This window comes from Electrona antarctica (genome assembly GCF_951216825.1).
Source record: "Electrona antarctica genome assembly, chromosome: 14".
NCBI classification, from domain to species: domain Eukaryota; kingdom Metazoa; phylum Chordata; class Actinopteri; order Myctophiformes; family Myctophidae; genus Electrona; species Electrona antarctica.
The window spans coordinates 14,503,995-14,576,083 of NC_136795.1; the positions used below are offsets into that span (position 1 = coordinate 14,503,995).

The following is a 72,089-nucleotide window of genomic DNA, read 5'->3' on the forward strand; positions in this document are numbered from 1 at the left end:
CCTGATATTATAACTGAATAATATATAATTGTATTCTCTTTATATAATACTATGCTATAATAGTACCAGTAAGAAGCCCTAAAGGGCGAGGTTGCGTGCACGCATCCGCCTGGGTGACGGCAGACTGCTGGGCGAGCGCTGGTGCTTTGGCATGGGGGGTCAGATCAACATATGGAATGAATTCTGTACTGGCCATATATGGAGTGTCTTGAGTGTATGTTTGATGAGGACCCAGGTAGGGCCGGGCCTGTTGAGAACTCTAGTTTTCGCCGGCTGCCGTGGCGCGGCTGCACTAATAACTTTTGGGCGTGCCTGTCTAGAGTTTGAATGGACAGGTATCAGTCAAAAGGGAGACATGATCCAGCCTTCTCCATGTATGGCTATCCAGGGGTTGATAAGGTCAGTGTTATGATCTTCATATATGGAGACGGCCATATATGGAGCTTCGACCATATATGGTGGCGTGACGTGTCACAAGGCGTAGCGGACTGACGGCCATATATGGTGGTGTGACGTATCACGAGGCATGACAGACTGATGGCCATATATGGTGGCTTGACGGATGGAACGACGGACTGTTTTGCAGTTTTTCATAGTAATCTGCCGCAATAATTATATTTCCGTTTGATCTCAACTTTATTTATTGTGTTCAAATATGTGTTTAAAGCGTCTTTAATGTTTTGTATATGGGCACTTTGAATCAATGAATCGCTTTGTTTCTTAAATGTTATACAAATAAACATGCCTTCCTTGCCTTGCATTCCTCTCAGAGTCTGCCCAGGTCCTTTTCCAAGCCTCAGGCATCTCCAGGTTTAACTACTGTAACTCCCTCTCTCCTTGCTGATCTGCCGGCCTCAAAACCCTTCAACTGATCCAGAATGCTGTCTTCAACCTCTCTAAAACAAGAAATGTCAGGTGAAAGAAGAGCTGTCTCCATTCTGTTCTTCCCCCCCATATTAGTGTGATTATTATTTTAGTAACGTGTATGTTTGTGTCTCACAACCTTGCGCCTCGCGGCCGTTTGCGTGCGCTGTCTCCGTTGTGTTCATTAGTCAGGTGGTTTCACCTGACAAAAAATGTAGGGATAATTTAATTATCATGTCTCCCTCCCCCTTCTGAGTTCCCTTCAATGACTCCTGGTTGCATTCCTCATGCAATTCAATACACTAGTGAAGGCCTACAAGGCAATCAAGGACATGGCACACCTTACCTTCAGGACATGATCCAACCCTACACCCCGGGCTTCCCACACTTTAGACCAACACAGTACGTCTGGCCCTTCCTCCCATACGATACCCTGGCCAACATTCTCCCTCCTGGCTCCCAAGCAGTTTTCAGTCTCGCTGCAGTCTGACAACTCACCTCTTTACAGTATATCAGGTGTTTTTTTAGACAGATTAACTGGAGTCCTAGTTACCTTTGATCACTTGGAGTTTTCTTTACTGGACGGTTTACACCTTTTTCTTTTACTTAATTCTTTCTTTCCCATGTCCGTATATATACGTACCCCGACGCTAGGGGACACTATATCCCAGGTCCGTATATATACGTACCCCGCCGCTAGGGGACACTATATCCCAGGTCCGTATATATACGGACCCCAATGTATACTCCGTCTATATAATGGTTGAGTCCCACGCCAGCTTTTAACATTGGTCCGGTTGCTATGGCAACGCCCCACCGCTCCAGCTATGGGATTGAAAATATCACCGTGTAAAGCAGTTTATTTTCATTGATTGATTTTCAAACTTCCATAAATCGTAATCCAGGAGAGCTGTCCTTAGTGGATCTTCTGCCATCCAATTTGTGCCTTTGTACCGCGACGCTCCCGCCATGTAAAAGCTTCTGACGAAAGGTAAACAGTGTGTGCTTGTGCCAATGATACTATAGTGTGTGTAGTGAGTGTGTGTGGGGGGCGGGCAAACTCAGACTCTTAAAAGTGAACACGTATGGTGGCACCTGTTACTGGGATTTATGCTAACAGCTAGCCGCAATAAAAAGTTAAAAGGAGCATTAAGTCATTTGGGTGATTTGGAAAAAACCTGTCCGCCCCGGTAATAAGATGTGCACATGCACACACTCTACAGTCGGGGGATGCGCAACAGGCCAACAGCACACACACCAAGGCCCGCCTCTGCTCGATGATGATTGGAGGAAGGCCCCTCTCTATCCTGATTGGATGAAGGATAGGCGCTCTAGCCAAAAACGAAACCTACGCTTTTTTTTTACCCCAGGGGTGAACTGGGGACAGGGAGGAATCCTTATATGGTCAGCACACTCTATAGTAGGGAGGATTATCACAAAAAAAGAAAAAGAAAAGTGATATTTGAATTAAGTGAAATCACTGAAGATACATGCAATATGTAACTTTCCTCTTCTACCCCGGATTTGAACCCAGTTTCCAGCCTAAGTGCTGACATTTTTATCGTTGATCCTGTCTGTTTGCTCGGGGGATAAATTGAATCTCGACAATTAGGTCAAACTTCGTATCAGATGCATGCATGACCTTTGACACAATCTAACAGTCTCATCAGAAGAGCAGGGAGACTAAATACAACCATCCCAATTGTTTAAGTTATATTGTATTAACATACTGAACTCTATCATACAGATTGGACAAAATTAAAATGTATTCACTAAAAAAAGTTATATAGTGGCGCTTTAAGTTCCTGCCATTTACTCTGATATTGCACTTTATAAGTCACTATGAGAGTACCGGTATCTGCTAAATGCCAACATTGTAAATGAATGGCAACATTATCTATTTACAACACTTACATACTTCAACAGAATTGTTTTTATGGCACGATTAAACCTAATGAAACCTAAAACATATATATGTTTTATTCTACCTCACAAGACAAGGTATTTATGCTTATGATTTCATTCTGTGGTGACTGAGGAAGAGGTGGATGTAAAATGTAAGATGTAGGGGAAAAAAAGAACAGGGCAAGAACAAGAACAGGGCAGGTTTGGCCATAAGTAACACAACAAAACATCACATGAAATGAATAACAATGAAATAAAGGCCATGTGTTATCAGATTCAACATTATACACATCTGTAAAAGGCACAACCCAGTTAAATGTTATAGTCCAACAAGTCGAGTCCAGTTAGGTTAATGATGTTTGCATGTTCTTTGGATTTGTCCATCTCCTTGGTAATGTTTCCTCTTGTGTGGGGTATCATATAAGTGAAAGCTAATGGAATATAACTAATGCTTAGCCTTCTAATGATATGTAGTCCATTATCAGTATAATCTCAGGAATACGTACATTACTCAGTAACAAAATGAATTGTATTTAAACACGCACGCACAAACATATGCACATTGTACATCCGCACGCACGCACACACACACACACACACGCGCGCGCGCACGCACGTGTGTGTGCACATCGCATACCATACACACACCTTGGGCTTACATATACACATGAACATGTACACACGCACGCCACGCACGCACGCGCACGCACTCATACACAAACCACCTCCTTGGGTTAAGCACATGTCGAACACTGGTGTCTAGATGGGGCATAGGTCAGATCCTGAGTGTAAACGAGGACATACAGGTATATCATCTGTTTCCCTCTGGCAGTGGGTACATCAGGCCCTCCCTATGAAGCTAGAAGGCCAAAACAGTAGCCGTGTCTTGGTCTGCGCAGTTCTCAATGTGGCTCCTTGCAGGCCCGGCACCACAGGGGTGCCAGTGGGGGCCTGGCACCCTCAGAAAATTCTGCCCCCTAAGTTTATGTTTTATGTACATATTGTTTTACTATATAAAAATGATGTCTGCCCCCTCCGTCATTTCATCTCATCATGGAGCTGAGCCTGGCTCCTTGAGGAACAGACTGAAGGCTTCACTTGGCTGAGCTGGGCGGTCGCGTATAACCCACTTCCCTGTAGACACATGAGAGATGATAGTAGACCGCACCCAGAAGTTTGCTCCATGCAGTACCGACCTCTGCAGTCACAACATCAGGGTACGCTTCTGCCAGGACCTCCAGTATCACGCCAGCCAGATACTGGATAAAGATGGATAAATGGAGGGAGGGGGAGAGAGAGAGACAGAGCGTTGAATGCGTAATGATGTAACAGCTTGGAACATGTCCCATGTTTTAGTACAACTTTATTGTTGTACCAATACAATACATTGTACAACAATGTAAAAATCATGCCTAAGTTTTTATTATTAATAATATAATAAGTGTGTGTGTGTGTGTGTGTGTGTGTGTGTGTGTGTGTGTGTGTGTGTGTGTGTGTGTGTGTGTGTGTTAGTGCTGCACAATTAATTGAAAAAAGATCGAGATCTAGATTCAGACACCTACAGTATGCAATCTCATTTTGTGAAGAATCATGCAGCACTAGTTGGCTGTCCAATTCATTTTAGTTACTCTTGTGTTTTTGTTTGTTTTTAAAATAAATATTTTCATGGAAAAAATTAGAATCGTGTGAGAATCGTGATCTCAATTCTTGTGGAGGAAAATCGAGATTCGCATTTGAGCAAAAATCTTCCAGCACTAGTGTGTGTGTGTATGTGTGTGTGCATGCGTGCGTGCGTGCATGTGTGCACGCGTGTGTGTGTGTGTGTGTGTGTGTATGTGTGTTGCTTTCTACCTTGAAGTACACAGGGTCCACCTTGTGTCGGAGTGCGTGGGCCTTGCCCAACATCTTGAGAATTGAGAGCAGTTTCTCTGCATCACCGAGATTCTCCACCAGTGTGTTCAGGCTGGTCATCACCCTACGAGCATGCTTCCTGAGCTGGTCACTCTGCTTCATCTCTTCCATGTCCTCTATGTGCTTAAATTTACTGAAGTATTGCTTGGCAGAGGGATAGTTCACAAAGAGCCTGCAGGCAGAGGACGACAAGTGGGAGAAGTGAGTACAGGTGCACTTCTTAAGGGCTTGCAGCCACCATCTTCAAATTCCATGAGAGATTTTCAATGGTGTCCAAGTCAGGAGACTGTGACAGCCACTCTAGCATCTTCCAGCACTTCCCCTGGAACCAATGTTTTACTAATTTCAGGTGTAACATTCATATTTTTCCGTACCATGGTGTTGCAGTGAAAATGTCATGTCATACACAATTGCGCAGCCATAATAGGGAAACTATGTTGAAAATGGTACAACCATGACTATTTAACATGTGCATGTAAATAAGTTAAAATTATGATAATCATTTGAATCATTTTCTAATGATGCAGTAGAGCAGCAAAGCAAATCAATGTTAACTGCAGTGCTCAAATTTTGTTTTATACTAATTCTTCAGATCATTTCTAATAAACAACAATCAAAGAGATATATTGCCAAAGGTTTTCATGATTTACTTTGCAAAAATCATTAAACATTAAAGTAGCCATTGCAGATTTATGCCACTGCAATACATTTCAAATTCAACATGAGATAAAATCTTCTCCAACAGCCAGAAATGTGACAAACTAGAAAGACATGCTCCGCATAGTGCATGCCTCCACCGGGCTGGCTGGGGTTGGAGCTGCCAAGAACCATGAAAGTGTGTGAGGAAACTGTGTTTCTACAACTTAACTTATGGTAGAACCATAATGCGCACACACGCACGCACGCACAAGTCAAGTATATAGAGATACTGTCATTGGGCCCACACCTGGTGCATGCAGCTGCACGCACAAACACACACTTACGGAGGGTATGCAGGGCAGGGGTAGGACACACGCGGCTAAACAAAACATTCCAAAAGCCACGTCGATTTCAGAAGAGCTAGATTTCCAACCGTTTTGCCACAACCCACGGCTTACACAGCCCTAGCCCTTGGCTAACTAACCCCGTCTGGTGGATCCCTCTGAGAAGTGCTCATTTGCAATTTAGTTTTGATTGTGTACAACTGGCAATGTGTGGCAATGTGTTGATCTCTGAGCGCAACAGCTTTTATTATGTTGGCTTCTAGATACACTATAAAACAAACTCTTGTGTAACTATTTCACTGACTGGTTCCTTCACTATCACTTCACTGGAGGTGGAAGTGTGTCTGCTACTTAAAGTGCCCCTGGCAATGTCATACAACACATTAAGTTTAGTCGGTCAACAGATGCCTGACTCTTATTGAAGAATGCTGCGAATGGCACTTATAATTAATATACTGTAGATATATTACTGTTATTAAGAATGATGTATTTGTTCCCTAAGCTGTTCATATTATTGACATTGCTCTTTTCATCGCGGCTTACAGTGTTCTTTTTCTAGGAACAATAACAAGAAGATGTCCTTGTTTAACCCTCAGATCAGATGTACAGTTATACAGATGTAAAGAATGAACAGAATGAACATAGAGGAATCCTAATAGTCAGCAGAGACTGCAAACAGAGACAGAGCCAATGCAATGAGCTGCTTTTTATCTACTCCAGATGTCTTGTTTCTGTCTCACCAGTAGAAAAACTTGCATGAAATAAGTCAATATGTTTACATTAGCCCTAGAGCACATGGCCTGAGTCATCTCTTTAAGGTGAAGATTGCCTCCTGTTAAAGCTTCATCTGTCAGTTTACGTCAGAAAGCAGAGGAGTGTGGAACAAGGTGGTCTTCTCCTCTTAACTTTGGTGGCGGGTGGTCTGTGCATGGAGGGTGTGGGGCAGCAAGTGTTTTTTTTATATTCCTGTGTGTTCTGTGAATTTTTTTGTGGTTTTGGTCCGAGAGTGATGTTACTCAGAGGCATAAAAAACAGAGAAATTGGTGGGGCTGATAAGATGTGCATTCTTTCATGTGTGCACAGCTGCTGACACCAGATTGTCACTGTCTGTCGCTGTCTGGCAGAAACCTTGTATCTCCATTTTCTTTTCATAAATCAATGGCCCATTTAGTCATACAAGAGTGTCACACAACAGTAGCGAAAAGTCGCCAGGTTGCAACGTGTTGTAGATAGGCGCTAATGTTGCTTGTTGTTTCTGAAGCATTTTGGAAGTGAAAGTGGTTAAGTGTGTCTGTGGGTTTTAACAAGAGAGGAAAGTCATGGTTTCATGCAAGGTAGGTTTTGTCCTCCAGAGTATAAAGTTTCATGGCAATCTAACTTCCAATTGTGTGTAATTGGAAGTTTTGGCATAATGATGGCACTAGAGGAAATGATCGAGTCACCAAAATCAGTACAGGTCACTGGGGGAGTATGAAGGTGCACAGCAAATTCCAGTCAGTATTTTTTAGATTAATTCTGGCATTAGAGGAAAGGCAATGGGGTCACCAAATCAGTAGGGGAAAATAACAGTTATCTGTCCAGTAGTTTCAGATATGTTGTTTGAGACCAGTGCTGAGGAAAACCGACATGACTATCCTTGGAGCCCCGCTGCTAGTGCTGCAAAAAACATGGGAAAATCAATGATGACCATGTTACAGAACACAGCGATTTTCTGAATAAGTTGGGACACCTCAAAAAGGTCCTAAAATCCAAAAAGATACGGGAAAAATGTAACGTATTGGTCATGCTATCAAGATAAGAATGCAATGCCGGATTCCAATATTCACAGCTAAGCACTGAGGAACTGTGTTGTTTAATCTCTCTCCTTTCATACAGTAATTGCATGACTTGTGGTTGCATATAAATAGCCTCATTAGTATTTTACATATTCATTGGGCTCTTAATCCTCCCCTTTCTGTTCTTGGAGACTGGCTCAAGAGCAGTTCACAGAAAGTTGCACAAGACGCTTCTGTGGTTTGCAGCGTTGGTTGATATGATATGATGAGGCTTTGATTATTGTAATGGTTCTGCCTATTCATTGACCTCAATTATCTGCAGCATGGAAAGAATGTGAATGCACAGAAGTCAGTACAAAGGAAATTAATGCAGACACATTTAGTTATAACATTCTGTACTGCATCTACGTTTCATTGTGCGGTCACAGGAACCTGAATAGGCGGTGTAAATCTAGTCTCACAAGCTGTTATCACAGTCATACATTTTGACTGTAAAAAAAAAGAGTGCAAGTACCTTTTTTCTATTGTTAACCTTGCTCTCAACATTCACCCCCTCAATCATAAAAGAGCACCTGAACAAATTGACTGGATGTGGGGTCATGTGCTGTATCATGCCGTACATGTCAGTCACACTCCAAAGACCTTGCATACCAAAAACGTCCTACAAGTAGCTACTGATTCAGATAACTGACTTTTGCCAGTCTGCCAAGTTGCTTCTTGGTTTTACAGGAGTGACTAATATCAGTTCAAATGTCCAAATAATTTACTGAAGAGTTGTGCATAATCATCATCATCATACTATAATTCACTCAATGTCTGAGTGTCTGAAACACTGTCGTAGCTCATCACTGCCTGCACCAATCGCTCCAACTTTTCACACAGGCATTGACCATAATTTCACGGAGGTCTTAACAAAGCCCTTTTTTCACTTTAACAAATTATTGATTAATAATTAATGTATTAGTGCATTAAAATTACCCATCCACTTACATGGGAAAATGTGCAAACTCATATCAAGTATTTTTCTCTCAGAAACCGTCGGAGCTACAGTCACAACACTTGGAGGGGAGGTTCATAATAATTATTAAACTTAATGTAATAAATAATTACATCAGTCGGCTTCATGGTGGCGCTATAACAGCTCACTTTACATTTCGCCTTATAACTCTTGAACCGTAGGTCGTAAAATCACCCTGGATTCCTTGGAGCCACGGGTGATTTTAAACCCGCAGCATAGGTTAGTTTTAGGGAGTGACGGTGTTGTCGGACTAATGACTGTAGGACTGTTGGTATGTCTAATCAATGTATGCACCCCACGGGCAAGTGCCTCTGGCACCAGACTGATTACACCTCAAAATACATACATCAATAATAGGATCTATTACATCGCTATACCTACACTGTACATCATTTGGTGTTCATATATTTGAATGGGTAGATACCTAGTAGATACAATTGTTGCTCAAACGAATTACATAAAAAGCTGAAAAGTTTATAAAAATCACACCCGTGTGAAGTGAGGGGCGCTCTTACCATCATACATCACACATCATCTCATTCCAGCCAATCACAATTACCGTCCTCACCTCCGTCTTCAATCAAAACTGGCCATTCATTATCAATGGCATTTAATGTTTGTGTTGGGACAATGACGTAAAACTGGCCATTCATTATCAATGGCATTTAATGTTTGTGTTGGGACAAACACTCAAAACTGGCCATTCATGATCAATGGCATTTAATGTTTGTGTTGGGACAATGACGTAAAACTGGCCATTCATTATCAATGGCATTTAATGTTTGTGTTGGGACAATGTTTGTGTTTACATGCAGACGCAGGACATAGGAGGGGAGAGCGCCCCTAAAAAGCTGTCCCTAAGGGGCTCTCAGTCTTTGGTCCAGTAAACAAGAGAGGGGAGGTTTGGTTTGAGGTTTCACCAGTATGGAGATATCTCTCTCTGGTGTCATCTAGTCCTCTATAGGTATGCGAAACATGACCTCCCATTTAAGGGAGGGACGACTTTTAGTGCCAAATATGCCTGAAAAGAGTAAGATGGATTAAATTGTTTGGCATTTGCTTCTTGGGTGGAAAGGAGGAGCAGTGAGAATTACATGAGTGATAAATAAAAATGATGCTGCATTCCTTTGGCTAGAGTGAGAACATATCATTTCATGGGATCAAGAAAGCATCATCTTCATCACAGTACATTTGTGATGATGATCTCTATTGAGGCCTCAAAGCCCTGGGCTCAAGACTCAGCCAGTGCTCAGGACAAAAAACAAAATAAATAAATATAGCCTACTAAATACAACTAAAACTGCATTTAATCTACAAATACAGACTTGTTGCTCATAATGTTAGCTACTTCCACAAATGTACATAGAGAAGTAATTAAAGTGATAGCCTATGTAAGCCTTCTGCACATTCAAGTGGTAGATTCATAAGACGATGATTAATATCATGTTGTCATAGTGAGAATATGAGGATTTGTTATGTAACAACAAACAAAAAGAAAAAAAGAAAAACAGCTTGCAGAAACTGCAATTATAGGATGATTTAAGTTGCAGAGTTAAACATAATGAGGGAACCCGAACGTTTTTTTGTTTTTGTTTTGTTTTTTGCTCACATGCTGGTAGTGGTGGCAGCTGTTGCTGATGGGAATCCAATATCCTGCGGATATGAATGAGTAGACATGACTAGTGACAGTGACTACCATGAAAAGGTGAGGTGATAAAACATGAAAGGGATCCAATGAAACATTCTCCCCGTTAAGATGTATTCGTGTGTCGCCTGCATGTGAACCATTGTGTATTTTCCTGGAGGTTAAAGAAAGGTGAGTAAATAAATTGCGCTGCTCGGTCTACTCTAGCTGTGCTGCTGTCAAAATATTCCCTAGAGACGAAAGGAAAGAAATAGCCTACCTGATAAGTACGGCCACACCGACATTATCGGCATTTTTGTAGACTTCGGTCCAGGTGAGATTGATGATCTGGAACTCTTTGTCGGTCAGTGCGTCGGGGGGATCCGGGACCTCAATTGCCCCGTCTACCTGCATGCTCTCCATCCAGCAACGCTTTAGCCTATACGTGCAGAGTTCAGCACGTGCTGAAAAGCCACGGGTGATAACAGTGGCCCCCACCACCACCACCCACGCCTCTCCTTGCCGCACACCCAACCCCAGGCACTGTGTGTCTAGTCTATAGGCCTACCCTTGTTAGCAGCACTATTACGTCTCTTGCTTCATTGTTTAGAATAAGAAATACCTTTGTGGGTTTGTGCATGTCCTCTGTTCCAGTGTGACCCAAAGCTCTCCACCACTGATCGAGGTATGAGGGTGAAGAGGAAAAAGACAAACACACGAGAAAGGCTCACAGTGAGTGAGGAGGAGTCTCTGAACTCACAATCCTCACCCCCTCTCCTTATCTTCAGTCTCCACCCACTCTGTTATCATGTAATTAGCCATGCCCGATGACATGATAATAACGCCAATCTGGAATGTGGTAGTATAGGCCTAGATGCTGTGAGCTGGATTCATATTCACCTGTTCCAGATGTGACAGGAGATAATCATAGTAATGAATGTGTCACACTGAATTCACATTGGCACACTGGCAATGCATGTACAAACAAAGTGAAAGTTCACTGCAGGTACCATCAGAAGTGTCCAAAGTATAGGTTATTTTTTTGTCAGCTTGATTTGATTTATTTAGGACAAAATATAAAAACAATATAGCTACAAAAAAACAGCACCGAATATAAAAAAGAAAAGTGCCAGAGGAGGCAAGAAGCCCAAAGGTCTTATACGAGGCTTCTATATATAACATTAAAAACATTAATAGAACATAATTTGTAAATAAGAAAATATGAATATATAGATTTGCAAATAACAGGATTGCAGTATAAACAAAATCTTCAAACAAAAGTGAAATAGCCTACCTGATTATTCCTGATTATCCATGGCAAGAGAACAACATAGTTGACATATCTTCTAGTTCCACAAACCACATCAGCTTGTTTTCATTCTACTCTTCTTTGCATTTCAAGCATGCACAAAAATAAGCAAATTCCAGCACTTTCCCGACATTTTCCTGCTTTTTGTTGGCAGGATGGCATGTGTTACTGTAAATAGCCCATACCGCAAACATCCCCATTATTCCTTATCAGATTTACAGCCCTCTTTCCTGAGTGTACCATGTGTATCAAATTAGTGATATAACATGAAAATACAGTACATTCTTGCACATGGTAGTCATATTTCTGGGTGAGAATCTTAATGACATAGGCCTGATACGGACACACATTTAAGGCGGTAAATGATGCAAGAGTGCAATTCCTCATTGGCCAAGCTGTGCAGTCTCTCATTTACTGTAGTCAAATGTTCAGAGCTTGTTTATCGACTTTATCTTTATTATCAAGCGTATCACTTATATAGAAAGATTGTAGATAAGATGGAGACTTGGTTAATGATTCTCAATCTACACTGGGTGGGTCTATAGACAGCTTTTGAGGCTGCCCTGTGCACCGCAGTATTAACCCATACTTCAGATTTCAGTCTGCATTGAGTGCATTCCACATATCAAGTCACCAATCACATCTAGAAACATTACAAAAACAGAATTGAACAATCACAAGCTTAGTTTTTGTTTTAAAAAAGCCTAAGAGTGACATCTAGTGGATAGTAGCCAGAATAGCAACATTGAAATGGAACAGAACAATAAAAGGTAATGTTTTGAACTTGCCAATTCCAATTAACTGAATAACTGAATATTGGCCAGAAAGTTCAGATCAAATAAATAATTAGGGCACAGCTCCAAATGCAGAGAAGATTTTGAGACAAACCATCATCCTCCACAACTTCTTCAGATGCTCTTGGCCCAGTTAGTGTTGTGAGCAATTTGGCATGGGTGAAGAGATTTTGTCTGTGAGAGGCACCTTCATGAAGTTCAACTCACCAGCCCATGCCACTGGCACAGTGGCAGAACTACTATGTTGGATTCTCTCACCTACCCAAGTACCCATTAGCCTCATTTCATTTATCTTTCATTGTTCTTCTCCTCTGAGCTTGTGAGTTCTAAGTGGACCAGGCAGAGAATGACGGCTGACTTTCGGGGAGCATTCAATGACATGGAAGGCGGATGAAGCCTGCAGCAGAATTGCCCCCCCCCCAAGTTGTCTCCAAGGCATGCCTCTGGATGAGGTGAGACATGACCTTTGATGCGATCTAATTGTCTCAATAGAAGAGCAGGGAGACGAAATAGAACCACCAAGTCATATTGTATTCACATAGGCCTATACTCCTATACCATACAGATTGGACAAAATTACATTTTGTTAACTTTTTTTTTTTTTTAACATAGTGCCACTTTAATTATTGGTGTGACCTAACATCAAGAAACATCTGAAGACAATATGAGATAAATCAATTAAGAAAATACAATAGAATTAAAACATGACCAATGAAAATGTTGCTTTCCATAACGTTTATTTTTCAATGTGCAATAGAGGGTATGCGCATGACATCATCATCATCATCATACCCAGACGTTATGCAGGAACACCTACCGAGTTCCTATCTGATTGCATTAAAGGACGTTAAGCAGCATTAAACTCACTTTTCCACTCGATTTGCCACTCGATTTGCCATTCACTTTATGCATGCGCATACCCTCTATACCCTGCAGCAATGCAAGTGAAACACCACAATACATAACTCCATAACCGCAATACATAACCGCCCTCTGCTTCTAACTTGGCACTGGCAGTATGGAGGATGTTGGCTATGGCCAGCTGCACCTCTCTTCTCTTCTGCAGGGGAAGTCGGCGCAGGCTATCGACCACAAACTGGACAAAATGGTCATCATCATACTGCCTCAGATCTAGACCAGGGAGCACATTTAACCCAGTTTGTGCAAATGACTCATGCTCCTCATTTCTGGGTTCTTCTCCCCTAGCTCTCATGTTTGCTGGCTGCTGACTGGATCCCCTGGCTGGTGGGCTGGTAGGGGTACTGGCTGCAGCTCCTGGTGGGACCATTCCGCCAGTGAGCCTTGCTGACTGGATCCTGTCCCTACCAGCAGTGTGTGCTGCTGACTGGTCGCTATAAAGTAAGGTTAAATTAATTATATTGAGCTGGATTTGTTTTTGTGTTTGATTTTTCCAAATGATTATTCTGAATATCTTACCGCTTCAAGCAGGCAGCAGCTGATGGCACAACAGATGTGTGGTACATGTGTGCTGGTTCTGTTAACACTCTGGCCCCTCTTATTTCTTTGGTTTGCCTGGTTTTGAATACAACTAAAACTATTAACAGTGAGAGTGGACGACCCAATAAAGCACTACACTTGTTTACAAGAGGGTCCACCTTGTTCAATTCATCATAACATTTAGAGACGTACAAATAGATTCGTAATGGTAGATTCTTGTCCACAACAAATCACAGTTTGCCTGGCCATTTATGGTCATGCAAATAGGGAAGACAATCAGTTACCAAAACAAACACCTAGTTGACATAGTTGAACTAAATTAAACAACAAAACAGTACTTACAAGTTACAACAAAAAGACACACACAGTTGAGTGTGAATTTAGAAGTGTACAGTAGCCTAAATTCAACAGGTGCCCAGCTGACTGCTTAATCACCGATTGTCTGCCCTTAATAAGCAATCTAGTCATGTCCCTGATAGGCAGAATGCCCCATTGCTAATTATCTGGCCATCAGATAGGTTCCCAGTTCGAACTTCGAACCAGCCGTCCGACACGTTAAAATTACCACCGCTGAAATGCCCTTGAACAAGGCATCAACCACTACGATGAAATGTGTTCTATGAGCAGGGCCTGGCTGGAAACAAGTTCTTGAGCTTAGCCCAGATACCCTGGGTAAATATAGATTTCATTTCATTTCATTTCAGCTGATTTAGTTGCTCAGCTCTCAGCTCAGTTGCCCTACTAAGCGTATGCACAGTATAGAAACCAACAGTAGGAGGCAGCAATACGCCGATGGCCGTCTAGTCTGCAGGAAAGTCAAAAGAAGAAGATCTGCCGCATCTGCGTCTGCGATTCTCCACTCCAGCAGACTAGCCGATTAGCTATATAGTTTCGCATTATGTCGTGAAGCTAGTTGTTTTTCATTTGTCTTCTTTTTGAGGGGGCAGCAAACGAAGTGGACAATATACAAGCATTACAAATACCTTCCTTCTCTTTCTAGACTAGCAAGCGTCACACGTGACGTGTGTCACATTAAGCCACACACAGGTTGTGTGCTAACGGCGTAGCTAACATACAGCTGTTGCTGTCAAGCTCTCCGACATTATCAACAAACTCAAGATCCAGAATGAATGTCGCTAAAAGTGGTTATCGTGTCTTCTCTGCGAATTCCTCAGAAGCCTGCACAGAATTGGCCAAGAAAATAACAGAGTAACGTACACAGTATCATTGTCATTCTTGACAGTTATGTTTTCTGATTGCTTTAAGACCGCTACTAATTAAAATGCTCACATGTTAAGCTTGTTAGCGGCACTAATTGCCCCTATTTTTAGGTTTTGAACGACTGTAGTCAATTATTATATCATGGCATATATTTTGTCTGAAATAAGGTAACCGTAATGTCACGTGTTACATGATATGGTCAACAAAAACACCTTAAAGACCTTAACAGGAGCCCTTGTACAAGGTTTCTTTGACTATGCATGCACCTCTTGGTACCACAGCACCTCAAAGGCCCTCAAAACAAGGCTCCAGACCTCCCAAAACAAACTGGTCAAGCCTCACCCCCCGAACCCACCCACCTGCAATTAGAAACTGGCCCACGTAAAATCTGAATCGCCCCCCCCCCCCTTTTCCCCTCACTGTATATGTTTCTTTTCCCTTTTTACCTCCTTTATGATGAATTCATGATCTGTTCTGTTCTTTGACTATATAGAAGTGTCTATTTGCCCAGCTGCCCACAATGTTTATTGTTTACACTCCTTATAGTCTCACCAGAATGAGAGCTAGGCCTGACTCACACCTTTACAACAGATTGATGTATGGCTGATGCATGAGACTTATTGACTGATGCAAGCTCACAATGCATTTCCAATGGGAGTCACATGGTTTGACACAACATTTGTGTTGTATGAGGGGGTGGGGGGCAGTCGAAACACAGCCGAAAGCCGTACAACACAAATGTTGTGTCAAACCATGTGACTTCCATTGGAAATGCATTGGGGCAAGATGCATCAATGTTGTATGCTAGATCGAAAGGTGTGAGTGAGGCCCTACTGAGTCACTGCACCTGTAGTACTGCAGTGTTTTCTACCCACTCTTTATTTTGTCGTATCTCATTCACAGGCGGTTGGGTGTGGAGTTGGGAAAATCTGTGGTCTATCAAGAATCTAACAGAGGTGAGGAGGACATCATTTATAATCGGGTACTCTAAAGGGATATTTAAATTTAAAAAATAAATTGGGCCATTTTATCATCTACTCAGGCTTTTGTGAACAGCCTAGACAGTTTTTAAGTTGTTCGATTCAGTATTTAGATATTTGATTTATTTTATCAGACACGCCCCCTTCCTATACAAACTCCATTTCATGATATACACCTTAAACACCTGTCATTGGTTCTGGTGACTCATACAGCACTCCTAATACGTGATGGGGCCATATTTCTATTATTCTTATTACATTTTCATTTATTTTAATATTCTTATTAATGTGTTTATTTATTTATTCCCCCCAAAATAAGTAATTGAAAAAACATGGTCTCCACATATTAGCATGACGATATCAGTCACCAGCACCAATTCATCCTTTGTATTGTGATTAATCCTTTATATTGTGATTAAGTAGTATTATTACTACTACTACCATTATTATGCTCCACCATTATGTCATGTTTTTTGAGACGTAAAAAAGCTAATTTGATCATAAATTATCCTATGTATGACAGAGACTAGAGTGGATGTAAAGGAATCTGTTCGTGGCCAAACTATCTTCATCATCCAAACCATACAGAGGTGAGTGAAGAAAAAATTATTCAGTTCAATAAATGTTTGAAAACGTTCCTACAATACCATACATGTATAACAGTATGGTAATATAAGTATAAATCAAAGCCTTTCTGATTTTTGTACTGTGTTGTCTCCATCCAGAGATGTCAACACGGCCATCATGGAACTGTTGGTCATGGCCTATGCCCTCAAGACTGCATGTGCAAAGAACATCATCGGGGTCATTCCTTACTTTCCTTACAGCAAGCAGTGTAAGATGAGGAAGAGGGGCTCCATAGTGTGCAAGCTGCTCGCTTCGATGTTGGCCAAAGCAGGTAAAAACTATGCCACACCACATCACACCAAATCTCTGTTTCACGTTTGTTCATGTATTTGAATGGGAAAAAATATCCATTTATATACTGTTAAAGGAAGAAAGTAACCGTTGTCCAGATAAGATAAACTAAGGATTGTGAAGCCATATAGGAGCATTTGTGCCACAAATTTTGGCAGACATTTTGAGGCGGACAGGTTTTTGCAGATGTGTAGAAGCACACTGGGAAGGGTTGAGGATCGGAAATGCAGAGGTCGGCCAAGGAAACTGAGTGCAGTAATACTTCTCTTCACAACTGGAAGATGTCCAGCATCACCATCTCATGGATTAAAGTTCTCAGTCGTCACGAGTCACGACTGATTTCAGTCATTTGGATTCCGTAGAACCCAGCATGTTTTCTATGGAATGCTACGCAGCGAAATTAGCCTATCTACAAGCTCTCAATGTGTCTTCTTGTAGATCAGCTATTTTCGGTTATTATTTTAAGATTAGAGCATCTTCCATCAAATCTATCTGTGCTTTCTTCACCTGGTTTGCTGTATGTAGAACAGCAGGAACAATATTACTGAAACATAACTTTACAAATTATGTTAAACAACAGACGGCGATCTGGGGCCAGTGCCAACAGAATGCACAAAGAAGAGCCTTGATCCGGCCACATCATTTTCGAGCAAGGGTCGCGGTTGTGATCTAGCACTAGAAACATTAATATGCTAACCGGGAGGTCGAATTCATGTTTTATTAATTGTTTAGGAAACATTGCTAGGGAGGGGTGGGCTCCTTTCAATCTGTTTCACAAATCACACATTATGACCTGGTTGTTTTCAGTCGTGAGAATTTATTTCGCTTTAATCCATGCCATCTGCATAGACTGGCAGAAACCAGTGGGACTCTAGTGCACCCATCTACACTGTCTTTTTGTGCTCATATTTGGGTAGACATATTTGGATAGACATGCTCAAATTTTCACATTGGAAGTGGGTAGTGAATATATGCCCTGCATTTGGTTTCTGTGTGTGAAAAGTGTGAAAACAATTTACACAACTTAACTTATGTAGCGGTCCCCTCGGTAGTCATGCAGTTGAGGGGAGGGCTTTTGAGTTCTTTTAAATAAATTAACTTAACTCTGATTAACTCAGTTTTAATTATCTTGGATCTCTTTTACTAATAAAATGCTCAAGCTGTTTTTAAAACCACACTATCATGAAATGACCTTTTTATGCAGTTTTAACCCAAAGCATATAGTAATAAGCCTTTTTTAACTTCAGTATTTGGCTTAGCGCTTACTTGTAACCAAATGAACCCTCTATTCTAAACAGAAATAGGCAATCAAAATGAATTCACACAAGTCAGTATATAGAAAAATAGTTCTCAATTATTTAGTTCTCTTTGTGCAAAGATTGTGCAAAAATAGTAAATAGACAATAAATACAAATTGTAAACAAATGTACCAAATGCTCTGTGAACACTGTAGGTTGAAAACCTTAATAATATACCCCTTTTCCTTCAGGAATACAAATATCCAATAATACTATTATTGTAAAGTACAAAAATGTAAATAAATACCTTCTCAAATACATTAATTCAATGTAAACAGTAAACACACTTCCCTTTACCTCTGAGTCACTTAAGGACACCTATGCTAATTTGTGGGCCCACTCACACACTCACACAAAGACACTGTCCCTTAAAGCCGGCAAAACTATGCTAAGTTCCCCAAAACCTTTAAGTTGCAGGCCTGTTTGTTGCTTGTGTGCGTTGTGGCCTCAAACCAGCAATGGTCCCTTCACTCCTCAGTGATCCAAAAGAAAGATGACGTTTCTGTAGCTCCAAGCTCAGTCACTCACAGGTGTAGGTATAGCAGCAGCAGCCTAGCATGTGTGCAGTCCAGACAGTATCCTCATCCCACGTTGCCAGAGAACTTTGAGTGAAGCTCTGGTTGTTCTAGCTCTAACTGGAATGTCCTCTTTGTGTCTTCCAGTCGAAAACAACAGACTACCACATCAACAGTCCAACTGTGGAAGTTAAACTATGTCTAGAAACGTCTGTCCACGTGCAATGAACAGACACTAAACTCACTGAGCTAGCGTTAGCATTAGCGTTAGCATGTCAACACAAACCAGTCACTGAATTTCGTGTAGAACATTCAGTTGCTTCTCCAAACGTGTCGATTGTCCTCTCATTCTGACTGTTGTGTAAACACTCTTGAGACACAACATATACACGCAGGTTTGTGCACTGCAACTTATAATATAAACAGAGTTTATCTGAATAATACTGCTCACTCATTCCGCCTCTTGCGCAACATCATCTCCTCCAACCGTGTCTCCCTTTCTCCCGTCCGTGCAGCAACACACTCTCTCACTACGTTCCCATACAGAATGTTAACCCCATGAGTGCTGGTATAGAAATAACAGATTCACGTTTCTTTTAAAACAAAAACAAAAGTTACAAAACGTTTTTAAACAAAAACACATCATACATATATAAAGGCTTTTAACACTTTTTAAACAAACCCTTATTTAAATGATTTTAATAATAGTTAAGCATAACATATTTCTTAACTGGGTTACACACTCCCCCTTCTAAAGGCTTTGATGTCCTCATCAAACAACATAAACATAACCTCAAAAGTTATGAGAAGAAAGGTGCATGTAGTAGCTTAACCTTTTCCTATTTTGATGATCACACCTCTATGAACTATTGTGAGAGGCTGATCTCTTGCTCTACCAGGCTCATCATAAGTTAACCTAATGACTGGTTTCACGGTTCTCTTTGGGCGGGTTTCTGGTTTGTTTGTCAAATTAGACTCTGTCTCTTTCTGGTTATCGTGGCGAGTGTTAGACTCAGGATCGTTCTCTTCTTCGCGATCACTTTCTTCCTCAGGAACGGAATCTTGAGCTGTATCCACTTCTTCCACAATGTGATTCTCCTCTTCTGAACTCTCATCCTCCGATAAGTCCTCTTCAACAGGATTTCCATCTGACTGTTGAGCATCACTGTCATCTTGGACGAGGTCTGACATTCTGGCAGTATCTCTTTCCCTTTGTAGGATTTCATTCAGGTAAGTACTGTACTTTTTCTTAGGTAAGTAATGCTCCTCTTCTGAAGATGAGTCTGTAAGGTCATGTAACTCTTGCAGAGCTTCCTCTTCGTCAGGTAAGACTTTCTTTGTTCTCTTTTGAGTCTCAGCTCTTGTCCTTGGTTTGACAGGTGAGTTTTCCTCCTTACTCACAGTCGGCATTCTCACTAGTTGTCCAATCGGCAGGAGATGATCTCGATGAAGGGTTTTTACTCCTCCTTTTCCATCTTCAGGTTTCACTTTGTACACAGGAAGATTGGGCATCTTTCCCAGCACAACGTAAGGGATAGGACTCCAACGGCTCTCCAGCTTGTGTTTCCCCTTCAGTCCTAAGTTCCTCAGCAACACTCTGTCGCCGATATCCAATTTCTGGAATCCGACTCTTTTGTCGTAGGACCTCTTGTTCCTTTGGTGTGTCTTGTCGGCAGTTTCAGAGGCAAGCTTGTAAGCTCTCTGCAAGTCCTCTTTCAACTTGGCTACGTAGCGGGAATGGCAAGCTTCATCTTTTCCGTCCGGAGAAGTTCCAAAACACACATCTATTGGCAGTCTTGCTTCTCTGCCGAATAATAAGAAATAGGGTGAGTACCCTGTAGCGTCACACTTGGTACTGTTGTATGCGTGAACAAGGTAACCAACGTGTTTACTCCACTGTCTTTTCTTCTCACAGCCAAGAGTTCCCAGCATGGAAAGTAAAGTTCGGTTGAACCTTTCGGGCTGTGGGTCCCCTTGAGGGTGATACGGAGTGGTCCGTGACTTTCGGATTCCCATCATCTTCAAGAGTTCCTTGATTAACTGACTCTCGAAATCTCTTCCTTGATCGGAATGGATCCGAGCTGGTAATCCATAATGTAGGAAATACTTGTCCACCAGTATCTTCGCAACGGTCTGCGCTTTCTGGTTCCTGGTGGGGAAAGCCTGAGCGTAACGTGTAAAGTGATCAGTCATTACTAACACGTTGCTGATGCCTGCAGAATCTGGCTCCATGGACAGGAAGTCGATGCAGACTAAATCCATCGGTCCACTGCTCACGATCTGGTGTAACGGAGCTGCTCTGTGACACGGAGTCTTTCGAGTGACACATGCTCCACAATTCTTAATGTACTGTTCGACATCACACGCCAGTTTAGGCCAGAAGAAGCGGCTTCTCAACAAGTCTGTAGTCCTCTCTACACCAAGGTGTCCCAAGTCATCATGTGAGGCCTTCAACACAACTTCTCTGAACTCTCTTGGTAGGACGAGTTGGGTGACTTCTTCTCCAGAAGGTCTCTTACTTAAGCGATGTAGGAGCTCATCTTTCATCATCAGCTTTCCCATCTCTTTCTTCAGACGAGCCAGTTCTGGGCTGGAACCCTTTCCTTCAGGCCATTTTCCTTGCTTCACAGCTTGAACTGCAGATCTGATGACTGCATCTTCTTCTTGGGCTTTAATCAGGTCTTGCTTTGACATTTGGCCCAATGACTTCAACTCCAAGTGCGTTGGGAATGCATAGATGTCAGGCACACAGTCAGGAGAGGCTCCTAACTGATCCACGTATCTTGGTGGGTTGATCAAGGATCCAGGGATGCAGACTTTCTTGCAGATGGATCTCACACCAGTCTGTGGTATGGTCTCCCATTCCTCTTCACTCTCATCCGTCATCCTGGACAACAGGTCAGCATCTATGTTGTGTATGCCCGGTCTGTACTTGACATCGAAGTCGTATGTGGACAATGCAGACAGCCATCTGTGCCCAACCGCACTAAGCTTGGCAGTTGAGAGCACATACGTAAGTGGGTTGTTATCTGTACGCACTGTGAATCTGGCACCATACAAATAATCATGGAATTTATCCACTATGGCCCACTTCAGAGATAGAAACTCCAACTGGTGAATTGCGTAGTTTCTTTCTGGCGGTTTCAACTTCCTGCTGGCGAATGCAACTGGCCTCAGTCCCTCACTGTGTTCTTGATAGAGGACTGCGCCAAGCCCTTTCAAGCTGGCGTCCACGTGCAGGACGTATGGCTTGTTTGGATCTGCGAAAGCCAAGACAGGTGCGTGGGTGAGACAGTGAATAATCTGGTGGAACGCTTCGGTGCAGGACAGGTCCCATCTCTCACCGAAGGGCTCAGAGTCCTTAAGGTAAGTCTTTGTGCTGTCTTTCTCTTGCTTCTTACCCCGCTGCCTTGGGGCATAGCCTTTAGTGAGTTCTGACAACGGCCTGACGATGGCTGAATAGTTGGCGATGAAACGTCTGTAATAGCCACAGAATCCCAAGAACGACTGAAGAGCCTTCAGGTGCATCGGCTGTGGCCAGTTGGTGACTACTTCAATCTTGTTTGGGTCAGGCGAGACTCCATTGGCCGACACAATATGTCCGAGGTATTTCACCTTGGGCAGGCAAAACTGACACTTGTCGACTGAGATCTTCAGTCCAACCTCTGCAAGACGATCAAGGACTTTGAGAAGTCGCTCTTCATGCTCTTCCAGAGTTCGGCCAAACACAATCAAGTCATCTAGGTAAACTAGGACCTCCAGCAGGTTCATGTCACCCACAGCCTTCTCCATTAATCTTTGGAACGTGGCTGGGGCTCCAGTTATTCCCTGTGGCATCCTTTCGAACTGGAAGAACCCCAGTGGGCAGATGAATGCCGTCTTTTCCTTATCTTCCTCGGCCATGGCGATTTGATAATAGCCACTCCGCAGGTCGAGTACGGAAAACCACTTGCTTCCAGTCATTGAGTCAAGGACATCGTCGATGCATGGAGTTGTATACTGATCTGGGATTGTTCGGCTGTTGAGCAATCTGTAGTCGATACACATCCTTACGCTCCCATTCTTCTTTCGAACAATCACGATTGGGGACGCGTAGGGACTCCTTGACTCCTTGATGATCCCTGCACGCAACAGTTCTTGAAGGTGCTTTCTCACGTCTTCCACGTCTGCAGGAGGCAGACGTCGAGAGCGCTCCCGGAACGGTCTTGTATCTGACAATCGGATCGTGTGCTCTACGTCCTTGGCTAATCCGACATCCCATTCATGGAGTGAGAACACCTGAGACCTTGTGGACAGCTTTTGACGGAGTCTTCCTTTCCACTCCTCTGAGACAGGTGAGTCTCCAAAGTCGATCAGATTAGCATCCAACTCCGGTGCTGTTGTCTTGGAAGGAGTGAGTGGAGTGACTGCGTCAGTCAGGTACATGTGTCCGATGACAGTTCCCACTGGTATGATGGTCTCTGTCAGCGACTCATTCTGGACCAGGATTCTGAAATGGTTGATGTTCACTTCTTCGCTGGGCACCACCATAGGCTGCAGCAGCAGACCAGCTGGGAGTGGAGCTGTAGACGATGAGTCAACCATCAGAACTTCTTTGTTAACTTGGTGCTTGAAGTCGACTTTGCAGACTGCACTGCAGTCACCACCAGGAGGTATAGTCAGTGGGCCTGGGCCTTGCCATGTCACATAACCAATATCATCCTCCTCTTCAATGGTTGTTGCAGTACCATGCGGTCTTAGCTCAGTCTCTCTGCGACAAGCTTTAATTCCCAGTGTCTGGGTGATGTCAATGCCCTTCTCCTTACATTGCTGAACCAGACGTCGGACATGACTGGCATTAGTCCCCACGATGACAGAAGTTTGGTCTGCAGTTCGGGGACTGGGGCAGATAAGAGCGAGGACTGTCACGATCTTGTCAGCACCTGCTACTTTCGCTGGGTATTCAAGATCAACCACCACATAACCGCGGTAGGGGTAGCTGAGGTCAGACTCACTTAGGCCCCAGAGGGCTAGACCAGACACTGGACGTATTTGAACATCAGACAGGTAGGTTTCATACCAGGACTCGAATATAATGGTCACCTGAGAGCCACTATCGAACAAGGCATCACAAGAATATCCATTCACTTTCAGCGGAACAATGCTTGGTGGGCCAATCAAACCTTCAGGGATGCCAGCAGGCTCGGATGTGGTGACAGCACCTTTCTTGACACCAACTTCACTGGTTGTAGTCTCACCAGACTGCTGTTTGGTCACCTTCAACGCCTGAATTAGCTTCTTTATCACCTTGGCTTGATTCTCAGGGCTCCGGCACTTGGTCGCGTAATGCCCGTTCTCACCACACCGATAGCAGAAATTCTCCTCTGACTTCTTCGGTGGTCTCTTTGGGGAGTTGGAGAACTGGTTAGAAGCCTCCACTGTCGAAACTGCAACTGCAGCATCAGGCTCAGTTACTTTGTTCTTGACTTTCTGTTTCATTCGTTTCATTTCTTTCTTCAAAGCAGCTAGTTCAGAGTCTTGGCGGTTCTCTGGACCAGGTGGCGTACTCATGGGTGTAGCCTCTGCGTAGTCTTCTTTGAAGTGGGCTTGTTTGGTCACCACTGATGCAACCATTGACTTTAGCTCTTTTAGTTCAGCCTTTAAGTTCTGGATCTCAGTCTGTTTCACATCCACTTCTGGGTTGACATGTACTTGGCGTACTGAAGCACTGAGCTTCTTCCTAGATGCCTCATATTCCTCTTCAGTGCGAATCTCACTCAAGAGCTGTAGAAATGTTGGCGGAGCAGTCTTCCTTTCACGCAAGCGCAGCTGAATCAGCATCAAGTCTGAGGCGGTAGCACCCCTCAGCAGTTGCTCCAGTCTGGCTTTATCCATGCAGCTAGCAGGAAGGCCTCCTCTCTGTATCACCTTCGCCAGAGACCGTTCTAAGCGTCTGAGGAAGTCAGATAGCTTCTCTCCTGATTGCTGTTGCATCAGTCGGAATGCGAAGTAGAGATCATCGCCAGACTCAGCACTTCCAAACGCACTTTCAAGGGCTTCCAAGCACTCTTTTGGGCTGGCGTCTGGGCTGGCGTGTCGCACTGCTTTCACTATTTCTAGGGCTGGCCCTCTCAAGCTTCCCATTAGTCTTCTTCTTTTCTCTCTGTCAGAGCAGTCAGTCTCCTCCACCATAAGCCATGCTTGCTCTAGCCAATGGTCAAATGGTTCTTCTCCTGGTGGAGTTGGTAGGAATCCTGAGAACATGCGTAAACGAACATAGTGTCCCCCATCAGACGGTTTGTTTGTCTTGTCCAACAAATCACCGACAGCACGTAGTATGGATTCAGTGAAGCTTTGGGGCGGTTCTGTACTGGGTATTAGTGATTTAAGGTCCTCCATTGTCTTTCCTTCAGCCTGTAGTAGCCCTTTTAGTTTATCATTAAACTCTTCAGCAGCTGCTTGTGCTTCTCCTATGATGATAATAGGCCACGCCTCTCCACCATCAATAGGCACAACTTCAGGAGGGACACTCGGATCCTTAACTGTCTCTTTGGTCTCACACAAGACCATCCGACGGTTCAGTCTTGCACTGAAATTCTTCCCTCTGACACGCACCCGTCCCAAGCACTTCACAGTTTCAAGGGATTCTTCCACTTTGTTGATCTCCACATCTTCTGGGACGATGGTCATCAAGGCATGAGTCACATCTAGGCCCTCGCCACGACACCAGCTCTTTAGCTCTGATATAAGTGCGATTTGATCCATTTTATTACTGCTTGTAAGTAAACTTTAAACTGTAGCTTTTTTATTTTTTTAATAAGTTAACTTTTTAATTATTAATACTTAGAAATCCAAAATCATCTCAGCAGTGCCTCCATTTTATGTAGCGGTCCCCTCGGTAGTCATGCAGTTGAGGGGAGGGCTTTTGAGTTCTTTTAAATAAATTAACTTAACTCTGATTAACTCAGTTTTAATTATCTTGGATCTCTTTTACTAATAAAATGCTCAAGCTGTTTTTAAAACCACACTATCATGAAATGACCTTTTTATGCAGTTTTAACCCAAAGCATATAGTAATAAGCCTTTTTTAACTTCAGTATTTGGCTTAGCGCTTACTTGTAACCAAATGAACCCTCTATTCTAAACAGAAATAGGCAATCAAAATGAATTCACACAAGTCAGTATATAGAAAAATAGTTCTCAATTATTTAGTTCTCTTTGTGCAAAGATTGTGCAAAAATAGTAAATAGACAATAAATACAAATTGTAAACAAATGTACCAAATGCTCTGTGAACACTGTAGGTTGAAAACCTTAATAATATACCCCTTTTCCTTCAGGAATACAAATATCCAATAATACTATTATTGTAAAGTACAAAAATGTAAATAAATACCTTCTCAAAGACATTAATTCAATGTAAACAGTAAACACACTTCCCTTTACCTCTGAGTCACTTAAGGACACCTATGCTAATTTGTGGGCCCACACACACACTCACACACTCACACAAAGACACTGTCCCTTAAAGCCGGCAAAACTATGCTAAGTTCCCCAAAACCTTTAAGTTGCAGGCCTGTTTGTTGCTTGTGTGCGTTGTGGCCTCAAACCAGCAATGGTCCCTTCACTCCTCAGTGATCCAAAAGAAAGATGACGTTTCTGTAGCTCCAAGCTCAGTCACTCACAGGTGTAGGTATAGCAGCAGCAGCCTAGCATGTGTGCAGTCCAGACAGTATCCTCATCCCACGTTGCCAGAGAACTTTGAGTGAAGCTCTGGTTGTTCTAGCTCTAACTGGAATGTCCTCTTTGTGTCTTCCAGTCGAAAACAACAGACTACCACATCAACAGTCCAACTGTGGAAGTTAAACTATGTCTAGAAACGTCTGTCCACGTGCAATGAACAGACACTAAACTCACTGAGCTAGCGTTAGCATTAGCGTTAGCATGTCAACACAAACCAGTCACTGAATTTCGTGTAGAACATTCAGTTGCTTCTCCAAACGTGTCGATTGTCCTCTCATTCTGACTGTTGTGTAAACACTCTTGAGACACAACATATACACGCAGGTTTGTGCACTGCAACTTATAATATAAACAGAGTTTATCTGAATAATACTGCTCACTCATTCCGCCTCTTGCGCAACATCATCTCCTCCAACCGTGTCTCCCTTTCTCCCGTCCGTGCAGCAACACACTCTCTCACTACGTTCCCATACAGAATGTTAACCCCATGAGTGCTGGTATAGAAATAACAGATTCACGTTTCTTTTAAAACAAAAACAAAAGTTACAAAACGTTTTTAAACAAAAACACATCATACATATATAAAGGCTTTTAACACTTTTTAAACAAACCCTTATTTAAATGATTTTAATAATAGTTAAGCATAACATATTTCTTAACTGGGTTACACTTACATAACAAAAAAACAACAAAAGTCTTTATTGGCAGAAATATTACTGTTGCAAAAATGTACCACTGTGTACATTTTTAAGAGATTGGTCCACGTGTGTTTTCTTCGCAAGGTTTAACACACATCATCACCATGGACCTGCATCAGAAAGAGATCCAGGGTTTCTTCAGCTTTCCAGTGGACAATCTGCGAGCCTCGCCATTCTTACTTCAGTACATCCAAGAAGAGGTGGGTCCCAGTCCCCGTGTCTCTACTCTCGTGTATCTACTAGTCCACAGCTTTTCAAAAATATTTTTCTTTGAAAGCCTTTCAAGTTTAAAAAAACAGCACGCATGCACACACACACACACACACACACACACGCACACACACGGTCATTATAATGCTTAGTATTTTAATCTGCTAAATATGCTTTTTTCTTATGCTTTTCTTTTGTCAGATTCCTGATTATAGAAATGCCGTCATCGTGGCAAAGTCCCCTTCAGCAGCTAAAAGGTAAGTTATGGAGACTACATTACTTCAATAAAGGTGGAGACTACATTACTTCAATGTGTGTTTGAGGATATGAAGCAATGCCTTTTCCTTTCTGGGTTTCTTATTCTTATAACTCACAGAGCTCAGTCTTATGCGGAGCGTCTGCGTCTGGGTCTGGCTGTGATGCACGGCGAGGCCCATTCCTCGGAGTCGGACATGGCTGATGGAAGACACTCCCCTCCCTGCGTGCGTAACAGTTCTTCAGGACACCCAGGCTTGGAGTTGCCTAGTAAGACCTTCCATAGATCCTTACTAGAGCTCTGTAGATGTGCTGTCAGGTTTGCCTCACAGCTTGGTACATGTACCAGACAGTTGATGCTTGGCCAGTTTAAAGTGTTATTAGTAATATGTCCCTGTCTGCAGTTCTTAGTTAAATTTTGTTATTAGTTGAAATGGATTCCATTTTAAATGAATTGTATTTATGTTTGAGTTATTTTTAACCCTTCTGAACATTCCCTTATAGGTCCTAATTCCTCCTGTAAATCCTCTCTTATCGGTTGGGTATTTGCACTAACCTCCTTGAGCTGTTCTCAAGGAGGAGTTTTTCCACTTAACACCCAGTGTTTTTTGAGTAAAATCTCTCAGATTGTTGTGTAACTGCACAGAAATACTGCCTCTACTAACACTGCAAGCCAAACCTGGACGGTGCAACTCTTGACTTATCAAACAAATGCAGTCGGCATGAAATCAGCTTTTATTTCTCTTAAATACATATTAGCCCAGCTTGAATGTAAAGGTTTGTATTTTGAGTGAGGAATACTAATGACCTAACTAATATTTTAAAGTCAGACATGTGATCAAATGCTTGTGTCATTGGCAAATGACTCCAGAATATATTATGTCCAATATTTGCTTTCCCCCATATTATTTGATAACGTGAATATTTCTCTTCTTACTTCGGTTGGTACCCTTGACTTAAAAAATCCTCTCATTTAAAAAATTTTAAACTATACTTGGTGTACTGCATCATTTTTTACATTCATGGCCACAGAGTGACTTACATTAGGTTAGTCAAGTCAATTTATTTTTTGATGACGAGAGAGGATTTTCCAAGTCTTGGCAATCATGTCTTTGTCATGTCAAGTATTTGTGTATTTGTGTTAACGTGGTGTTTATTTGTTGGCAATAGCAGGCAAACAACAAGCTCCATTCCCTGGCATTGAGCTCCCAAGTACGACCATAAACATAATATACCTCTTGGCTATGAATGAAATGACGGTTCCTCAATGCGTGCATGTAGTACTGTAAGGGTTTGGATCATCCAGTGCAGATACAGTCTGGAGTTAAATGGCCTCAAGGGGCTAGTTAAAACCACAGATAAAACCATTGAAATACAGAAGACAATTCAACTGTATAGTATTTCGGCCTGAAGGCCTGAAGTTGTGCCATCATTACTGTATCTGTGCTGATGAGCAACAGCCCTCCTGTAAGTTGCTCTTATTTCAAGAATATGTAAATCATTCAAAACGGAACCATTCTCCCAAAATACATTTTAGTCCGGACTCATCTTGCCAATAAACACATCATTCTCCATTATTGTACAGTACCTGCTCTCAGAGTACCCTAATTAATAACAATTGGTCTTCATAATGATTGCATGTCATAACAATTAAGCATGTTCTTTTAAAAAAACCTAGTATCTAATTAAGAAGAGGAAATGTATATACTAATGTTAGGCTGATTTCTTTCTTATTTTTTGAAAGTGCTACGTGTGCCGTGGTTGGTCTGTTTATGTGACGATGCACACAGCCGAACAGTAGCTATGCTTCTCTGCAGAAGGCATTCTGCTGCATTTTGCTTTTAGCCTCCTACACTAGCTTTCCTCACTAATAGTTGTGTTCTTTTCTTAGTACCAAAAATAGTTAAGTTATTTCAGTGTTGCAGATGTTTTTCTGCAATCAAAGTAAGTACTTTCTTACTAGTTTTAATCGAGTGTCTCTTGGAATTTGAGTGAAAACAAATTGTCCCAGGTGGCTTGTAGCAGAACACAAGCACTTTTCTGAGAAGTGTGTATGCTGCTAGCTACAGTCCATTGGCCTAATTGTGAGACCGACATGCTTTTGAATGCTGTGCAAAGCAAGTTGCAACGATATTCAGCAAAATGTTCAGCAAGGCATACTCTACCGCTGTTCTCTGCTTCTGTTGCTAGTCATCCCCCTCCCAATCGGCTTTGCTGGCTGATTGTTTTTTTTTTCCTGAGTGTGCTTACCCAGTGACAACGTTTACATGCACACCACTGTTCCTAATGCTAAGTCCATCATTAATGTACAGGTGATTGTAATGAATGTAATTGTATGTGTGGGGGGGGGGGGGGGGGGCTAGTGTGTGATGTGAAATGTGAGCTTTAGTCATATTCCATCATATTCAAGTGCTTTTGGAGAGAAATGATAGTCATTTTCAGTAGTAGAGCACTGTAGAGGGGAGCTGTGTGTGACTCTGACTGTGCCCAGGTGATGATGGTCGTTTATACTCATCAAGGAAGGCAATTATGTTTCTGCACTGTCAAAAGTAATGCTACTTTTTTGCAATGTAGTTCAATAAAAAATCTCAAGGGGGAAGATAAATTATATAAAATAAAAAAAACAGTAATTCTTTAAAATATATACATTTTTTAATATCGTGAAAAAACGTATCGTGAACCTCATATCGTGATACGAATCGTATCGTGAGTTGAGTGAATCGTTACATGCCTAGTTACTTTGAATGAGGTAACAACTAAATGCCAGATATAAAATGTGCAATTAAACAAGCCAAAGGAATATAATAGTTGCATTATTGGCAGACTTATTTGACATGCAGTACCTGTAAGCCTATCACAAGACCCCTTCAATGACTTAAACTTTAAGTCATTGAAGGGGTCTTGTGATAGGCTTTAAGTCTTAAAGGGTCACTTCCTCAATCGTATCATTCTATTCTGAGGTAGACATTACTTTTGAATACGATATGAGCTTGATTTCAGAGGTGCTTGAGAATCTCCCCCATCCTCGTCACGTTTTTATGTCTTGTCATGCTTTATATACAGTAGACTCGTTTTTCCAGTGGAGTTGAGATCTTATAATACACAGACATATTGGGAAGTGTTATGTCAAATTGTCACTTTTCACAACTGCAGTCTGCATTCACATCAGACAATTTATTTTAAGCTTTTTGAGAAAAAACAAAACTTTTAAGGCCACATTCTTTGTCACAATGTATAAACAAATCAATTGAATTGTCATAACTGAACCCAAAACAAGATAACCGTGTATGTAAAAGTAGTCACAGGCAACACTGTAATTGACCATTTTCACATGGTGATGGGGGTCATTTACAGGTAACTGGGTCACAGCCCAGTTACCTGTAAATGTGTGACGAAAACCTCATCAGTGTTGGTCAATGGTCAGCCTTCGATGTTGTCTCATCATGGGTTTGTAGACATGAGATTAGATGGTGCATATTGTGCCCGATTTATACGTGGATGTGCGGTGTCGCCGGTGTGTGGCACAATGTTTCGCATCGCGATGCGTTGTGGACTTGTAGAGCTTCTGTTTTCGATGCACGATACTGATGCACAATTTAAGTATAAGCCGAGGCTTTGGTTCCTACAGTATGCAGACTGCTACCATTTGCCTGCAACAGCCCTGGGCACAGATTGTGTTGTGTTGGAGGCAGTCACACACAGGCCTCTGATTGGGTATGCTGGGTAAATGAAACCCCGTCATTTTGGTTTTGCATGGCATGTGGTGCAATGCGTTTGGTTTATTTTCCTTGGGGTAGGTGGGGTAGAATGGGGTGAAAAAACATGCCCAAACACACCTGTTCCTTTTGATTGGCAGATTCAAATAAACAAAATATATTACTTGAAGTTTTAATACTTTTAATGGGAATTATTTAGTTGGTTTCATAATTTTGGTCGCATATCCACAGACAACTTTAATTCTTTCAACCCATCTTACCCAATCTACTCAAAATGTTTCCTGACTGGTTTGGTTGAACTGGATTGTGTTCTGCATTCTCTCTGGGATGCTCCAATAGTTAATCTGCCTCTCTGTTCCTCTCCAGTAATGATGGCCAAAGAGAAACCTCCTATTACTGTAGTTGGAGACGTGGGAGGAAGGATCGCCATTATTGTGGTAAAGACACTGGAATGTCTCAAAGCTTTCCCTCAATCAATGCAACCCTCTAAAGGCTCATTCATAGTCTGGATTTTCGGTGGTGAGGTGACCACCGGAGCTGAAATAACGTTGAGCGGTGGTGAATAAAAACAGAGAAGGGCGGTGGCGGTGGTTTGCTCTTCACCGCGGCTCGTGACGTCATGTTGTAGTTCGGTAGTCACCTCACCACCGAAAATCCAGACTATGAATAACGCTTAATTCAATGGTTCTCAAAACATTTTACTTTTCAGTACCCACTTTTTCTTGACTTCTTAATCCAAGTACCCCCTTAATACAACTACACCATTTTACTTAGAAAGCTGCAAGAAAAACCCATGCCTACAGTAGCACACGATGGTATGAATGAATGAAAACCCACCTTTGGAAAAATATGTTTCAAATATATGATGTAAATTTGCTTATAATTTAGTTTGACAACACCAGCCAATCTATTTTGGGAATTATACTTCCGACAAGCATACTAAGCTGATACAATACTAAGCTGATCAATACGTAGCTTTGTGGTCTTTGTGTAACTACAGTGTATCTGCAGACATCAAGTCGGATTATTTCCCATTCTGCATGTCTTGTTGACATCTCTTCCATTGGATTTATTGATTGAATGATTGATAGACAAGCACACTGCAATGGATATATGGATAGGTATCATAAATATAATCTTGAGTCTTCCATCATTCCATAAGAAGGGGCCTGGCTTTGGTGGTGAAATGTTGCCTATTTGATCTATTAGTGCTTCCTGAGTACATTATTTTCAACTGTGACCTTAACAGTCCAGTTTTGATGTCCGTATATTCAAAATAAAACCGTGCAATGGCAAATCAGTATTGCTTTCTATTCAATATGAGTTGCACTAGTCAAGTTTTTTCTCATTTAATAACACAAAATAATGTACTCAGGAAGCACTAATAGATCAAATAGGCATCATCAGCTTCACACTCAAGTTTGTCAATGTTTTATGATTAAAGATAACTGTAAAATGTCTCAATTTTACACTTTCTCTCACGTAATGTGGTTAGTAGTTACTGATTTCAAGTTAATTTTCAGTTTATCTCAGTGTATTTGACCAATGGAAATATCAACTGATTGTATACACAGGATGACATCATAGACGACGTGGAGGACTTTGTGGCGGCTGCAGAGACCCTTAAAGAGAGAGGAGCATATAAGATCTACATCATGGCGACACACGGCTTGCTGTCTGGCGATGCTCCACGCCTCATAGAGGAGTCTAAAATTGACGAGGTGAGGTCTGCCTTTGAATGGTCTTTCTCCTTAAATCCCTATCTTCGTAAAAAGGAAGTGGCCTTTTCCTCATGATCAAAGCTTTTACAATGCCTTGACACATGACTTCAGCTGAAACCATAATTGAATGGTAATTACATTTTATAATTTATGTTATAGAATAGATAACGGAAAACAATGGTCAGATTCAGTTTTCAGTCCAAATATGGAATATTCTATTCATGACTTCAGCCAATGAAGCCATTCCTTTTATTTGTCTGTTGGCAGGATATCCCCAAAAAGTTTGACTGGATTTGCATGAGACTTAGTGGAAAGGTTTGTCATCAGTGATTGAACTAATTAACTTTTGACATTCACTTGCCAAAGGAGGTTGTAGTAGAGGTGGGCATGCATCTCAAGGCATGTAACTTCTGAACACGTAACACCACAAAACCTTGAAAAAAAGACACGGGGAAAAAAGGGCACGGAAGAGCAAATGAATATTTCAGGCCAATTGGCAAAATGCAGGTGTAGTGGCGGGCATGGCCTCGAAATATTTCTGTACGGATTAATGAACAACGGAAATACTGAAAACATCCCATCGATTGGAACATCACATCTTTCTTGGTCTACGCCGACTTTCTGTTTTTGGAAGGTCTGAAGGGTGAAAGTGTCATACTCTGCCCATTTACAGTTTTTCAAATGATAATTTTGACACTTAGTACATGAAAAGAAGGAAACTTGTCCACAACAATGATCCGCATCAGCAACCACTTATTGTTGTTACTATTATTGGTATTAACAGTTTGACTCCATCTATAGTCAGGAGTGCACATAACTAGTTCTCAGAGGAGCACCTGGTGCTTGGTGCGCACGGCAGGGGTGGGCGGACGTCTCTACTCTACCACAATATTACTTTAGCAAGCATGAGATTGCACATGAACTCTGCAGCCGTAGACTACTGAGGCACTCCAACACAGATATAACTAGAAATGCACTCTGTGCGCCTTGTACACAAGTAGGCCATACTTCTTTTTTTATTGTCTCCACCAGGCCAGGCCGAAGGCATGGTGAGAGAGTATGTTTTGCACTCCGTCCGTGTGTGTGTGTGTGTGATATTACTCCTCCAGATTCTGTCCAAAAATCTCACAAATCGTTACACAGTATCTCTATGGTCATGTGCTCAAGTCGGATCTGTCCGATATTTCATATTCCACCCTAATTGGCTATAATTGCCTTTCACAGTTTGCAAGATTGCCCCGTTTTGAACAAAAGCCTCAAATCATGAACACAGCATGCAATTTACGTGAAATCTTTCACACATTTTCTTACTAGGCTGAGGAATATATCCCACCCTTTTCACATTGGCCTGTTATAGCGCCACCAACAGGTTGATTTTTGCAAAACAGGTTGATTGGAACAAAATACCTCAAATCATCCAATTGCCATACAAGGCAAACATGTTTATATTACTACTAAACATTTTGCCAAACATCTCACACAGTCCTATCCTCCTGGTGGAGACCTGTGCCCAGAAGGGCACTTTTTCTAGTTTTTTTTGCTTTCGCCTTTATTTTATAGTTTTTATGGAGGGACAGACAGTAGGCTGACAGGAAATGGGGAGAGAGATGGGGGGGATGACATGCAGTAAAGGCCATCGGGAGTCGAACCCGCGGCACACTGCCAGACTGGATTACCAGCCAAGGTGCCTGGACCGCTGAGCCACGGCCCAGGCCACAAGTAGGCCATACATTGCCTACTTGTGCGCAAGTACTGCTACTAACTAATGTCTATTACAACTGCTGTTCTAAATCCTTTAGACCCGTTATTGACCTTATAGCTACCTTGAAGCGTACCTTAGTTACGTCACCATCAACAGCCAATAAGGGACGCAAGCTCTTGGTACGCAAAAGCGCCTCCATGCATTTGATATGCCGCGCAGCATGCATTTTGACGAAGCATGCGCACTGGCACACCACTTATGTGCACCCTTGTCTATAGTATAGACTAGCCTCTGTATTATCACCATGTCAAATTTGTACCCCAGCCTAAAAAAGTCTGTCTATTGACCCCCCCCCCCCCCCCCATCCCCCCCCCCCAATGCGTGCGCACACACCACCAGGTGGTGGTGACCAACACAGTGCCTCACGAGGTGCAGAAGCTCCAGTGTCCCAAGATCAAGACGGTGGATGTCAGCATGATCCTGGCTGAGGCCATCCGCCGCATCCACAACGGAGAGTCCATGGCCTACCTGTTCCGCAACATCACTGTGGATGACTAGACCGAGACGGAGAGAAAGACAGAGGTTGGACAAGTGATGGAGAACCTAGCAGCGAGGTTTTTTGTGTTCGTTTAATTTTTGTGAGAGGAATGGGAGTTTATTTCTCTCAGTTCACTCCCCTGTGCAGCACTGTTCACCACATGCTGTAGTCATGCTGCATTGCTCTCTGTAATTCAGGATTACGCCAGTCTTAGTTCAGATTGAGAAGGTTGGGACGTCCCATGTCCTCGGCATTTCCCCAACTGGTTTCCGCAGCTTGGTGTCAGACGTATAGCTTGTGATTGTTTATCAATGGGAAATAAGTTACAAATTACATGAAAGGCATCCCACATGTGCAGGGGTAAAGTTCCAACACTGTGTACTGTAGACTGGGGTTCGATTCCGCCACGTGCCTCCGGCTTGGCGGGGCGCTCCAACGAACACAATTGGCAGTGTTCGTTTGTGGGTGGGGAGGGGCGATTTCTGTCACGGTCACTGTATTTGCCACTCCTATAGGTTGGTCAGAGCACCTTTTTAAGTATGGCTCGGAACTGGGAGGAATGGTGTGTTCTTCTGCATGCGTTGTGCCCTCCAGGTGAAACTCCTCACTGTTGAGTGAAAAGAAGCAGTTGAGGATGTGATGTCTATTGTAGGGCACGTGATTATCACACCCTCCCTCAGACTAACCAGTAGGGGTAAACTACATGGCGGGGGAATTGGTATCATGACTAAATTGGGAGAAAAAGTAAAACAAAAAGACCTGAAATGTGAAGCAATATACTAAAATTGGATCTTTTTTTAATTGCGTTTGTCGCAGCAGTATGTATATAAACATATGATAGTACAATGTGGTTTCAGTCATAGCTTTAAAAGTAGTTCTGATGGCCGCTGTGATATTCAACGCCTTTGTTCCTTTTATACTGTAGCTCTCTGAGCTAACTAGTTTTTCCAAAGTATACTCGATAACTATACATTTTTCCCATGGCTGAATTTTAATTTCTGAACAGGGAACTACATTCGATGATGTCTCTCCTTACAAGCACTTAGTGCTTCCTTCCCCTTTTAATCCATGCTATATGGCCCCAAGCCAGGGCCAGGCTTGCTGAGCACTGTGACTGCGTTGCATGTAGATGGGATTGGTAGTATTTACCAACCATATGATTTTGGGTACTAGTACACACACGTACACACCTTTTATTTTTTATTTTTTTATTTAACCACTTTTCAACATGTGGGCTTTAGTGGTTAATTCCCAAATTGATTTGTGATTTGCATCATTTGCCATGATGGCAAAATTGAAGAAATTGAATTGTATGTCCCCATGTAAATCTCTGCTTGATGTCTACATTGTGTCTCTGGCCATTAACTGAACACTATGGTATGGTATGGTACTATGGCATAATACTGTGCTGCTTTGAAGTTGAACTGAAGTTAACTACGTGGTTATTTGACATTGTATGATGCACACTGACTGAATTTGGTTTCAATGTACAGCCTGAAGGTGAATTGTACTTAATGTTTTAGTGTTTCCTTATTGAAAGTCTATGAATATGACTCCTGGAATCTTATTATGTATTCCTATTCTGTTTGAGCCTTAAGCTCAGGGACATAGCTCTTTAACCCATTGATGCCTGGTGCAACCTATACGTTGTTCTACCCTTGATGCCGGCGCTCTCTCTGTGTCTCATCAGCTATTGTTATAATTTAGCTATTGAAAAATAGCAGATCTACAAGCTCATAGCGCGCCACCGAGTGGCGCGCTATGAACTTGTAGGTCTGCTATTTTTGAAAAAACATAACTATTTAAAAAAATAATGAATCAAAATTTGAAGGTTTTCAGAAACCTTAGGTCAGGCCCTAGAAGGCGTTCCCAGATTCAGCCTCAGGTATCAATGGGTTAAGCCAATGCACACATTTGTTTTCCCAGAAGGCTTTATGCTCATGTGTGCCTGTTTCATAAATACAAGTGTATTTAGTAAGATCTTCGTTCCATTCAGTAGAATGATGTCTATATGTCTAACTTAAAATTACTGTTGCTATACCTATGCCAACTTGAATCCATGTTCTCTATTAGCACATTGGTTGGAGCCTAAGGATTTATTCCTCTCCTCCGTGTTAACTCGGCATGTCAAAGCTGGTGAAGTAGTTATTTGAATATTGGCATTATTCTGTTGTTGCTCTCTGCAGCATTTGTTTATGTGACTACAAATAAAACCGTTGGAGTTTACTTGAGTTATGTTTCTTCCACATATCTAGTGATATTGGCCTTTGACCAGGGACCAGCCGCACTGTCCTTTATTTGATGTCTGTACTGTTGTCTGAGGCTTTGCTTTGTATTTTCATCTATAGGATGTTGCAGGACAGTGGATAATACTGCAGCTGTACTTTCTTCTCACCTCTAATATTCTCACGTTGCAGTTGAAGAGTTTTGCATGATAAGACACAAGGAAGCAGAAGCATCTATCTTTATACAGAGGACCTCTATGTTGAATGTCATATGATCATATTTATTTTTCTTTCCTTTCTTTCTAACCAAGAAAATCAGATCCATATCCAAATATTTATTAATCAGATGACATACAGTAGTACCATGAGAATAGCCAACAGTCATTGACTGGGGAAGTAGTAAAACCCGGAAGAAACGCATGCCTTTTGTAAAAGTGAAATAATTATGCATCAAATTGCATCCATTCTCAATTTTACTGAATGAAAGATATTTGATGTTAAATGAGTTCAAGAAGAATACCATCTCTAGGAATTAACTTGTATAATATGTTATACGTTAATATCAAAACCTATTGCTAAGCTAAAGGAGAATAGTTGATGGTATAGACCTTTATTGATTGCACGAGGGAAATTCAGTAGGAAACAGGACAGATACCGACAGGAGTGGATCAATACTAAACTTAAAGTAGTAAAGGGTAATCAATCAATCTTTATTTCAGACCCAGGAGGATCCATATCACAAACAATACAATATAACAGTAAATACAAAAATAAAAATAAATAAAAAGGTACATATATGCACATATCCCACACTGTTCAGTTTCTGACACAGTGTGTACAGAATGTGCGCCAGTGGTTCCACAGTCTCGATGAGAACCTGAGTGAACTGCGTTTAGGGTCCGATATTACAGCAATGATGTCATTTATTGACTCAGATGCCCTACACATGAATCTGTACATAAGGTTACGTAGTACAGCAGTTAGTAATGTACACGAAGTAGAACTAAGATGCAAAATATCAAAAGGAGATTTCTTTCTTTTCTTTTCAAAATCTTTTTATTCAGGGTTTTTTGTAACAAGCCCAGGGGCAAGTATTAAACAGACATATAAAATATAAAACTCAATCCCCTATCCCACCCTCCCCCCACCCACAATCCCAAGGATAGTCGGAAAAAGAGTCTGGAGGAAATACAAAATAAAAAGGAGATTTAACCTCTTAAACCATTTACAGCTCCTCCACCAAGGGTTTGTACTAGCCTCCTTTTTTCCTAGTCCACACCAACTCTCTTCACTGAAAATAGCCATCTACAGGCTCACAATGTGTTGCGACGTGTTGGGAGCTCAGCTTGTAGATGTGTTATTTTCAGTCAGGCCTAGGTTGTCTGCACTTGGACTGACTGGGATTTGCATGTGAGCTATTCGTTTTGCGTGGCCAGACTGTTGCCGTCATACATGCGTCTATATAGCATTCGGTGATTGTGGAATAGTTGTCCAACGCAAGACTAGTGAGCTATTAACAGGTAACAGTTTGTACAAAATATGACAGTGGTTCCGTGAAGTGGATCCTTTTTATTAAGTGAAATTACTACAAATGCAGTCTCCACACAGAACAATTACTTGCTGAAGCAGGAACTGTAGAATTGAGGTTGTGTGTATATAGGCCTAGTGGCAATTTAAATTGACACTGACAAATGTACTGTGTAGGAGGTCAGAGAATGCAATACTATTGATCTAATCTGGATTTATGAACATGGCTAAATCAATCAACTTGAAAACAAGCAAGAGGTGTAAAACGTGGAACAGTCAGAGACCCTGTACTCGTTCCAAACTTCTCAGGTATCCATCTAACACTGAGGAGCTTTGACCAAGTCTAGGGTCAGAGACAGGTTACAGACACGGCACAGAACAAAGAATTTGCTATAAGTGTGTATTCAGTTTGTTGATCTGCATACTAATACATTTACATCATGACCGGTGCTTTCAGTTGTAAAAGACCGGGCTTACCGCATTCGCCTCATAACTGTAAAACTGCTTTACTGTTTTGAATTGGTATAAAAGTTTGATATCCTCTCTAACTTGTTTATAAAACACCAGACATTGTAACAGTATGGTCTGCAAAACTTAGCTATCGTTTCCTGCATGTTCCTCGCAGCTGTGATGAAAAGCGTTCATTTTCACCGGGGCATCCTCTGCCAGGCATCTCGGTCCGAGTGTGGAAGATGATGGGTTGCAGTGATACAAACGGACACAGGTGTGAGTTTAAACGGGACACAAAGAGGAACCAGAGAGATGATAATCACAGTTCACTTCCTCGTCTGAGCCAGGAGAAACAATGCACCTTGTCTCTTTAGTGTGGCTGGAAAGGGGAAACACATCTCGTGTGTGTGTGTGTGTGTGTGTGTGTGTGTGTGTGTGTGTGTGTGTGCGCGTGCGTGTGCGTGTGAGTGCGCGTGTACGTGCATGCGCACGTGCATGCGCGCTTCAGCCATGAACTTTGGCAGTTGGGAAGCTTTTGTGCCATTTGCGAGCACACTATGCATCCATCCACCCCCATATAGAACTGTGATCCAGGCAGTGCTGCTACACACTATAATCAGAGTAGACCGTCACCTAGTGACCTAGAAATGCTCCCTTTCTTCTCATGCATTGTCAGTTACAAAAATGACTGCCAAATCTGAGGTGTTCATATATCACAAGCATGTTGTGTAACTGAACGTCTACTGTAGTAAGCTGCACAGCGGTTTATCTTGTTGCTTGTTTTTTTGTATGGGGAAAATGGGTGGAAATGAGCATTCTTCCTAAATCTGGTGTATTTACATTGCATTGTACGTGTGGTGTTCATCAGTATGTGCTGTCTCTACCAAATTGAAATAAACGTATACATATAAATATCTTCTTTAAATGTACATTTCAGAATGAATCTGATTTTATTTTATTTATTTTGTGGTTATGTAATGTCCTGTAAATTGAACAGTGGCCTTACTGACCTACAGTAGCCACCCAGTTCCCTCTCTCAACTATTCGTTATCTGAAATTGTACTCGATAGAGGAACACAGTGTTCCGTTAATTTCCGACTAATAGTCATCTTTTTTCTAACCCATACTGTGGTTCTGTGATATCTAATGTCTGCTGTTCAAATGCTCTTGCTTCCTCATTCATTGACAGTGAGCGTTCATTATTGCTGAGTAATGTACGTGATCTACCACTAGAGGGTGGTGCAAGACAAAACGGTGTGAAGGTTGAGCGGTTGCTCAGATTGATAATACTGTAGAAGCCGTGAAACTGTGTCAAGCGTCTACAAATGTGGTGGGAATCATAGTCCAATGTTTCACATATATGCCCTGTTCCATGTGGCATACAATTCAGTAAACTAAACATATCTAACAGGGTTAATATATACGTATCTCAGAATCAATTTAATATGATCTGGGACAGAAATCCATGAATCTGAAGTGATCTTCAGAATGGAGAATTTTGAGACTCCTGTCGTTTCTTACAGCCGTTATAGATTTCCATTGGTTTAGATGGAAAACGGTTGAGGATCAAGGGATATTATTACTTTGACAATTCCGTTATTTGTCATGGCATGTGGATGGAAGGATTAACCCTGTAAGACCTGACCCCTGAAATGTGTGTCTATGCAGTGAAGGTGATAGTTGATTTCAGCATTTGTCTCTATACTCGTTTCATATCCTCAGTAAATGTATACAGCGGTAGAGATTAGTTCAACTTTTTATGGTTCAGAGAAAGTGTTTTTATTTACCTTGAATTGAACATAATACAGTATGAAAAATCAATTCTAAAAGGATGATACATCGTTTTTGTGACAACCACTTCTTGCACTCAAACAAATAATCAGACAAACAATCCAGAACAGGAATATAAGTGCAAAATAACAATTCCAATGTAAACTCAATGTGCATACAAAAGACAATTCTAAAGAAACAGTTCAGAATGTGGGTTAAGGTCCTCAATAGGATTCAGAAAATTGCTGTTGCAAATAGAAATGTTTTCCCCAGATAAATGCTTTGCCATTTATATGATTCATAAAAACAAACACAAAAAAACACCATATGCACATACGGTACATTTCATCTATGATCTCAGGAACTTGGCCTCACGTCTTTCTTTTCCACAACACTGGCAGTACAGTCACAACAGTCACCTTATACAGAGTTAGATATGAGTCAAAAGAGAATTTTTACCTGTCACAATTTTGCTATTGTACTACTGTTTTTTCCCCTTTTTTTCATATATTCTAGCATTTAGAATCCCCACTGCAGTGTCCAATACAGTTGAGCAATGTGATTTCTCATCCTTGTGTGGACAAGATGTGTGCCACTTCACAGTATTTCTCCGCCTCAGTCATAGCCAATGCTCACAATGGCTTATACTGGCTTCAGTGGCTTATACTTATGTTTGAAGCCATCATAGATCCTTGATCCATTTAGTTTTTTCTTCGCAGTCGGTCAGTTGTAGCATAGTAGTAATTCAACTGCATCTCTCTGTGACTGACTCCGGCAAGTCCACTCCCTGAACAATGTCTCTTTGAGTTTCTTTTGGACAATTCTCTCCTCCTCTCCGTCATCTTTCTATCCTATCATCTATCCTATCCTATCATTCTCTCTCTCTCTCTCTCTCTCTCTCTCTCTCTCTCTCTCTCTCTGTTGTCCTCTCTACCATTCTATTAAGATATGATGCAACTGTTGGTTTTGTTCATGGGGGGTCGGTTGTTGCCCTCGTTGGGGAAGGTCTCCCTGCGGCGTCTCAGGGCGGGGCTGAGGTGGCTGGGCAGGTTGGCCTGCTGGAGCAGCCGACGGAAAACCTCCTGCACGTTGTCGTTGTCTTTGGCCGAGGCCTCCAAGAAGCTGTTGTTCCAGTCCAGCTCAACCGTGGACAGCGCGTCCTCGCTGGACACCAGCCGCTCGTCCTCCCGGTCGATCTTGTTGCCCACCACCACGATGGGCGTGAACTTGTCCTCCTTGAGCTCCAGGATCTCGTCGCGGAGGCTCTTGACCGCCGCCAGGGACTCGGGGTCGTCCACGGCGTACACCAGGGCAAAGGCGTCGCTGTTCTGGATGGAGAGCTTGCGCATGGCGGGGAAGGAGTAGCTGCCGCTGGTGTCCATGATGTGGATGGTGACCTTGACGCCCCCCACCTCGTACTCCTTGCTGTGGAGCTCTTCCACCGTGCGCCGGTGCTTGGGCTCGAAGGTGTTCTGCAGGAAGCGCTGGATCAGGGCTGTCTTGCCCACGCCGGCTGCACCCAGGAACACCAGGCGAACTTCTATCTTCTCCTTCACTTCTAGGGACATGTTGTCTCTCTCTCTCTCTCTCATTCACCAAGAGCTTGATCTGTCTCGTCCCTCTCCTTTTCTATCCAAGTAACTATCTCCTCCTTTCCTCTGCAGCTCTGCCTGTGAATCTTTTGTTGGACAAATCACAGAGATGGATTTAAAACAGGGGTATCATAAGAGGGGTAATCAGAGGAGTCTAGCTGCTGGTGCAGGCAGGCATTGGAGACAATGGAGAGTGCAGCAGAGCGAACAGAAATGATGCACGCATCTGTGTGTTTTAGTCTGGCTGCGCTCAGTATTTATGGGCTTTCTCTGTCACAGATATTCCACACCCACCCTTGGCTCTCTGCCAATCAGACTGTGAAGTAACTCCCTGAGTAAACTATTTGGCCAATTGGAGAACGCCATGCAAATTTCAGGGAATACAACTGAAAGAGGAGAGGTGATACGAATAAATGATGTGCTTAAGTCACTGGCCCCACTTACATCTGGCATTAACAATCCATCTGTATCCAGATGCAATATGCTACATTATCTGGAATGAGCGATCTGTAGAATGCAGAACAAAAGTATTGTTGCATTCCTTTCACTATTGATACATTCTAAAAATGGGTTTTAGAATTCAATATTGTTTCACGTTATAAGAATACACATTCCTTAGTAGGTCAGTTCACTTTTTCTTTTCAAACCATGTGAGAAGGTCACATTCTATCACTAGTAAACATTATGGTAACTTCACCTAGGGTAGGCTATAGTAGGCTATATATATACTGTACAATTTAGGATCGCACTTTCTTGGGATAGAAGATATACCATAATACATACTGTAGATTTGCACCTTCCCTGGTCATCGAGGTAGCATAATGTATGTCTGTCAGACTCTACCATTCTAGCACTTTCCCTGCTGTACCCCTTTCTGCAACCTACTGTATGTGCTATAGGAATTGAAGATATTTCTACCATGCAGACATGTCTTGGTCACTCGTTCTCATGTTTTTGTTAGTATTGTTTTCTTGACTACAATGTTAACAATGTCATTTATATAGAATGTTATTTATACTGTTGCTATAGGTTCATTGTTTACCTGGTATCCTGATCCTATAGTTTCATTGTACAGATTATTTCCATAGTATATTGTTTAGACTGATGCCAGGTTCTTGGTTTACCTCTGATCCTAGTTTCTCTGCATTCTATGCAGTTGTGATTGCGTTGCTTTTGCTTATTGTACCTCACTTTGGATACGGATGTCTGCTAAATGCCTAAATTGTAATTGTAAATTGTATTATGTTTCAGCTGTAAAGTATAGAGAATATGGAATATACAGAAAACTAAAGGATGAATAAATGAGTGACCAGAAGGATGAGATAGCAACTCAACGCCATATGTGGTGAATTACAGCATTTCTAAAGAAAATAACAGGAAAGATAATAAGATAGTTGTGCAAAACAAATATGTGAACAGAAATTGAGACTGGCGTTCTGTTTTTCCATTATATGTCAGTGCAAATAGTAGGGGTGGTGATTACTGTCATCCCATCTCACACTGACTCATGGTGCATTTTGATGGGTCAATCTACTCATTGTTTTTGTTTACTCTGAGAGTGCCAATTGATCTGGTTTGTGAGCTTTAATCATGTAAAGCAGCATACGCCATGTTTTTTAATATATTCTAGGGTGCATGCCGCTGTCCTTGCGCCCACACTGTTGACAGAAACACATTTTGTTTTTGTCAAACAGTATGTTGTCCTCATTTACATTTGAGCCATTAAGCTTGGCCTCTTTTAATCAGATTGGCAAGTGCAGCAATGGCAAAAGAAACCTCAATTACTTGATCATCAACATTATAACAACCAGTAATACCGATATGAATGATGTTTAGAGCCATAGTACCCTGACAAAGATTCCTGAGTTTTCATGAATAGATCTGTCATCTGTTTATTCATTACCCTTTGAAAGGCCATGAAGGTTGTCTTTAACAATACATTGTGCTTTTTATGTATGTATGAGTGTTACACCTCCTTCCTGATGTCCTTCCGGCCATGCCGTATTGGAGACACGGTCACCCTCTTCAGCAAGTCATCTCAGTACACTTTGTTCCACCAGCATGCTTGTCACGTGCAGGATTCAGTCTTTATGTAAAGCATCTTCTCATGTCCCAGAGAGGAGCAGGCAAACCTTCTCTGTCACAACTGTCTTTGCATGAAACTAATAGTCCTCATTTCTAGATATATCAGGCAATTTGAGGCTCATCATCCATAGGTCAGTGCATTAAAGCAGTCCGCACTGGACTGCCCGAGTGCCGCCCAGTCAAAGGAGAATTATGCCAATACAATGTCATTGTTGTCCATGATTGAATGACATCTATTCTGCAAACACAATTTGTCCCTTAGATGTTAATTAATTAATTCGTAATTACACAGGTGTAAAATAAACCTAGCTTAAAACGTGTGCAGAAATCTTGCTAAAGCTAATCACAATATCCAGTCTGAGGCATATCATGTACTGTTCTTTTTAATGTAGTACATACTCAAGCTGATGTCAGGCTGTAATAGATTCAGATCCCAGTGGGAGGCATGTGACAGACAGAGGGATCTCATCAGCATCGGCTCATAATGGAATCCTGGAGCCTCCTTGCTCACATATTTGGGACAGGGGGACTTAACGGTGAGCGGTTCTTTCATGTCCGTCTCTGTCTTATCGCTGGTCCATTTCTGAAGTGGCAGGAGTTTCACAGCACTCCTCACGGCCTCAAGTGTTTACTGTGTGGGTGGCGTGTTCTCTAAACTGACCACTTGATTGTCCCTCATTGAACTGTATAAATGGTCTGCACTCGCACCTAGTAATCTGACACATCTGCAGTCGTTTTCCCATAACAGAATATTAAGAACGTAGAAATACAAGCTAACAAGAAATATATATATATATATATATATATATATATATATATATTCTTTAACAGATGGCCCCTTTCCTTTTTTGTGGAAAAGCAAAGGGGTAGACTACCCGGTAGAGAGATGTAGAGTCACCCAGGCACACTCAAGAAGCATGTGGTCATTGTTTGTTGTCGTAATGGAATCGCTGCATTCAATGAAGAGGACCAACCACCCTGTTCAATTGAAAACCATAATGTAGCTCCTTACACAGTCACAGGACATCAAATAATGTGAGTTCAGTTCATGATGTGATGTGAGTTCTCACTGTGGATTTGTTTTTGTACTGTAGGTTCTGTCAGAACCTACAGTACCCCAAAATTAAAATACCCAACTATCCCATGCACAGGACATGGTAGGTTATTACTTTTACTTGTTTGGTACTGTAAATCATCTAACGGAAACTATTAAAATCTCAGTAATGTATTTTGTTGTATTCAGAGTATTTAACATAGTTAAAAAGAATAAAAAACATTACATTTAAAATGTTCCCTGCAAACACAATATTGGACATTGGACAAGACATTGTATATTATCATCGGCCTCTCCCATGCTTGCTCTCTGTGCCCAGACTGATTGTGAGCTGTTGCTATGACACCACTGAATCCATTTCCTTGGCTCAAAGGGCTTTATATGGCACAGTCCTGCTCCTTAGTAGTGGAGCCATGAAAGTACTGACCAACATTCTTCTCTCCAGATAATGTAACGGGCATTAGGGCAATTAAGACAATTGCCAGTGCAATATATATTAATTAGTGTGACCTGAGGGGTTCTCAACGTTTTTGGCTGGGGACCCTGGAAATGCTTTGGCCATGTCTTCCTGTAATGAAATAATGAAAGTAGAAAGATTGTGTTGAGTAGAGTGTATACTTCTGCCAGTGCCAGCACTGTGCAACTCTCAAGACATGCCATTTCCACCTTAAAGATGGAGTGCCACAATTTTTGTGTTTTTCCAGTTTTCTATGTGTCTATGAGGTGACAGTACTTCATTAGACACCCTGGAGTCGTTTTTATGTGCAATGGTGTATTAACTTTGTATTTAGGGTTTCTTCCTGGAGGCTGAACACTTGACAGTCAAACGGGCCAATGAAATAAAAACTGATAGTGTGACGTATAATTATCGCATGTACCTACACACCTCCCCCTCATTATCATTTGTTTACGTACGACAACCTCTGTGGGCGGAGCGCGTCTACCACATACATGTGCACTTTGAACATGGCGTTTGCAGTTTTCTCTCTACCAAAATGTGACAGCTAGTGTCAAACAGTCATTTCACACATTACCAGCCGACAGCACGCGTGATACATTTTATTTATAAAGACAGGGTGATTCCCCCAACAATATCTTCCAGACTGCGTGTGTAGTTCACATTTCATCACAAGTTAATATCGGATATGCAAAATAATGATTTATTTTTATTTTTGTATAGAGGGATAGGTATACAGTAGAGTAGGCTGACAGGAAATGAGGGGGTGACACGCAGGGGGGTGACACGCAGTAAAGGCCGTCAGGATCGAGAGTTGTGTCTCCCAACGGGAGTTGCGTCTCCCAGACGCCAGTTAGTCATCTCTTCAGGGCAGCCTAAGGATCGTTGCCTTTAAAGTTTCATGGAAAGCCGGCCATCCATTCTCAAGTTATTTTCCAGACAACAAAAAAGGTAGAAATTTACCTACTGTATATGCACTGTATTTCTGTGCGCAGTGGATTCAATATTACTGATACATTCACCAGTACTCTGTGAACAAACAATATCAATTATATAACATTATTGGCTTCTTTTGTAAACTGGCTATCATGTACAGTATAGTAAGTGCAAAGTAGACTGTCATCCTTTATCAGTATTTGTGTTCTATACAATACTTTTATGGTAATTTATATTACCATATCTGGATATAATATCAAGGGTTGGTGTGGAAAAGACTATGTCAAACTAGGGGTTTTTCATGATCCATTCAAAGCATTAGTTTTGCATGACAAATACTCCTTGGGCTAAAAACGTCCATAGCCGTTGTGGCCATGGCCACAACGAGGTCAGCACATTTGGGCTGTGGATATGGCCGAATTTAGCCCAAGGAGTGTTTTTGTGCAAAACTAATGCTTGGAATGGGCTCAGAATCATGAAAACCCTATAGTTTGACACCTCACATGCTACAATTCACAATTGGGTGGGTGTGCAAAAATGTTTATTTGAGCAGTAGGGTGTGTGGTTATTAGCAGTCAGTGAAGCAGTATGTTTGACACAGACTGCAGTCTAAAAACTGTGTCTCTTTGACTTAACTGTCATGTCTCAGTATGTGAGATTTACTGACAGATATAAAATTAAGACAGATATAAAACATAAAAACAAATCTACGAGTAAGGCATACACAAGCAGTGAAATAAAGCATAAGTTAAAAACAAGCACATATTGAGGTAGGGAGATTTAAAAGCAGGTTATTAAATTGTCCATAGGATATTGGGGAATACATTTTTAGTGTTTGTTGTAGAGTGTTCCATGAAGTAGGGGCATTGAAGCAGAAAGCAGATTTAAATATAAAAAAGCAAAGAAGTTTAGGCATACAGGGTATAGCATCATGGTGAAAATAGGGCCCATTATATCAACATTTGCCCATTCCTGTCCCATATCAGCAAAAACAACGACAAAAACAGATTTTAAATGTATTGCATGTTTGTACTTTTTAATTCCTCTTGTACCAGTCCTTTTACAATCATCCAGAAACCTTCAGGAATTGATGTGACTGCTGCCCAATGTGGCTCAGGAAGTAGAGAGGCAGATTGAGAAACAGAAGGGTCCCGGTTCAATCCCCGGCTCCAACTTTGTTACTGTCGATGTGTCCTTGAGCAAGACACTGAACAACCTCCTCCTGATGATGAGCAGCTTGGTTCCTTCCTTGCATGGTTTGCTCTGCCTCTAGCGTGTGTGCGTGTGTGAATGTTAAGGGCTTTGGATAAAGCCACTGCATAAATGCACCAGTTTTAGTTACTGTATTAGTATAAATGTAGTATTGTTAGTATTTTTAATTGATTTAATTGTGCAAATGCTACTAACTGAAACGTATTCATGTGGACTGAAACACATCAACTCTGTCCAGTAGCATCCCAAAAAACATTTGTTCTAAAAGAGAATAGATTCATATAGGATTTTCATATTGGATTCCATAATTCTGTATCTATTATATTGTGCAATAAGTATAACTATCGAGTCTGACCCATACACCCTGTAGTGACATGACATGCTGTAAAGTCATTTCGTTTTACTGTGAAGCAAAGTGGGCAATTTATGGCCTTCTTGCTCTCTAATGATGTACTAGAGTATGATCAGGGACAATATTTACATGGGAAGATGAGGTAAAGTGCAGTGCTACAGTCTTATTGATATCATTATAGCTATGTACAGTACACTGGCTTTGACAGGGCTTCTTATTGTACAGTGTCCCCTTTTTTGTCTCCACCAGGCTGAAGGCATGGGGAGAGAGTATGTTTTGGACTCCATCCGTCCGTGTGTGTGTCCGTCCGTCCGTGTACAGCTAATCTCCGGCACCGTTAACCCGGTCGATGCCAAACTTTGCACACACACTCCCTAGATGCCAACATGAACCTCTGCCCCAAATCTTCCAGAACGGCCTGTTTTAGCGCCACCAGGAGGCCGACTTTTGTAAAACACATTTTTTTATATTACTGCTCAAGACAGATCTGTCCGATATTTCATATTCCATCCTGATTGGCTAACATTGGCTTTCAAAGTTTACAGGTTTGGCCCGTTTTGAACAAAAAGCCTCAAATCATGAACGCAGTGTGCAATTTACGTGAAATCTTTCACAGACGTTCCTACTAGGCTGAGGAATATATCCCACCCTTTTCACATTGGCCTATTATAGTGCCACCAACAGGTGGATTTTTGCAAAACACATTTTTGGAACAAAATGCCTCAAATCATCCAATTCCACAACCTGACCTGCCCTGATGGAGACATGTGCCCCGAGGGGCACTTTTTCTAGTTTAATCTCCTTTCCTCTTCCTGACTTTATTTAGGCTGTGGAGTGATATACTGTATACTATAACTTATAGTATACATTGTATAATATACAGTGTATAGTATACTGTACTAGGGGCAATGATACAAAATATAGTTCTGGTGAGTATAGAAGGCCTGTGTCTGCAGTGTTTGAGAATGTAATGGTTTCTGTGGAGCTCTATGCGTGCACCATGAACGCTCACTGAAGCACACAGTTGAAGAAGTGAAAACTGTTTACGTCTCTCAGCCTAATGGCTCACAGCCTCACAGCTCAGTGCTGATCCACCGTCAAAGTAAACTCCCTCCTCCTACCTACTGTATCACCAGGGTCCGACTGGGACGGGTGTAATGTGCTCTAGATACTGTAGTACAGTGGTTCCCAAAGTGGGGTCTGGGGACCCCCAGGGGTCCAGGGGGTCCCCATTTAAATGGATGGTTAAGAACCAAATGGACCCTTATGGGACTGTAACTCTGAGAGTGTACAAATGGAATCAAATGGACCCGTTAGTCCCGTTAGTTTCAATTTGGGGGTCCTTGACATGAAAAAATGAGGTCAGACTGATAAACCTGCTCCACCATCCTCCTTACGCATAACATACAAGAAAGATGGACGGTAGTATGGGGTGGTTGGGGTTGGTGTTAGGTTTGAGGCAACACAGGGCTGAGGGAACATACTACGACATACACTACTGGGACCATCTACAAGCACACTTGATTGACCATATTGTACATGACTATGACCATGTTCCTGTTAATGGCTTTATTTTTGCATTTCACATTTCAATTTCTACCTAGTTATTAAAACATTTCAAATTCAGTCAATGTTGGTTAAACGTCATTGTTGCCCATGTGATTTTTTCCCCCCGCCACACCTTACGCTATGAAATGTGTTAAAATATGGTGGATGATATTTGACAAAATAGGACCTTCAATAGTGACGTACTTTCACCATTTACCATTTAAACATGAAAATAGTCACTATTAATGTTTCAAACAAAAATAATCCTCTCTTAGTTAAAACATCACACAAATCACACTTAATTAACATAGTCCTACATGAATGCAAACAAGAAGAGACCTGTTGACATGAAAAACATCAAATGACACTAACCCACAGGTTTCTCATCGTCTCTCCTAATCCCCCCCCTCTGAATGTGTATGGACAGAGTGAACAGCGTGAACAAAGGTGCACATGTTGGTCACTCACAATAAAGAGTGTGTGTGTGTGTGTGTGTGTGTGTGTGTGTGTGTGTGTGTGTGTGTGTGTGTGTGTGTGTGTGTGTGTGTGTGTGTGTGTGTGTGTGTGTGTGTGTGTGTGTGTGTGTGTGTGTGTGTGTGTGTGTGTGTGTGTGTGTGTGTGTGTGTGTGTGTGTGTGTGTGTGTGTGACCTCCCTGACTACTAATTCCTTTGCCATTAGCCTTGGAGAGGAACATCATGTCCTTGGTGGGGGTGTCAGGTGGTGTTTAGTCTCATTACACCTTATTGTAAGAGATTGTTCTCTCTCTGCCCTGTGTAAACACTGTAAACACTGTAGAATCACCACTTAATTCCCTTAAAACCTACTAAGTAGTCCCCCAGGGAACTGTACTTGGTCCCCTCCATTTTCCCTATACACCAACAGGTCTTTTTAGTTGAAAGAAAATAGCTGATCTACAAACTCACAATGCATCGTTCTGAGCTTCTGCACATTTTTTCCCGAATCTAGGATTCATGTGGTTAAGTTTAGTTAATACAGTATATTATAGATTAAATACTCAAGAGAATGTAATAAGTTGCAGTATTGAGTGTTTCTGTCACAAACACACCGTGATTTATTTTGTTTCCGTTTGTCTTAATGTTGGTTTTCTTTTAACTGGTAATCCAGTCTGGCGTGTAAACCCCCATCTCTCTCCCCATTTCCTGTCAGCCTACTGTCTCTCCCTCTATACAAAATATAAAATATAGGCGAAAGCCACAATAAACATTTAAAAAAGAAATGGTGGAGAATGTTTTCTTGTGAGTAGAGCCCTGTAGAGGTTTTAACAAGGAAGATTGTTACATTCCTAATAAGGTTTTATAAGAGAAACAAGACAACAAAAACACAACATAAAACCCAAAAACTAAACAAAACAACAACCATAACTCAACAATAAAAATATTGCAAAGAATTGTTTTAATTGCCTACAGACATCTCACCAAAAGTTCAACTTTGGCAGGGTCAAGTAACAGATTTTCTCAGTGAGTGAAACAAATGTCTGGATGAACGCCAATGTTTTGAGTGAGTCTTTGTTAGTTTTTAGATTTCTGCAGCGTTGACTAATACATTAGCAAACCATTACTAAACCACACTCCCACACACAAAAAACCATGCACACATTGTACGCAGTACACACCCACCCGCACCCACGTGCACGCGCTCATACACGCACGTGCACGCACACACACACACACACACACACACACACACACACATGTGTACCGTATCATCAAGTCTAGCCTCTGGAGCAGATGGATTATATGGCAACAAAAGCAGAAAGTGCTCTTTTTGTTATTCTAGCTTGAATTTTATTGTTACATAAGTTGACAAGTGTAAAAGAGTGGGTGAAATTATTTTCAAGCCTCCACAAAGGGCAGTTTCAAAACTAAAATGTTAAATAACAAAACAATGTGAAATATACATTTTATACACTTTCAAAAATACCTAAGTCTGGCCTGGGCAATGGCTCAGTGGTCCAGGCACCTTGGCTGGTAATCCAGTCTGGCAGTGTGCCGCGGGTTCGACTCCCGATCCCGACGGCCTTTACTGCATGTCTTCCCCCCATCTCTCTCCCCATTTCCTGTCAGCCTACTGTCTGTCCCTCCATAAAAAAATATATAAAATTTAAAAAAAAAGTCGCAGGTATAGCAGCAAATATGTGGGAATGTAATATATTCACATTCATATAAATTATATTCATAGCCATACATAAGCGACTAATTAGACTCTGCAAACCGCATGGCAGTAATAGATTTTGGTGATATTCTATACACATGCACAGTCCTGTGGCAGCAGTACTGTATGCTGGACACAGCGTACCAGGCTGCACAGAGGTTTGTCACCAACTACAGTATATGAATCTCAAACACATTATTCTACCCTCTCTATATCATACAGTATCATACAGTACATGGGCAACTGGTGGCCCGGCGGCCACATGCGGCCCCCACCTTCACTTTATGCGGCCCGCAGCAGGTAAATCTTTTGTTATACTGCACATTGGCAGCGGTGGGCGAACGGATTGCAGAGCGGTCTTGATACCGGAAGGTCGCCAGTTCGAATCAGCGGTCCGACACGTTAAAATTACCACCGCTGAAGTGCCCTTGAACAAGGCATTGAACCACTACGATGAAATGTTCTATGAGCAGGGCCTGGCTGGAAACAAGTTCTTGAGCTTAGCCCAGATACCCTGGGTAAATATAGTAATCATTTCATTTCATGCATGTATTCTGAAAACTGTAAATCACAGATGGTTTTCTTTGTGTGTTTTTATGTGATTTTGAAGTTGACCTGCCAGAAGGTTTTCAGTCTGCAGGGACCTTATCCTCTAGTCACATTCTGCGCTGAAACCTCTCATAAATACCCATACAAAATTCATCTGCTGCACTCTCATTAAAAAAGCTTCCAGTTCGATTTTCCAGTAGAAGCTAGTTATACGGGCACTGAGGTTGGCAGTGCAGCCTTATTCTCTCTCTGTGACCCACTGGGTCAGTGCAATTAGGCTACTTGTGGAGTTATGAATAGAATTATAAATCATATCATTAGGCTGCCTGCCTGAATGGATTCAGTGAGCTGTCTACACCCACCACATTCCATCTATAGGGGAGCTAAATAACCCTGGCATGGCAGAGCAAAGTGCAACACACCAATAATTGTGTGTCAGCTTCACCTATAATTGTGATAATAGCATTAGACTTTTTGTCTTTGGCTCGTCATATTTCTTTTCTTTATCAAGATAGATAGATTCTATATGATGTTTTTGGGAAGACACATTTTGAGCTTGTCTATTTGCTATATTCACCATTTTGAAAAACATATAAGGATGCCAGGTTGAACCCACAATCTGTCTGTGGGTTTTATAAAGTATTAATAACAAGAGTTTGTAAATTGTGACCTAATAATAACTACATTTAATCCATGGAACACAGATTGTTTTTCCCATTTCCTGAAAACTAACCATTTTGACTGAAAACTGCCTGACAGCAATGATGTGTTTCCACAAGTGGAACACAACTCCCCCACCCTGCCCCCTGTCACTGTGTCCGTATATAGTGACATGGTAGGTCACACATTTAGATATTACTACTGCAATGCACTTCATATCGGGGTTAGCCAGGGCTTTCTTCACAGACTATAGAGCGTCGCAGTCCCGCCCCCTACCATGGACCAGGAAATGAATCCCAATGCATTTTTCCCATAGACATTTCTTAAAGTATTTATTTAAAGACGGTTACGCCGCGGACAAAGCCAACCTCGAGTTGGCTTTGTCCGCGTGACAACTCATGACAACACAAACAATATTTTGGACCAAACAAATAATTACAAAGAAGAAAAACAACAAAAAAAGTGTTGTAACCTGCCGTTTATTTCTTCTTTCTAATTATTTGTTCGGCCCAAAAAATTGTGTTTGTTGTCATGATTTGTCACGACTCAAGTTGGCTTTGTCCGCGGCGTAAACGTCTTTAAATAAATACTTTCTGAAATGTCTATGAGGAAAATGAACGGAGAATCATTTCCTGGTCCAGGGTAGGGGGCGGGACTGCGACGCTCTATACAACCAATTTCGAACGCTGTGTAATTGTATATGAGCAAAGCTGCCAGAAGGTGTGACCACATTTCCCCCGTTCTGGCTTCACTTCACTGGCTGAAGGTTAACCAATGTAACCCTGTATGTTTCAGGCTTAAGTTTAAGATCTTATTCTTTGTTTTTAAATCTTTTCCTGGGCTAGAACCATCTAATATTTCTGATCTTGTATGTGCCAGCAAGGACATTAAAGCCCTAACCACACCAAAGGGTCAAGACGGTTTTATAGCGTTGTCCCTGCGGTGTGATATGTCTTGTTGCACGTTGACCCACGTTGACCCTAGTGATTCAACGCATGGAATTCAATGGCCCAAACCACACCAAAGGGTCGAGACGGTTTTAGTGTTAACTCCTTGCAACCGTTTGGACCCAAGGAGTTGCATGGTGACCCCAGTCTCCTTAAGGGGGATCGAGCCTTTTCTGTGGCTGCCCCCAAGCTCTGGTATGAACCCCCCCTCCATGTCAAACTCGCCACCCTCAATCTCTGTTTTTTGAAACCCGTCGTAAAACGCTTTTATTCCCAACCTTTTAATCCAGAGTGAGGTTTATTTGTGTTACTTGAGTCCATATTGTATGTTTATTTGTGCTTCTATGCTGTGTTTTTATCTCTGACTTATGTGTTTCGTGTACTTTGGTCAGCTCTGTTTTTTTTGGGGGGGGGGGGGTGTCTGCCTTCATTTGATAGTGTACACACTGTACAGTAGGCTGACAGGAAATGGGGGGTGACACGCAGCAAAGGTCGTCTGGATCGGGAGTCGAACCTGCGACCCGCTGTCAAGCTAGATTAGCAGCCTTCGTGCCAGGACCGCTAGGCAGGCCCCGGCCAGCTCTGTTGTGCTCTATAAATACAGTTGGTTTGGAATGGATATTAGACATAAATTATACATTTAGATTTTAACCTCACAACAGATTGAAAGAAGACCCAGGGGTCAGCAGGGATTGCATATGTCCCTCATTATCTTCTGTATAGGGTTGATTACAGACTAGCTGATGAGCACATATATATGTATACATGCCTGTGGCGTCTGGGTGGCTGATTAGGAAGAAATTAGCATAGAGAGCTGCGTGCGTGCGTGCGTGCGCGACTGTGTGTGTGTGTGACGTACATGTGTGTGGGTGTGTGGCTGTGTGTGTGTGCGGACGCGTGTGTGCGCGGACGTTTGTATACATGTGGGTGTGTGGTTGTGTTTGTGTCGTGTGGGTGTGTTTGCTTGCAGGCTTTTAATAACACTCCATACATGTCCAGTGTGTGAGAGGGATCATTAATTCATGGAGTGGTAGTGGGTTGCGTCTGTCTGAAGGTGTGTGACATTCCTGTCTATGAGCAAAGTGTGTGTGTGACTGTGTGTGTGTGTGTGTGTGTGTGTGTGTGTGTGTGTGTGTGTGTGTGTGTGTGTGTGTGTGTGTGTGTGTGTGTGTGTGTGTGTGTGTGTGTGTGTGTGTGTGTGTGTGTGTGTGTGTGTGTGTGTGTGTGTGTGTGTGTGTGTCTTATAAAGGAAAAGTGTTCTGTTAAACGATAGAGCTGTGATCAGTTTGCTTTTGGTGTGCGTAGAAAATTACTGGATTCAGTTTTTGAGTAGGCAGGCTCCAGATGGTAACGGGTACCGTCGCCCATAATCCATCTTGCCCTCGCTTCTTTCCTCTGACCTCATATCACGCTGACTGCCGTTTTACTGAGGTTAGGTTAGGAATAAGCATAATTTACTTAGGTTACTTTAGGAATTCCAGGCTGAACATCAGTTCCACCGGCTGTGCGCCTGGAGCGAGTTGGTTAAAGGGCGACTTCGTTGGTATACCTCCAGATGGCACTGGTTAAAATGTGGAATAGAAACCAGGCTTAGTTTAGTTAAGCGCTATAAAGCTCTCATCTCTATTAATATGTATTGACAGTTTATTACTGTGTGCAGTGTGTGCAAAGCCACACAAATCACAATGTGGTGTTCGGTGTTGAAGCTGCTCTGCTTTATGTTCTAAATACTCTCCTGCTCAGAAGCATTTTGTCGGATTGTCGTCGACCGTGATAAAAAAAAACCAGTTCAGCTCTCTCCTCTGATCGCTGATGATACTCATTCTGAGGTGGCAGCCGGCCGAGCGTAGCTGATAAACATGCCTTGCCACGTCTCTGGTCCCTGCTATGGTAAATGTGAAACGTTTTTAATCCCGTAGCTCACAGAGACACCATGCCTAGCTAGCTCACAGAGACACCATGCCTAGCTAGCTCACAGAGACACCATGCAGTGTCTTCATCATTACGAGCATACAATCTGTCCAACGTGTGATGGAACCTGAATAGTTACGCCATGGAGCGGCCCATCTCTTTCCCAAGAGCAGTGCTGCTCATCTGGAATTAATTTACTGACCAGTTGGGGGCCTGTGCACGACCACATGCCACACTAAAAGCAACAATCTTTATCTATGAATACTAAGGCCCATTTGATTCTTTTTTTAATGCATAGGTTTTATTCAGATTTTGTTTATCTCCCTCACTCTCACACGCCAATTGAGGTATAGGAGTTGGCTGATGGGCATAACAACTGCATCATTCTGTGTCACTCATCATGCTCCAGCCTGTGACAGCGGCAAAAACAGCAAGCAGAGGATAAAAGGGAAAGAATAGAAGCCTGCTTAGCCCTGGTTCTGTTGTTGTTTTCTGTTTGGAATGAAACACTGCAGGTGGTGTTATTCATCCAACAGTCAAGTTCGATACAGAAAGCAAAAGCCAAAAAACAACAACAAAAGAGCAAAATAACTGGGGCAGGAAAAAGTGTCTATTTCTATTGTATAGTAATGTAAGAGAAGTTTGCTGAACTGAAGACAGTGAAAGGCGTAACCTTCAAGTTCTGTAGACCTGCTTCCTCACGGCCACAGATAATGGCATATTCTTTTTTCATAGTCTTTTCTTTTATCCATGTTTTATCTGCTCCTGCTTGGATCTACATAGCTGTGTGTTCATAGGTAAAGCACATACGATATGCTTGCTATGCGGGAACAGTCCGGACCATGAATTGGAAATGAACTTGACAGGTCAACCCCGCTGCGTCCTGGGACACCCATGTCCCTTTAGCGCCACTTTAGTGTATGAAGACCCAGCTCTTTTATGCTTGTCAGGCCCTGGGTTGTCAGCATCTTTTAATGTCAGCGGTATAGATATAACCAGGCAAACCTGAACTTGTTTTATTGGTAGGCCTTTGATTTTGATGAGCTTCATCAGGGAATTTTTAATTAGGGGAGGGAGCTATTGTTCTTATGGCATCAAGGTCTCGGAAAGTCCCTATAGGCTGTTCCTGCCTGGTGGGTATGTAGATTATGATGACAAACTTATTTTATGTGTGCTGATGACATGACTCAGAAGGTCAGTCTCCCCTCAGTGTTGTTTTTTAAAGTCTTAATGAGTTACTTAAGTTACGTCACTCATTATGTTCCCTGTTCATGTTTGTTGAAATATCTGTTATACATAAATGCCCTTGCCCTAGCCCCTTAGATAGCACTGTATGTAGACAGATAGCATTTTATACAGACTTATAGCATGTTACGTAGACAGCACTAGAATTGCATTTTATATAGTCATAGCACTTTATAGTATATATGTATCTAGTATAGTATAGTATGTATAGTTTATATATATAGTTTCATTATATAGATACTCCACTGTTACGTTCTTAGCTTACGCATGTTTCATGATAACTACTTTTTATGTACTGTATGTGATGTATTGCCATGCTTTTTGTTCTTGCTTAATGTAAGTCGCTCTGGATTAAGAGCGTCTGCTAAATGCCTAAATTGCAAAATTGTAAATTGCCATCTTGGGATTCCTTCTTGTTTGTCCTTGAGGAAGTGTCCTTGAGCAAGACACTTCCCCTTTTTCCCCTATTGCTTGAGGGGAAATTATTTTCCGTACAAGCCTCCACAAAGGGCAGTTCAAAGGGCACCTACGGACGGCTGCAATTCGAAACTGGCCCCCGTAATTGCCTCTATGATTTCCTATTTTTGGCTATATAGAATCGTATATTTGTGTAATGCTTTCATGGTGTCGTCCACTCACTGTTAACAGTTTTTGTATTGAGTTGTGCTTGAAATGTACTGTAATTCTGCAAACTGTTAATAAATACTTCAATCAATCAATCATCCAAGACGATGGCTATTTCCATTGCTTTTCTCTACACTTATACAGTCAAGTTATCCAATAAAAGATTTCACAGTAAAATGTGTAACTCTCATAGGTAGAGGATTGCCAGTGTAATCTATGCTAATAAGTGGAGGTTGCTTTGTGATTCATTCCACTGACTATATACTGTAGTTGTGATGCAGTATGCCATGCATGACTATATACTGTAGTTGTGATGCAGTATGCCATGCATGACTATATACTGTAGTTGTGATGCAGTATGCCATGCATGACTATATACTGTAGTTGTGATGCAGTATGCCATGCATGACTATATACTGTAGTTGTGAATTGTGATGCAGTATGCCATGCATGACTATATACTGTAGTTGTGATGCAGTATGCCATGCATGACTATATACTGTAGTTGTGATGCAGTATGCCATGCATGCGCCATGCTGCACCGATGTGATACTGTACGTACTGTACCGCTCTGCATGCTTATACTGTGATACGTACTGTACCGCTCTCTGCTCTGCATGCTTATAAAGCGAGTCCATTACATTTTAGCTTTATAACCTTGTAAAATATCTTATTTTTGAGTGGTGTAAACCACTCCTACAACTGGCTTTGTTAGTTTACGTGTCTGTCTGTCTGTTTGTCTGTCTGTCTGTTCGTACCAAAAAATTAGCACGGTTGCTATGGTCACCCAGTTCACACGGGTGTGATTTCATTACGTCAGACATTACGTCAGACCACAGCTGATCAGTCTATATAAGACCTTACACCACTCAGTTCACACGGGTGTTATTTTTTAAATTACAGATAATTTATTGTTGATTTAGCAGGGACCGCATGTACAATTTATAGAAATAGCTACAGTATGAGCAAATGTTTCTGGAACGTAACATACTGTAACTGAGGGTATGCGCGTGACATCATCATCAAACCCGGAAGTTATGCAGGAATGCGGCTGCTTACCGAGTGGCAAAAAACTACTTTCTGGCCTTGACAGCCCATGCATATCCAAACAGAAAAGTCATATCTGATTGCATTAAACAACATTAAACAATGTTAAACTCACTTTGCCTGTTGCTTTGCCACTCGATTTGCCACTCGATGTGCCATTCACTTTAAGCATGCGCATACCCTCTATACAAAAGTAAAAATCACACCCGTGTGAACTGAGTGGTGTAAGGTCTTATATAGCCTGTCTGACGTAATGAAATCATGTTTGATGTAATGAAATCACACCCGGGTGAACAGGGTGAACATAGCAACCATGCTCATTTTTTCTGCACAGACTAACAACTGGCTTTGTTATGTAATGAAATCACACCCGGGTGAACAGGGTGAACATAGCAACCATGCTCATTTTTTCTGCACTAACAAAGCCAGTTGTAGGAGTGGTTTACACCACTCAAAAACAATACAAAGCAATTGTTAGTGAGAGTATGATTGTGTGGTTGTAAGCCCATGTTAGTCTTGAAAAGTAATTTCAGTAGGTAGGTATTGAATTCCATGTTTTGATTGATTGAACCACATGAACCCATTCGGCGAAAATTGGAGAACATTCAACGAATATAGAAGCAGACAATGCATAACGCTGCAAGCTTGTAGAAGTGCTACAAGAGGGGGCACTTCTACACTTCCGATTTATAAGTGATTCATGAAAAAGACACAAGATAGACTAATAGCAGATTTCATGAGTGTAGTTATTATCGAGAAGAAGGTTGACGATATCAGCAGCTCCTTCCCCCCCCTCCCCCATAAAGTGGCATCTGACTCAACCAACACTAACCCCAACATACTATGCATGTCCTCCTTCTCTCCTCTTTCCCCAGACGAGGTCCTACAACTAGTGACTTCCACTAGACCTACCACCTGTCCTCTCGACCCTGTCCCGTCTCCAATCTTCCAGACCATCGCACCTGATCTGCTCCCCTTCATCACCTCCATCATCAACACCTCAGTAACCTCAGGCTGCGTCCCATCTGCCCTCAAGTCAGCCAGAGTAACACCACTCCTCAAGAAACCAACCCTTGACCCCTCAGATGTCAAGAACTACAGACCGGTATCACTCCTTTCATTTCTATCAAAAAGCATTGAACGTGTTGTCTCCAACCAGCTCTCTCTCCATCTCTCACATAACAACCTGCTGGATCCCAACCAGTCCGGATTCTGTGGAGTCCACTCCACAGAAACTGCCCTGCTGGCAGTCACAGAAGCACTACATGCTGCCCAGGCTGCTTCCCACTCTGCAGTCCTGATTCTCCTAGACCTATCAGCAGCATTTGACACAGTGAACCACCAGCTGCTCCTAGACACCCTAGCGGATCTAGGCATCGGTGGGACGGCACTAAAGTGGTTCTCCTCTTACCTCACCGACCGGACCTACCAGGTCTCCTGGAAAGGTCTGTTATCATCCCCCCGAACCCTCCAAACTGGGGTCCCACAGGGATCTGTACTTGGTCCCCTCCTTTTCTCACTGTACACTAAATCCCTTGGCACTATCATCTCTGCTCACAATATATCCTATCACTGTTATGACACACAACTGTTTCTATCCTTCCCCCCCTCTGCCACCCAGGTGGAAGAGCGCATCACTGCTTGCCTGGCTGACATCTCACAGTGGATGTCCTCCAACCACCTCAAGCTGAACCCAGACAAGACTGAGCTTCTCTTCTTCCCAGCTAAGTCCTGCCCGATGCGGGAGCTAACTATTTCCGTAGACAACGCCCTGGTAACGTCTGTCCCAACAGCCAGGAACCTTGGTGTTGTCCTGGACAGTCAGCTCTCGTTCAAAACTCACATCACAGCTGTCACTCGATCCTGTAGGTTCACACTCTATAACATACGACGAATTAGACCGTTCCTCACCCAGGAATCATCCCAGCTCCTAATCCAGACAACAGTCCTGTCAAAACTTGACTATTGTAACTCTCTCCTTACTGGCCTACCGGCATGTGCACTGAAGCCTCTCCAACTGATCCAAAATGCCGCAGCTCGCTTGGTCTTCAACCAGCCAAAATTCTCACATGTCTCCCCCCTGCTCCGCTCCCTGCACTGGCTCCCGGTCGCTGCCCGCACAGAATACAAAACTCTGATGTTGGCATTTAAAGCAACCAAAGGTATGGCTCCCCCATATCTTGCCAGCATGATTGAACCCTACAAACCCTCCCGCGCACTCAGATCAGCCAACGCAGGGAAGCTGGAAGTACCCTCACTAAAAACGCCGGGACAACGCTCCACACGTCCCAAACTCTTCTCCCTTCTGGCCCCAAAACTGTGGAATGCACTTCCCGTTGCAATCAGAACTGCAGCATCACTCCCGATCTTCCGCCGTAGTCTGAAAACCCACCTTTTCAGACTCCATCATGGCCCATAGCACTTACCCTACCCCCCTTAGACAGCACTTCTTAGACTTATATAGCATTTGAAACAGACTTATAGCATGTCATGTAGACAGCACAATAAGTGCATTGTATGTAGTCATAGCACTTCATAGTATATATGTACAGCATAGTATAGCATATATGTATAGTTTATATGTATAGTGTCATTATATAGATATGTTCTAGTTATAGTTTATATGTATAGTGTCATTATATAGATATGTTCTAGTCACGTTCTTAGCTTACGCATGTTTCGCGATAAATGCATTTTACATATGTGATGTATTCCCATGCTTTTTGTTCTTGCTTAATGTAAGTCGCTCTGGATTAAGAGCGTCTGCTAAATGCCTAAATTGTAAATTGTAATTGTAAATTGTAATTATCAGTCATGTTTGACATACATACCTACATACGACATATGACTCCAGGTTTCAGCCCGATGTGACCGCCATGAAGTATTTCCTTTGCCTACTGTATACTGGCTATGTGCAATAGGTATGGCACTGATCAGCTTAATGGTTTGCGAGATTAGTTTATTATCGGTTATCGGCCATAAAAGCAATTAATTATATCGGATATCGATATCGGCCAAAATGTCTCATCGGTACATTCCGGCGCCAACACTTCTAGCACCTCTGAGTACGGAAAAATAAATCCTTTCTTCTCAGCTACTGATTATCACAAAAAATGGCTCTAGACAGTCTCTGTTTGTCATTCTGACACTGTGCCTTAGGTCTTGGTTATCCTTGTCTAAGATGCGCACACCTACACATTGGTGCCTTCACATTTGAAGCGAGGCTGACTTTGACTCCAGAGACTTTAGAATCATTCATTTGACATTTTATGTAACAAAGATGCCTGAGGGAAATGGTGGTCACTGACACCAATGGGATCTCATTTGTTGTCTTCTTGAGGCATATTCTGGCTACCTCTTCAGTCATCAGTGCCCATACCCGAGGTGGGGTTGGCAAAAGGGTCTTTCTGTGTGGAGTTTGCATGTTCTCCCCGTGTCCCCTAGGGTAGGTACCCTCACAAAAACATGCAGTAATCCTGGTCTCTAAAACTACCTCCCCTGGCCAGCCTGATGGAGGGGAAAGGAACTGGTCGGAATAACGTGTTCCTTCCACACAGTACGTCCGGCTAGGGAAATTCCCCCCTGTCAGGTGAAAAGAAGCAGCTTGGACTCCTCATGCATAGAAGGAGGCATGAGGTCAGTCCACTGCCCCCCCAGGTTGGCAGAGGAAGTGTAGCGCCCAGGATTACATTAGATAATTGGCAATGGGTGAAAAAACTGGGTTGCAAAATCGTGGGATAAAAATAAATAAAAATAATACTAATACGTAATACTTTTCATTGTTTGAAATGCATTTCATTGAATGGATAGAGCCAGATCTTGATTCTGACATCACCGTCCACAGGCACATCAGTTTGCCTGTGGAGTGTGGACCACTTTCTTTTTTTTTTATTCAGAAAACCCCAGACCACAGAAAATCTACTGAATGTTCAAAGTTTTATATATATATATATATATATATATATATATATATTAGGGTCATGTCATGTGGTCTACTTTGTGATCTACTGGTAGATTGTGATGTAACGTTTGGGCCCCCCCTGGCCTATAGTGTCTTTAAAGTCATCCTGTCAGCGATGATGAATCAATCAACGACGGATCAATCAGCAGAGTTTGGACTGTGACAAGACGCTTCTGGAGAAAACGATGACTAAACACAGCAGACGTTCGCTGCTCTTTGCAGTTTGACCTTCTACACTGCAAGACCTGCTCCTCTTAAGGTGGTCTGAGGTCTGACCAGCTCCATTACATTGTCCTCCTCCTCTGAAGGTCTGTGTGTTGTTGGAGAATACGACGACAATGAGGAGACTTGTTGCGTCCATGTTGTTGCTTCTGACCGCGGTGGTCTGCGTGACAGCCCAGAAACTCAACAACTACCACCACCTGCCCAGTGCCCTCAAGAAGTTTGTGGACCTGGCTATCGTGACAGGGAACGAACAACTGAACTACGGACATCTGAACTTCGAGTCAATCGGTAAACTAGCGGAGGTATGTCCTGTAGAAGAATCACTGTCACAATCAGCTTTATTCTCGCATCACAGTTTTACAAGTAAAAAATCACACCCGTGTGAAGTAAGTGGTGCAACTCCGTGTGGGGGTCCACGGGGGGTCACAGGAATGTGCCCAGGGTTCTGGCCCAGTTCCGGCGAGCCGGGCCGTGTCCGAAACGGTCGAGAAATGACAGTTGCCGTGTGGGGGTCCCCGAAACATCCAGACCCCCAGGAACGCGCCCAGGGGGGCGGGCCGGTTCCGTTGAGCCGCCCCCGTCCAAAACGGTTGAGAAATGACAGAGTTACTGTGTGGGGGTCCCCAGGGGGTCCCTGTACTGTACTGTACTGTACTGTACTGTACTGTACTGTACTGTACTGTCACACCCGAAATCATCATATATACAGTTAATATGTGTGTGTGTGTGTGTGTGTGTGTGTGTGTGTGTGTTAGGCTGCGCAACAGTGACACTTTGTTGTGAAAACCAACCAAACGCTATTTTCGTGCTCAGACAGACCCAGGCAGGCAGCCAGCCAGCCAGGGACAGACCCAGGAAGGCAACCAGCCAGCCAGGGACAGACCCAGGAAGGCAGGCAGGCAGCCAGGGACAGACCCAGGCAGGCAGCCAGCCAGCCAGGGACAGACCCAGGAAGGCAACCAGCCAGCCAGGGACAGACCCAGGAAGGCAGCCAGCCAGGGACAGACCCAGGCAGGCAGCCAGCCAGGGACAGACCCAGGAAGGCAACCAGCCAGCCAGGGACAGACCCAGGCAGGCAGCCAGCCAGCCAGGGACAGACCCAGGAAGGCAGCCAGCCAGCCAGGGACAGACCCAGGCAGGCAGCCAGCCAGCCAGGGACAGACCCAGGCAGGCAGCCAGCCAGGGACAGACCCAGGCAGGCAGCCAGCCAGCCAGGGACAGACCCAGGCAGCCAGCCAGGGACAGACCCAGGCAGGCAGCCAGCCAGCCAGGGACAGACCCAGGCAGGCAGCCAGCCAGCCAGGGACAGACCCAGGCAGGCAGCCAGCCAGCCAGGGACAGACCCAGGCAGGCAGCCAGCCAGCCAGGGACAGACCCAGGCAGGCAGCCAGCCAGCCAGGGACAGACCCAGGAAGGCAGCCAGCCAGCCAGGGACAGACCCAGGCAGGCAGCCAGCCAGCCAGGGACAGACCCAGGCAGGCAGCCAGCCAGCCAGGGACAGACCGAGGCAGGCAGCCAGCCAGGGACAGACCCAGGCAGGCAGCCAGCCAGCCAGGGACAGACCCAGGCAGGCAGCCAGCCAGCCAGGGACAGACCCAGGCAGGCAGCCAGCCAGCCAGGGACAGACCCAGGAAGGCAGCCAGCCAGCCAGGGACAGACCCAGGCAGGCAGCCAGCCAGCCAGGGACAGACCCAGGCAGGCAGCCAGCCAGCCAGGGACAGACCCAGGAAGGCAGCCAGCCAGCCAGGGACAGACCCAGGAAGGCAACCAGCCAGCCAGGGACAGACCTAGGAAGGCAACCAGCCAGCCAGGGACAGACCCAGGAAGGCAGCCAGCCAGCCAGGGACAGACCCAGCCAGAGACACACAAAAGTGTCTGACATTTGTTTTTATATACATAGTTTCTATCTAGCTCTGGTCCATAGCGTTAAGGAGACATACTCTGTCCTAACGCTATGTAGTGCTATGTGTTGACTGCCCATCCCTGTTCTTTTCTACAGGCAGATGTTCAAGTGAATTTCAGCCTGGTTTAGTGATATTGAGGCCAGTGAAAAAACAATCCCAGGCATACACCCACAATGGTCAGTTTGTTTGTTTGTATATTTCTTTTGAGGAGAGAGAAGGAAATGAAAACCACAATGATAAATAATGTATATGTTTTTGGTTCATTTCTTGTTCTCTCGTAGATCTCGTCGCGCCACGTGAGAATAGACGTGCGTTTAGGAGCAACGACCTGCAGCAAGGCTAGCGGATCTGCTACACATCGGCCTGAGTGTCCGTTCAAAAGGGTATGTGTGTGAAACGCTGTAGAGTGCAGCCATGAAGCTCTGATCAATGTTAGTTGTTACAAAACTTCAATTTACAATGTAGGCATTTAGCTCTTGTTACTGACTGGACTAAAATGTTAGGGAAGGGGACATTTTTTTATGTCAGAGGACATTAAAATAAATTCCTTTAATACCAATAAATGTCTTCACCAATGTGTTGGTAAAGGTGTAGTCTCTCAAGACAGACTGTTGACTCACAGGGGTCGCTGTTTTCCCGAATATTTGCCGATGGGATTCTCAGATTGGTAAAGCTGTAACACATGACTGAAATGAATGAAACGACTCTGGCCCCATTTACACTGGCAGACAAATCTAGCCTGAATCAGATCTGTGCCACATCAAGATTTAAATCCGATTGGTTTAAATGGTCACATGACTCATTTAGACAAATCAGATTCCAATCTGGATGTGGCTCAGTTTTGCAGTGTGATTCTCGCTATAAGAGAACATTTGCTGTCATCCTTGGAAAAGGGTGGTCCTCCAATGCTATCAGCCCACTTAGGAGACCATTTGTAAGATTTGTGTACCATGTCGCCTCTAGTGGCTCCAATCGGGATGTGTGCTCTACATTCAACTTGTCTGTCTGTCTGTCTGTCTGCCTGCCTGCCTGCCTGCCTGCCTGCCTGCCTGCCTGCCTGCCTGCCTGCCTGCCTGCCCGCCCGCCCGCCCGCCCGCCCGCCCGCCCGCCCGCTCGCTCGCTCCACATTCAACCTGTGTGCTATCCTGTCTATCTGCCAGCTCCAGATCCGGTGCTTCGTGTGTGGCTGGTGTATAGACAGCAGGGAACCTTTCATCGACTGTGTTCGCAGAAAAGACGAGAAGACGGTAAACACCTTTTCACATTATAGTCTGTCTGTCTTGTTACTTAAATTGTTATTATTATTGTTAGCTTTACTGTTTTCTGTCCTAGTTACTCACCTGTCCCCACTCCATCATCAGCCCAGCAGTGCCATCCCATTTAAAAACCTGTGAACACTTCTCCAATCAATCTGCTCCCTATAAGACTAGACTCTTTCCACACACACACTGCCAGTACACCCTCTGTGTTTCGGATGGAAACCGCAAGGTTCCCAGTTCGAACCCGGGCTCCCTAGTGTCGAAGTGTCCTTGAGTAAGACACTGACCCATTAATTGCTCCGGTGCCACCGGTGTGTGAATGGGTGAATGTAATGCACAGTCTCTGTAAAGCACCTTGGATAAATGCGCTACCATTTACCATTTTCCATGTATTATTATTATTATAACACATTGTCATCTTGTTGTCTTTCAGCGTCATGATCTGTGGTATAAACAGTGTAAGAGTGATCCTCCTCACCCTGGATTTTTTTCACAGATTTCACATATAATGTACAGCGGATGTCCTGCACCTTCACCTCCAGGTGAGATGACAGAGCTTTAGCCTTAATGTCTGGACCTCTGTGTTGTTTACATTTATGACTAAGAAAGTATTTTGGTCAGTACCATCAGCTCCTAGTACTTACAACACCTACCACCAGCTCCCAGTACTTACAACAACACCTACCAGTTCCCTGTACTTACAACACCTACCATCAGCTCCCAGTACTTACACCTACCATCAGTACTTACAACAACACCTACCATCAGCTCCCAGTACTTACAACAACACCTACAATCAGCTCCCAGTACTTACAACAACACCTACCATCAGCTCCCAGTACTTACACCTACCATCAGTACAACAACACCTACCATCAGCTCCCAGTACTTACACCTACCATCAGTACTTACAACAACACCTACCATCAGCTCCCAGTACTTACACCTACCATCAGTACTTACAACAACACCTACCATCAGCTCCCAGTACTTACACCTACCATCAGTACTTACAACAACACCTATCATCAGCTCCCAGTACTTACAACAACACCTACAATCAGCTCCCAGTACTTACAACAACACCTACCATCAGCTCCCAGTACTTACACCTACCATCAGTACAACAACACCTACCATCAGCTCCCAGTACTTACACCTACCATCAGTACAACAACACCTACCATCAGCTCCCAGTACTTACACCTACCATCAGTACAACAACACCTACCATCAGCTCCCAGTACTTACACCTACCATCAGTACAACAACACCTACCATCAGCTCCCAGTACTTACACCTACCATCAGTACTTACAACAACACCTACCATCAGCTCCCAGTACTTACAACAACACCTACAATCAGCTCCCAGTACTTACAACAACACCTACCATCAGCTCCCAGTACTTACACCTACCATCAGTACAACAACACCTACCATCAGCTCCCAGTACTTACACCTACCATCAGTACAACAACACCTACCATCAGCTCCCAGTACTTACACCTACCATCAGTACAACAACACCTACCATCAGCTCCCAGTACTTACACCTACCATCAGTACAACAACACCTACCATCAGCTCCCAGTACTTACACCTACCATCAGTACTTACAACAACACCTACCATCAGCCCCCAGTACTTACAACACCTACCATCAGCCCCCAGTACTTACAACACCTACCATCAGCCCCCAGTACTTACAACACCTACCATCAGCCCACCAGTACTTACAACACCTACCATCAGCCCACCAGTACTTACAACACCTACCATCAGCCCCCAGTACTTACAACACCTACCATCAGCCCACCAGTACTTACAACACCTACCATCAGCCCACCAGTACTTACAACACCTACCATCAGCCCCCAGTACTTACAACACCTACCATCAGCCCCCAGTACTTACAACACCTACCATCAGCCCCCAGTACTTACAACACCTACCATCAGCCCACCAGTACTTACAACACCTACCATCAGCCCCCAGTACTTACAACACCTACCATCAGCCCACCAGTACTTACAACACCTACCATCAGCCCACCAGTACTTACAACACCTACCATCAGCCCACCAGTACTTACAACACCTACCATCAGCCCCCAGTACTTACAACACCTACCATCAGCCCACCAGTACTTACAACACCTACCATCAGCCCACCAGTACTTACAACACCTACCATCAGCCCACCAGTACTTACAACACCTACCATCAGCCCACCAGTACTTACAACACCTACCATCAGCCCCCAGTACTTACAACACCTACCATCAGCCCCCAGTACTTACAACACCTACCATCAGCCCCCAGTACTTACAACACCTACCATCAGCCCCCAGTACTTACAACACCTACCATCAGCCCCCAGTACTTACAACACCTACCATCAGCCCCCAGTACTTACAACACCTACCATCAGCCCCCAGTACTTACAACACCTACCATCAGTACTTACAACAACACCTACTATCAGCCCCCAGTACTTACAGCTACCAGGAGTTAGGAGGGCTGTGGACATTTCAGGAACCCGCAGTGACATAATCGATGGGAAATCCAAAGCAAAACTGCAGGCATTCTAGTCTTTCTATTCCTGAAAAGTTAGCATGCTATAATAAATTATTATATTACAAAATGTTTATAATACATTTGAATTTCAATTGTACTATAAAAATCACACCCGTGTGAAGTGAGGGACGCTCTTATCATCGTATATCATCCATTCATTCATTTCATTGTCAATGACAATGTGTAGGACAAAATGGCCGATTTGCTCGTCTACATATGACGTCATTCTCCATTCATTGTCAATGGGAATTTGTGTATGACAAGTATCACACCCGTGTGAAGTGAGGGAAATCTTGTTTGGAATGTACGGAGCCCCGCAGTGGCCATTGGGGAGAGATATATATTTTATTTGTTATCTTATCCACAAATTACTAATTTTATTTCAGATCACGAGATAACAAATTATTAATTCGAGGGCACGAAATGGTATTTTGTGGCCACAAATTACTAATTCGAGATCACAAGATAACGAATAAATAAATAAATCTCTCCCCAATGGCCACTGTGGGGCTCCGTATATAGGAATGACCAAACCTGCCTACCGATAACTGTCACTGCTAGGTGAGTTTCTGAATTGTCCATAAATGTGCCATCTAATAATGACCAGTTACATGAAGGTAGATAGGGCCCATACTGTGAATACCATACAGTATATATATATATATATATACTGTACGCACGCACGCACGCACGCACGCACGCACGCACGCACGCACGCACGCACGCACGCACGCACGCACACACGCACACACACACACACACACACACACACACACACACACACACACACACACACACACACACACACACACACATACACACACCCAGTCACCCACACACACACACACACACACACACACACACACACACACACACACACACACACACACACACACACACACACACACACACACACACTCTCTCTCTTCAGGCTGAATTACATTCTTCATATTTAACATAATAATGTATATGTTTCAGGAAAGAATGCAAGTAAGACGGAGCTGGAAAGAAGTGCAGGATATTCAGGTATAAGAGAGACACCGGATGTTATATATTTTTGATAACTTTGATAACCTTTTGTGTTTTTTCATAAATTGATGCCCTACTTAATCATACTTTGGTCAAACCCCAGTATATACTGTAGCTGCATGTTATATGATTGATTCTCCTTCTTACAGATTCTGAATTGAAGAAATCGACTGAACAGAAAGACCAGTTCCAGACCAGTTTTGACCAGTTCGATTCCAGATATGACAACGTGAGCATCCAGAAAGACCAGTTGGAGAATAGTTTTGACCAGTTACAGACCAGTTTTAACCAGTTGCAGTCCAGCTATGACAACCTGACTATAGAGAAATACCAGTTGCAGTATAGTTTTGACCAGTTGCAAACTAGTTTTCACCAGTTACAGGACAGCTATAACAACTTGACGAAAGAGAAAGTCCAGTTGCAGACCAGATTCGATATGCAGTTGCAGTCCACATGTAACATAACTGACCAGAGGAGGCTGTGTGGTTAGTGAGACAACACTGTTTTTATTAATTGTTATGTTATTCATCATTTCTCATTAAATAGAGCAAATAAAATAAAGTGGGGAACTTAATTATTATTTTTTGTTTGTGTTAGAATCATATGGAATGACATTTGATGGCGGTGTGTGTTATTACATCTCTACTGAGACCAAAACCTGGGAGAAGAGCAGACAGGACTGTATAGACAAACAATCCGACCTGATCATCATAAACAGCCATGCAAAACAGGTAGCCTATGGTGTGTGTGTGTGTGTGTGTGTGTGTGTGTGTGTGTGTGTGTGTGTGTGTGTGTGTGTGTGTGCGTGTGCGTGTGCGTGTGTGCGTGTGTGTGTGCGTGCGTGCGTGTTGTGTGGTTTGTACTGCAGTAACCAGAAGCTTTTTCTGTCCAGGCATTACTTAAGAGAGTGTTTGACAGAGGCCAGTTGGTGTGGATTGGTCTGACTGACAGAGAGACAGAAGGAGTGTGGAAGTGGGTGGATGGAACACCACTGACCACACCAGCGTAAGACTTTACCTTCACTCTTCTGTTGTTCTTTGATAGGCAACATCTGCTATTTAAAGATGGAGTGCTGTGATCTTTTAGGAGAAAGATTATTCTTTTTTTTTTCATAAAGTGTACAGAAAGTGTTAATGTTTTTGTATGGCCACACCCACCAGTTCATTAAGTATGGCTGGTTTGCTTGATGGGTGGTGAATGGGGATCCACCTGAACTGAAGCCACGCCCACATCTGTTGTTGTGATATTGTCATTTCGATTGGGCCTTTTGACCTGGGCCTCAATTGCTCACAAGCTCACAACGTTTCTGTACCAAATCTCTTTGCTGAAAGTAACCTCATGTTGCAACCTGTTGTGAGCTAGTAGATCACAACACATCGGCTATTTTAACATTTGTTCTGAAAAATTCAGAAACATTCTGAATCATCATAATTTGTACTCTTGAATACTTACTACTTAGTATTTACTTTAATGTATATACTTTGTCCACCACTTCCTACGTCTACAGGTTCTGGATGCGGAGTGAGCCAAACGGTGGCCGTACTGAAAACTGCGCTCATATTTGGGAAAAATATGGAATAGGATGGAACGACTGGATATGTCATGGTGCTGCCCGCTGGATGTGTGAAAGAGCT

General features: G+C 42.8%; 3 protein-coding genes and 1 long non-coding RNA gene across 7 annotated transcripts; 1 reads left to right on the forward strand and 3 right to left on the reverse strand.

The window, feature by feature from the left end:
• Positions 1 to 2,623: 2,623 nt before the first annotated feature.
• On the reverse strand, positions 2,624 to 10,596 carry LOC306936510 (cytoglobin-1-like). Its single transcript, XM_079520050.1, has 3 exons — positions 10,361 to 10,596; positions 4,621 to 4,852; positions 2,624 to 4,028 (listed from the first exon to the last, which is right to left on the reverse strand). The coding sequence occupies exons 1-3, from the start codon at positions 10,501 to 10,503 to the stop codon at positions 3,864 to 3,866; spliced, it is 540 nt and encodes a 179-aa protein (XP_079376176.1). The 5' UTR covers positions 10,504 to 10,596; the 3' UTR covers positions 2,624 to 3,863.
• Positions 10,597 to 12,903: 2,307 nt separating this feature from the next.
• LOC306936513 lies at positions 12,904 to 14,108 on the reverse strand. The gene is made up of 3 exons (XR_013791502.1): positions 13,984 to 14,108; positions 13,621 to 13,716; positions 12,904 to 13,535 (listed from the first exon to the last, which is right to left on the reverse strand). It is a non-coding gene; the product is annotated as an uncharacterized lncRNA (long non-coding RNA).
• Positions 14,109 to 14,388: 280 nt separating this feature from the next.
• Positions 14,389 to 37,349, forward strand: LOC306936002 (phosphoribosyl pyrophosphate synthase-associated protein 1). Of its 4 annotated transcripts, XM_079519406.1 has the most exons (12): positions 14,389 to 14,850; positions 15,766 to 15,818; positions 16,366 to 16,432; positions 16,568 to 16,740; positions 27,077 to 27,192; positions 27,404 to 27,459; positions 27,579 to 27,727; positions 27,962 to 27,976; positions 28,628 to 28,669; positions 31,540 to 31,610; positions 32,748 to 32,894; positions 34,996 to 37,349. In XM_079519406.1, exons 1-12 carry the CDS (start codon positions 14,768 to 14,770, stop codon positions 35,152 to 35,154), a joined length of 1,131 nt encoding a protein of 376 aa, XP_079375532.1. In that variant the 5' UTR covers positions 14,389 to 14,767; the 3' UTR covers positions 35,155 to 37,349. The 4 variants fall into 4 exon arrangements, with proteins under 4 accessions (XP_079375532.1, XP_079375534.1, XP_079375533.1 ...); XM_079519408.1 differs by lacking the exon at positions 28,628 to 28,669; XM_079519407.1 differs by lacking the exon at positions 27,962 to 27,976.
• Positions 37,350 to 42,047: 4,698 nt separating this feature from the next.
• On the reverse strand, positions 42,048 to 42,674 carry LOC306936736 (ras-related protein Rap-1b-like; the record flags this gene model as incomplete). The annotated part of the gene is made up of 1 exon (XM_079520356.1): positions 42,048 to 42,674. One exon carries the CDS (start codon positions 42,672 to 42,674, stop codon positions 42,048 to 42,050), a length of 627 nt encoding a protein of 208 aa, XP_079376482.1.
• Between the last annotated feature and the right edge of the window lie 29,415 nt (positions 42,675 to 72,089).

Coding starts and splice junctions, on each gene's coding strand:
- LOC306936510 (XM_079520050.1), bottom strand. CDS start 10,503: ATGGAGAGCATGCAGGTAGACGGGGCAATTGAGGTCCCGGATCCCCCC. Junction 4,853..10,360: donor GGTGTGGCCGTACTTATCAG/GTAGGCTATTTC, acceptor CTCTGCCTGCAG/GCTCTTTGTGAACTATCCCT. Junction 4,029..4,620: donor TGGACCCTGTGTACTTCAAG/GTAGAAAGCAAC, acceptor ATCTTTATCCAG/TATCTGGCTGGCGTGATACT.
- LOC306936002 (XM_079519406.1), top strand. CDS start 14,768: ATGAATGTCGCTAAAAGTGGTTATCGTGTCTTCTCTGCGAATTCCTCA. Junction 14,851..15,765: donor TTGGCCAAGAAAATAACAGA/GTAACGTACACA, acceptor TCTCATTCACAG/GCGGTTGGGTGTGGAGTTGG. Junction 28,670..31,539: donor CCCTGGCATTGAGCTCCCAA/GTACGACCATAA, acceptor GTTCCTCTCCAG/TAATGATGGCCAAAGAGAAA.